Source organism: Gymnogyps californianus, chromosome 3, assembly GCF_018139145.2.
Source record: "Gymnogyps californianus isolate 813 chromosome 3, ASM1813914v2, whole genome shotgun sequence".
NCBI classification, from domain to species: Eukaryota; Metazoa; Chordata; class Aves; order Accipitriformes; family Cathartidae; genus Gymnogyps; species Gymnogyps californianus.
The window spans coordinates 127,238,713-127,292,756 of NC_059473.1; the positions used below are offsets into that span (position 1 = coordinate 127,238,713).

A 54,044-nucleotide genomic window follows, 5' to 3' on the forward strand; every position below is an offset into this window, starting at 1 on the left:
TTTGGACCAGGACTGCCAGATGCGCTGCAGACTGATCCCCTGCCCCAGGCCCTTGTACCCCACCAAGGGCAGGGGCTCCATCCCGACTTTCCGCAGCCGGTCCAGGGCCGCAGGGGAGGGGGGCTGTGCCCACAGGGGCAGGGGCCACGTGGGGACCACGGTGGGGAGAGACTCCCCCTGCCCAGCCGGCCGCAGGCCTGCACGGCTGGTATCGCTGCATTTTGTCCGTGTCTGCCGTGCGGGAGGAGCCCTCGCCTCCTGCCTGGCCGGTCTCCGCTGGCCCTTTGGTGTTTCCTGGGCCCTGAGGACTACCAAAACCTTGCCACGCAAACCCAATACACCTTGTTTCTTGGAGCAACGTCAAGTAGTTATCAGCAGAGGTTTGTCCTCCCTCACCAGCGTGACGGGAGGATGCAGGATTTGCTTTCTGCCTCCCCCAGAGCTGCAAACATCTCTGCACGGGTGTATTGGGTTTGCATGGCAAGGTTTTGGTAGCGGGGGGGCTACAGGGGTGGCTTCTGTGAGAAGCTGCCAGAAGCTTCCCCCATGTCTGATAGAGCCAATGCCAGCTGGCTCCAAGACGGACCCGCCGCTGGCCAAGGCTGAGCCCATCAGTGATGGTGGTAGCACCTCTGGGATAACAGATTTAAGAAAGGGGGAAAAAAACCTGCGCAATAACCTGCAGCTGGAGAGAGGAGTGAGAATGTGTGAGAGGAACAACTCTGCAGACACCAAGGTCAGGGAAGAAGGAGGGGGAGGAGGTGCTCCAGGCGCCGGAGCAGAGATTCCCCTGCAGCCCGTGGGGAAGACCATGGTGAGGCAGGCTGTCCCCCGGCAGCCTATGGAGGTCCACGGTGGAGCAGATCTCCACCTGCAGCCCGTGGAGGACCCCACGCCAGAGCAGGGGGATGTGTCCAAGGGAGGCTGTGACCCCGTGGGAAGCCCGCGCTGGAGCAGGCTCCTGGCAGGACCTGTGGCCCCGTGGAGAGAGGAGCCCAGGCTGGAGCAGGTTTGCTGGCAGGGCTTGTGACCCCGCGGGGGACCCACGCTGGAGCAGTCTGTTCCTGAAGGACTGCACCCTGTGGAAGGGACCCACGCTGGAGCAGTTCGTGAAGACCTGCAGCCCGTGGGAAGGACTTGCGTTGGAGAAGTTCGTGGAGGACTGTCTCCCGTGGGAGGGACCCCACGCTGGAGCAGGGGAGAGTGTGAGGAGTCCTCCCCCTGAGGAGGAAGGAGCGGCAGAGACAGCGTGTGATGAACTGACCCAAACCCCCATTCCCCGTCCCCCTGCGCTGCTCAGGGCGAGGAGGTAGAGAACTCGGGAGTGAAGTTAAGCCCGGGAAGAAGGGAGGGGTGGGGGGAAGGTGTTTTTAAGGTTTGGTTTTATTTCTCATTATCCTACTCTGATGTGACTGGTAATAAATTAATTTTTTTCCCCAAGTCGAACCTGTTTTGCCCGTGATGGTAATTGCTGAGTGATCTCCCTGTCCTTATCTCGACCCATGAGCCTTTCGTTATATTTTCTCTCCCCTGTCCAGCTGAGGAGGGGAGCAATGGAGCGGCTTTGGTGGGCACCTGGCCTCCAGCCAGGGTCACCCCACCACAACAGGGCAGGACCGAGCTCCATCTCCCCCGTCCGCGTCCGTCGCTCGCCCACGGCAGGATTCACTCAGCGCCCGCCCGCAGCGTTCCTGCAGGCCCCAGGCCTTATCAGCACTTGGACCCGCTGTCCTGGACACGCACCAGCGGAGTCCAAAGGTGGGCAAGCGTGCCACGCAGCTGGCTCCTGTGCCACGGGCAGCCAAACCAGATTGCAGCACCCAGATTTGGGGTGCCCTGCGGGGGGGTAGCCCCCTTGCCAGAGGACCATGGGCAGGGTTTTCTTTCCTAATAAGCTCATAAAATAAAGTTTAATTTACAGACTATGTTGTCCTGTAAATCTGCGAGGTCCAAACAGACCGTGACAGCAGCCTGCGCCACCGGCACACGGTGTGCTGCCGAAACGCTATTGTTATTAACAATCCCTTAAGTATATTACACCTACCGCAACAATCCTCTTAGAGGAAGCCGTCGAGACGGCTGATAAAGGGCGAGGCATCGCTTAAATACACCTAGGCTTTAGCCCGGAGAGAAAGCGCATGGCCCAGGGCACGGGAAGAGGCCACCGGGCTCTTGGGTTCTGCTCAAGGCTTTGCCACCAGCCTCCAGCCTCCTCCGCTGCTCCCAGGACAGCTTCAGCCCCGGGCTCCCTGTCTCTGCTGTCACCCCGTGTCCCACGTCCTGCTCTGAGGTTCCCCAGCCCAGCACCCACGGTGGCTGCTCACCCACGTCCTGCAAAGGTGGGTTAAAGGTGGCCTGGCCAAAGCCGAGCTCCCCCAAAATTCAGGGATCCCGGGTCGGTACCACAGCCCGAGGGTCTCAGACCCTCTGCGGCAGCTCGGGTAGGTCTGCGGTGGGGCAAGAGCCCATGCCCGCTGCAGTGTCCCACTGGCTGGGGGGACGGCCGTGCCCCATGGAGCTGCGGGATGCAAAGCAACCCCTTCGCTTGGGGAGCAAAATGGCTCCTGGGGCTGTTCCACACCCACAATTTCACAGTCGGGAGAGCAAGGTTCCTGCCCCAGCAGCACCATCCATCGTGCATCTTTATTTTGAGCACTTCTTGCTGGTTTTGGTAGAAATGCCAGCGGGCGGGCTGGCACTGACCGGTGCTGGGGGGGTTCCCTGCGGTGCTGGGTACAGAGCACTGCGGGAAGGAGCAGCAGCGTGGGGGCCCCGGGACCCTCCTGCCACAGCACCGATGGAGGAAGGCAAAGCTTTCCCAACCGCAAAGAGGTCCCGGGCACGATGGCATCGGTCCGAAGGGCACCGGGCACACGGTGTGAACCGCAGGAGGGTGGCACTGGGGCTGAAACTCCCACAACCACCGACCGTGTTCTCCCTTCTGCCGAGCAAAGGGCACGGAGCCGGGAATTAGGGCACGGGATGTATGTCCTGCACCTCTCAGCCAGCCTGCTGAGTCCCCCAGGAGCTTTTGGAGTAGAAGCATCACTTTCTGCCCCGAGACATTTACCTGGAGAGTCCTTGGCCCCGACCGAAGCTGCCACCAGTCCATTCCTCTCCATTTAACCCTGTGCCACCCGCACACCTTCCCGGGCATGCCTGGAGCTGCACAAGCAGAGCAGCGACTCAGACCTCCATGTCTAGCTGAATTTTGATGCAGTTTGGTGGCCACAAACCAAGATGCTCCCCCAGCCCCAAGGTGCGTGTTCGGAAGGGATGAAGGCAGCCCTTCTCCCCTCCCCTGCCACAGCCTTCCCCACCACTGGGTCACCCACGGGAGCAAGGACCGTGTCCCCAGCCACCTCCCCGTCCCAGCACAGTCCTCCTGATCCGAAGCTGGGCGACCCAGGAGGGCCATGACTCCGCTCGCCCCCGCAAAAAGCCAGGCTGGGGCTTGCGAGGACGTTCTTCCTAATTCCTGACCTCAGCCTCCCTGGCTACATCGGGTGTCTGTGGTCTCCTGCCCGGGGCCCGCAGCCACCGAGAGCGGCTTATTCCCCTGTGCGCAGCTCCGGCCGGGATAAGGCAGGGATCACCCCGATTAGCACCGAAGCCGACAGCGCTAAGAGCTCGCTGTGATGGCGGGCAGCTTTGTTGGGGCAGAGCTGAGTCCTGACTTGTCAGGGCAGTCAAGCTGCTGCCAGGAAAACACCAGTTTCCAGTGACACCCAGCCTCCCCCCTCTCCCAGGACACCTTCCTGAGTGCAGTTGGGGTGAGCACCGCATCAGATGAGCTGGGGTTGAAGCAGGCCATGATCCTGGCTTCGAGGAGGCAGGAAAGGGTCGCCCAGTGAAACGCAGCACCTCAAGCCTCGCGTTTTGGGGCAGACCACCCTCAGGAACAGCCGGTGGCCCCGTGGCCACAGCCCCGCGCAGCCCCAGCTCTGCCCAAGCTGTCCGTGAAAGCGCAGCATTTCTCCTTTAGGGATTTAATCACTCGCACAGGGCTTAGGGCTGACCCCAGGCGCAGCCTGGAGAGCAAGGACAGATCCAGACCCAGCTGCCCCAGGGACGGACCCTGCCCCAGGGAGCAGCTTCGTTGCCGGGGCTGCCCTTGGCCCTTGACAAGGGGGCTGCTTGAGCCGGGAGCCAAACCCCTGAGAAGAGGGTGGTTGGGGACAGGGACTCTCTTCTCCTCTGAGGAGCCCCGATGCCTGCCCTGGGGAGGTGGGAGATGCCACCTCTTTCCCCCCAAGCCCAAACTGGCGCTCTGCGCAGGCAGGAACAGGGCAGGGTGTGCTGCTCCCTCGTCCCATCACCTTTCATGTCCATGTCCTGCTGCTTCACCTTTCTGCAGTAGCCATACCCACCCCATCAGCTGCAACCCACAGCTTCCCCAGTACTCTATCTGCCTCGCTGCTAAGGAGCAGCCAAGCAAGTAAGAAACCATCTCCCTGCATGCTGCCCTCGAGCCCATACCCTGCTTCACCCCACCTTCTTCTTCCTCACCATGTGCGCCCCAGTCACGCTACCAGGGCAGACGATTGACTCACAGGGACCCAGGGGTCAGCCCTGGCTGCAGAAGCGGCAGAGCAAAGGGGAGAAGCCTACAGGCCAAGGGGAAAGCCTTGGGGCTGGCAGTGTTTCAGCTCAAAGTGGATGCTGCACCCGCCCGTGCAACCCCCGTGGCCCTGTACTATGGCCCAGGGTCCCGTTAACCCAGGAGGGTGCCACGGGGCAGGCACAGCCCAGGGCAAGGAGAAGCCAGCGTTGCCAAGTCCTCCCCGGTGCTGCAGCCAGCTCGCTCCCTTCCCCGCGGCACCTCCACCAGCAGCCTGTCACAGCAGGTGAATAAAACCCATCGCTCCAGGGAGAGCCCGCAGGATCTTTTCCACCGCTGCCACGGCAAGCACAGTTGCTCAAAGTGGGGCTGCAGCTCCAGCGCAGGCACCGCTGCCCAAACCTGCTCCCTTATGCTGGGCTGCCTGCTCAGCAGAAAGAGAAGGAAAAAAAAAAAAAGAAAAGACCAACACCATTAAAAGGCTTGGAAAATTTTATTCTTTACTGAACTTCAATAGTTTTTTGTTTGAACACAATAAATATTTCAGTAATAGCATTTAACAGACTGGAATTCAAACCCACTGCAGTACCTAAACTCCCAGCGACAGGATTCCAGGGAAGCGATGGGGGTTCCGGGGGACCGTGGCAGTGCCAGGACCGCTGCTGATGGCCAGGCTGCTTCATCTGATCTCTGTTTAGGGACGACCCCGCGCAGAGGGACCGGACTTGCTCAGCTCCTGTGGGGAGCCTGGCAGAGCACCCCAAGCCCCAGGGGAGCCAGGGCCCCACTGACAGCGGCTCCTCAGAAAGGCTCAAGGGGGAAGGGACAGAACCAAAACCCACCACACCAGCACAAGCACCGGACACGTCTTTCCCTGCATCATTTCACAGCCCCGGGGAACTAGGAGAGCAGCCGGCAGCATCAGCTCTCCAACCCCGCTGCACAGGGGGTCGGTGGCAGAAGACATGGCTGCAGAGTCCGGTTAGTGCCTCCAAACTTGTTTCCAGAAGGACGAAGCAGCATCACCAACTCCTTCCCCACCCTGCCCAGGAAAACTGAACGGCCACGCGGACACAGGCCTTTGAAGATGCTCTGAAGGGTTGCAGAGAAGCTCCCAGTCCTGCACTAACACCAGGGGCCCAGTGGTAGGAGCCCAGAGAGCTGGGGCTGTTTGCAAAACCGCTCAGATGTAAGGGTTGAGTCCGAAATGCTGCGGTTCACCCCATGGAGCCCCTCTGCAGGTTGGGTTTGATGCTGCTGCCTTGATTTGCCTTTAGGTGCAGGGTTACAGCTGGAGAAGAGAGCGATTCAGGACTCAGAAGACCAGAGCCAAAACCAGCCTGGGACCCACCACTCTCCTCTTCCAGCACAACATGGACCACTACCAAAACCAGCATCCACTTCAGCTGAAAGCTCGAGGGACAGAAGCAGCTCAGTCTGAAACGCTGCCAGGGGGAGCGGGAGAGGAGATTTTGATTAATGAGGTCTCCAGCCTGAAGCCCAGCACCAGCTCCTACCAAACAGCCACCACAGATGCCGCTGGCTGAGATGAACGGCACCTTGGAGGGCGAGCAGCGAACTTCACCGAGAACCTCTGCTCCTGGGGCAGCGATGCTCTGACCACCTCCTCAGAGACCAGCCTAGAGACCTCTCAAGCCAGGTCTGACCGCACCTGGATGGGCCAAAGGGTCTTCTACAAACAAAGAGTGACCTTTTCCAGAAGCAAAGAGGTCAGCGTAGCACCCATCATCACTGTGTCCCACCAAGAGCAGCCTCCACGTCACCTCGGCCACTGCCTCAACACAGCGCAGCGAGGTAGAACAGGCGGGTGAAAGCGGGATGAGCCACGTTCGCAAACCCCAGGCCAGGGTCGCGGATCCACGTTAGAAAAGCGAAGAGTAAATGAGCTTTTAGCTGACCCAGCTCCATCACCACCGAAGCAAGGCCGACACACCGCGCTGCAAGACTGCGGGACGGGGGCGTGTAAGGGAATGCTGGTGCGCCGAAGGACTCCCACTTCTCAAGCGAGCGATGCATGCTAAGCAAAAAGGGACAACTGGAAAGAAGCCTCTGCTTCAGGGAAGTTCCTGCAGGTTTCTGAAGGCTAGAGAAACCCCATGCACAGTTTTGCCATAAACTAATGTGACCAGAGCTCAGCTACAGCTTGTGTTTGCACAAAAAAAAAAAAAAAAAAAATCAACTGTTCCCTTGAACCCGTCTATGGAAAAAAAAACAAACCAAAACACCCAAAAAAAAGATATCTGAGCTAGTTTCCAAAAAGCACTAAGTCTCTAGAGACTTTCCAGGTCTATCACAAGCAGGCACAGATGCTCTCAGCGAAGAGCTTAGGGGCCTTGCTAGAACTGACCTGACTGAGATCAAAACAGCTCTCGGACTACAAACTGCAGGTACTCAACGCACCCGGGAGGTAACATCAGGCCAGCTCTATTTAAGGAGCTTAAATATATGTTTCCAGAGCCTTAGAAGCTCATGCTTACAACATTCTGCTCCCCTGGCTCTGGCAAAGCCGCCTGTATCAGGTGGCTGATGTTTACGAGAGCAGAGACTGCTGCCGAGCCCTTGCAGCGACCGACCGCAGAAGAGAGGAGTTACTTGCAGCACCGAAGGAAGGAACAAGCTACAACCACAGCGCTTGGTTTTCCTAGCGTTTGTACACCCACAGGTCAGCCGCAGCGTTTGTACTTCTAAAACGCTGCGCTTAGCGCGACAGCCAGTTTTAACCCAAACCCCAGGAGGTCCCAAACCCTGCACTTCACCCTCAGCCCCGGCTCCGCTTGTGAATTCCTACGCTAGGTCCCTGGATGGGCACAGAGGCAGGAGCTGTGATACGAACCACAAGACCGAGATGAAAACAGGCTGCAAGCGAGGCCGCCTCTCTGCCTCGGCTACGCAAGTCCTGTGGCGACATGCTGGCGTGTCCAAAAACCTGCTTCGGAGCAAAGGCTGACCGGCCGCAGCGTGGCGAGGACCAGGAGGAGCTGGCAGCGCCGGCCACCTCTTCCCACAACACAAGGACCTGCCTGGAGCCCGAGGCCAGGCGACTGACATCCCAGCGGGTCTTAAAGGGTCATCTGCACCCCTCCCTGAACAGGTTTTTTCCTGGTAATACTCTGTTATTAGAGATAAAAATGTGCAAAACAGATTTAGGAAAGCGTAAGACAGTCCTGTTACCAACGCAGCAGGTCCATCAGTAATTAAGAAAATATGATTAACACTATCCTTGGAAGAAGGGACAACACAGATCAGCTCTCAAATACCAGACAGGAGGAGCTGAGGAGTGAGCGCACGTCCTACCCAGCCTGCGCACAACCCTGTCCCGTCCCAAGGAGCACACCTCGCCGCAAGGACGGAGTCTAGGCAGCAAGGCAAGCAACCACCACCGTAAAACAATTACCCTCAGAGGAATACATTTATTCTTAAGACTTCAAACCATTATTAGTAATAAATAGTTTGTTTCTTAGCATGCCACACCCCACCACGGCCAAGATGGTTTGGTCTTTCTGTTCGTTTCCACTCCTCCCAGAATCTGGGAGCAGGAATCACTTAATTTCTAACAGCCCAAAGAGAAACTCGCCCCCCCCAGCTTCGCAGCAGCACGAGTCAGGAACAGTCGCATGTGCACCGAGATCAGGTCTGCTCTCTCCTCGCTCTGCCACAAGCCCGCAGCACAAGCAAGCCTGTTTTCCAGCACTGATTTAAGGAGACATGTTTCTAGTTTCAAGGTGCAATAAATTAAGGCACCAAAAATCCAGGACTCCCCAAAGATAAAGCCTGCGCAGATAGGAAGTGGTTCCAGTTTTTAAGAGAGATCTTTCTCCTACAGCACGACAAATATTTGCAGGATTTTAGAGAGGAAGCCCTGCTTCCACATGTTTGTAACTTCACAAAGGGGTTTTTCAGGGTATATTACGTGCTGCAAAAGCACACCTGCCCACAGCTCGGTGAGACAACAAACAGTGTATTACGGAGACAAAGTGACATCCTAAGATTTAAGATCAGACAACTTCTCACAGCACTAGCACTGGCCCAGTCTTCAGGGCCCAGCAACACTAGTGGGAAGAGACAGGACAACGCAAGCTCCAGGCTTGGGAGCCCAGAGCTCAGCTGAAAGCCTGAGGGAACAGGTCAGTTATTCCTGGGTCGTGCAAACACATAACTAGAAAGTAAATCATCCAACCTCCACTTTTTGTCAGTGCTGCTAGCACAATTTTGCTATCTATGGGACGTGTTCAGAGAAGTGTTGTGTCCCACTGTAAGATTCCCTGTAATTCTTGTGCGAGCGTGACTTAAATTTATCTCCCTTCATAATTATATTTCATTAAATAGCAAGAGCCAAAAATTCAAGCGCAGCCCCGTTCCATTTGTATGCTTAGGGTTTTTTTTTTTTTTCTGTACAGCGTCAGTAAAATATATAGGAGCAAGCTACTTTATTAAATAAACTCTGAAAATCATTTGCCCCCCTCTCCCAGACTAGCCACCCTTCCCAGACACGCCACAGCCGTACAGACACATGAGCATACAGACGCTCAGCCGAGCCCTCCCACCATGTCAGCCCAGATGAACGCCCCAGCTCGCTCCTCGCAGGGCGTACCGTGACCGAGCAACCCTGACGTCGCGCCCCGCACGCAGCCAACGCGTGAGCTTGCCTCCGGGTTTCAAGTCTCACGGTCTGCATGACAATGATTCAAATTTACAAAAGAAAAAGCATTAAATAGTAGTTACAGTTTGAAGGTTTCCTAAAGCAGGAGGAGTCTTCACCTGCAGAAGGAAAAGGCTGTGATCAAGCTTCTACGAACCACGTTGCACAATAATCAGTGTATAAGCGACTTTGTTCCCATGGTAGATTACATATGCACAATCTGCTGTGCTTGTTCACTTCCGGATGCAGCCTTTCCAGAGCCTGGGTTTAAGCTACACTCTTCATTCAAGCACAGGTCTTCATTAAATAAAGTGAACAGAAAAGAAAATCAGCATTCAGTCTTCACCACCTCACTCTAACTAAATTACAAAAACAAATTAAAAAAAAAATCAATGCAAACATGTCTTTTACAAATGGACAGTAAACAAATATATCCCTGGATGAGACATGCAGCCGCTGAGGACACTGGTTTCGAAAAAACAAAGGGATATTTGGAAAGGACCCCACCACACACACGCCTGTGAGCTTTCTGAAAGTGCACACGCAACCAACACAACACTTATTAAGGTGCTTCTCTAAGCAGTGGATTTGCTGCCGTCGATGGTCTGGTGGGAAGGGCGATGTGCAGACTGAGCCTAGCTGCGCTGCTACAAAAGAGGCGGCTCAGGCAGCACGCAACGACCCAGCAGAGCCGACCTCAAACAGCAAGTTCATACTGGTAGGAAGAGGGGAGAGTTAGACAGGCTGGCGTAAGCCACTTTCTGCTGCCGATCGAAGCCCAGACCCCACTCCCAGGCGGGGAACACACACGGACAGGCAGGAACACGGTCAAGATGTGGTCCCAGGTACCCACGGCTCGAGCAGGGGAGACAGAAGCTGCCTTCCCAGTTTTACGGGAAATCGAGCCCTGATTTTCTAAGCCCCCCAAGTAGAATATTACTAGAAGTTTTGTGTGTTGTTCTTTTTTTCCCCTCTTAAAAAAAAAGAAAAAAGAAAAAAAAAAAAAGAGGTGCAAGTATTTGCCCAAATAGGTGAATGCAGGAAGGCAGGACAGAATGTGGGAGAACTGTCACCATCTGCTCCCTAAGTACCAGCCCAGGACAAGGGCTGTCTAGCAGGATTAGGGACAGACAGGAACTCCCTCGACCACCAGGATGTTCCCCTGACCTTGCAGAAATCAGCTGTTATGTTGGTTTTGATGACAGGTCAAGATGCTTCGCTCCGGTGAAGCCATTTGCATCCCCAACCAGCTTTACCTGAGCAAAAGCTGGAGTTTGAGGTTTCACTGGGAACATTCAGCTGGTCTAATATACAGTAATAGCGACCTGAAAGGCTACCCTCCTCGTCCAGTTTCACCCAAAACCGAAAGCTTGCGTTCGTCAAACAGCGGCGGGGGCTGCCCCGTACCAGTCCTGCCCTGGCTGCACCGGATACCGTGCGTACTTTGCCCTGATGTCTGTCCAGAGGATAGGTTTAGATCTGTGGTGATGGTTGAAGTATTTACAGGTATTTGCAGCAGTTATTTACAGTACTTCTGCAGACCGCAAGCTGATTTTCTCTTCCTCCACTCCTAGTCAATCTGGCGTGGGCTTCTTTAGCGAGAAGGGCCGTATATTGAAGTGCCTGCTCAGCTGGCTCACCTGGGGACAGGGCAGACAACAGGACCGGGTTAGCGAGGCTCAGAGGGACGAGGAAGAAAGCGGGCAGAGCGCCAGACCAGTTCCCTGTATGGCCAAAGCAGCCCCTGCCACCTTCCTGCACCCACTTTCCCCACCCTACACGCTCCCCTCGGGTGCAGCAGACCTGGACCACAGCCTCTGTCTTGTGCTATGGGGCCAGCCAGGCTGCCTTGCCCAGGAGCTGAGCCCTGTCCCTGCCAGCCCGATGCTGGGGCCGGCCAGGCGCATGGCTCCGCAAGGTGCAGCCTTGCTCCCTTCCCATGCCTTCCCGAGTAACAGCCTGGTCTATCCGGGAGCAGGCTCACCTCCATTCCTGCCCTCCTCAGGGGCAGGAGTCAGAAACACCTGCCCTGAGCCCAGGCACGCAGGATTTTACCCTGCGGTACTGCTCCCTCTCTGCCCCTCCCAGCAATATTTTTATTATTTTGCTTAAATTAATTAGAACATCTCAGATATCTATATGAAAAAATCACTCCCTGAATCCATTTGCAGTTCAAACTGGGGGTCGGGTACTTTGCATTGACCATGAAGACGCACACAGGAGGGTTACAGAGAGGAGGGGAAACCCCACACCAGGTTTTGGATAACCAGGCCCCTTTTACACCAGCCTTTGGCAGAAGCTTTCACCACCTCCTTTGAGGACACGAGCAAACCACAGAGGACTGAGAGCTGCACCAGGAAACGAGCTTTCAGGCACGGTTCAGAGAACCGCAGGATAAAACGGATGGTGTGGCACCAGCATCTGGTGACTGCAAGGTAACAGTCACTGCAGAACCATGAGCGAGCAGTGCTGAGCGGCACCAGAGGCTGAGCTGGGCACGGAGTCAGGGCAGAGGGTTTATTCCTAATCATTACTCCCAAATGCAGAGCAGTTAGGGATTACGTCCCAGTCACAGAGCCTTAAAAGGCTCTTCAGCTCAAAGTTTCTTTTATCCTGGAAGAAGAGACTGCACAGATGGGCCCTTGGAAAGCTGGAGGGGGGAACGAGTGGAAGACAAGCTCAGGGGAACAGAGCGCTGAGAAGCTCACTGCAGGGGAGACGGCAAGCCTGGGCAGGAGGATTACACCATCCGGTCAGTCCCCATCTCCAGCTATGATTCCAAGACCAAATTTATTTAAGCTTCTTAGCTATTCAAATCCTTCTTGCATAGAAGCCTCATTACACTAATTGGAAAGACAAGACAACCTGGCTATTACTTCTTTGCTGTAATTACAGTTCAAACTCGACTCTGGAGGCTCCACATTAGAGCTGGGGTTCCCAGGAGACAGGGCTTCCCAAGGAGGACATATGCACGTGGCAGCAGCCAGCTCCGCAGGGGACGTTGGGTCCCTGTCCCTCGTTCCTCAGCACCTTCCTGGGGCATTTCTAATGGGACTCGGTCTCCTCTGAGTTTGTTTTCTCTCTCAATCAAAACTCAGGGACTCAGGCAGAGCTGGCATGGAGCAAATCAGTCCCTGGGTCTCCACACAGCCCTTGCAGCAGGGGAGAAGGCATTGCAGCTGCAGTGTCCCCACTTTCCCTAGCAGGGATGTCCCCCCTCCATCCCGGCTCTCCCAGCGCAGGGCACATCAGCAAGGTCAGGGATCGAACTCATCCACCAAAGTAACACCAACAGCAGTTTAACTTTTCATACCAAGACTCCCAAATTAAGCACTCCTGCCTGACGTGCAGACACAGTATCTGCTGCTCTGGGTATCTACCGGAGCTGCCCTTCCCACTGCCCAAGGGTGTGGGTCACCCATGCTGGCTTCCATCCAAGCTGGTCACTAAGCTGCAACCGCAGCCAGGATGAGTTAAACACGGCAGCGGAGATGGAAGTATTTGTTTCAAACTAATCTCCGGCACAACAGCCCCCCGTCACATTGTGTGAAGTTTGCTTCAAACCCATGCGACAGCCCGCACAAGCCTCTCGCGAGGAAGTCAGCTCAAGTTTCATACGGTCACAGACAGCATGACACAGAGAGCCGTTCCCACTGACATTCCCGTTTTTAAGCGGAATATTCTATGCCCCAAACAGCAGCAGCACCCAAGCAAAGCCTGCAGTCAGAGCACGGCAGCCAAGCCCGAAGCCCACGCGCTGAGTTCACCTACCACGACCACTCCGTAGTGGATGTGCGCCAGGGTGAGGAAAGCAGTTAACAAGTAGAGGAGAAGCGTTTCGCTGTTCGGCGCGAACCCGGACATCACCACGAAGAGCACCGCCGCTATGGGGAGCAGCATCCAGTTCAGAGGTTGGCAGCGTGTGCTGCTCATCTGACAGACGATCAGTTGGCACTGCAGGAAGAGTAAGCTGTCAGAGCTTGCGCCCAGTATCGACTCTGCAAGCCCAGAGCTGTCCACAGCACAGAGAGGACGGTCACACATATACACGTACCAATCGTCTGCGCTTACAACTACCATCACGCAGTTTCCCCGAGTTTCTCACTCAGGATCTTTCTTTGCATTAGAATTCCTGTGGGGGACACAGAGCAAAGCCTCGTGGGGCAGGAATGTAATAGGGAAACAGGCATCGAGGGCATCTTTAAAAGAAAAAGGAGTTCCCTTGAGCTGACCGAGCCTTACCAGCGTTATCTGCACGATCAGCAGAAAATCCTGCCAAGCAGCAGTGTGAGCTGCTGGACGCAGGGCATAGACACACAGAGCCGCTCAGCCACACGTCTGAGGTGATGAGTGCAGGTGCCTTTGTTAAGGTCTCAAGCAAGCACCGATGCAATATGCAGCTAAATCGGATTTTGACAAAACCTTTAGTCCCCCACATTTTAAGTTCATCCCAAAAAAGGAAGCAGGAATTCCTTTCACGTTAGCAGTTTGCTATTCACAACACAGAGGATGCATGCATGTGTAAACACATTCAATTTAACTAATTCTCTAGTTTCTCAAGAGTGAGAGCTGCAGCACAAAATTCGCAGACCCCAAACCCTGTCTACCTTCCTGTCTGTTCTTTCAGTCATAGCAAAATAGAAAAGCTGTCAAGCTAATCTTCGCATCTCACTTCTCTCCTCGCATTTGAGCTGGTCTTTTTCTTCCTGCCTCTCCCAAGCATCCTGGCAGGCTTCACACTCCCCAGGGGACAAACCGGAGCATAAAGCAAAAGCCGCTTACAGAAATGTTAGCGAAGGCTGTTCCAACCATGAAATAGAAGAGCCTGGGATGGACCTCCAGGATGTCTGTCGGGGACATGAAGATCCACGTGGTGCAGAGCAGGAAGAGCAACACCGGGGATACCAGTGGCAGCATGATTTCATACACAGAGTGGTGCTTCAAGGTGTTATTTTTATAGGCCCTGAAAGGCAAGCAAAGACATGAAAATACCTGGAACCACGGCTGAGAAATACCTGGTCCCTGCCTTCAGGAGAGGGCTGCAAAAATCTCATTGGCCATTCTGCTACGCAAAACTGCTGATATCAGTCATAACCACGGTCAGACGAGGAAGCTGCACGCCTTCATTGTTAACCCAAAAAACTCCTGAATTACAGAAGCACCTGGTTGTCTGGCGCTCTGGGTTGTGACCAAGAGGACAAGACTACAAAAGCTGGGGGCCCTCCTGCAAGACCCTGCTGAGCAGGCTGCCAGCCCGCTCCTCCCACTGCACCCTGCAAACTGGGACCTTCTGGTGAGTCAGAGCCATTTTCTCGCACTGAAAACAATCGTCTGAAAACTACTAAGGAAACCAAGTTCCAAGAGGCTTTGAGGGCTCTTGCAAAGGTGCTAGCGCAGGGAGGGAGACCTGAGGACGGAGCAACTTACTTGTAGAAGTTATAGAGGCTCATCGGCAGCGTCACAGTGAGCGCGCAAGCTGGAAGAGAAAGAGCCGCGTTACTGCCCCACAATAGAAGGAGACCATCACGTGCACCCCACGAAAGGGTAGGTGCTTGCGCTCTGGTTTAAGTTGCTTGCAACAAAAATAGCTCAGAGGTGCACCGAGAATAGCTCGGCATGTTTAAAAGTAGTTGCTCATAATTCTGGTCCAAGAGCTGTAATTACAAGTCTGCTATAAATCAAAGATGTTTCAATTTTAAAAAGTTGCATTAATGAGTCCAGTATTATGCTTTAATAATTTACAAAGTTTAATTATAATACTGTCTTTAATGAGACATGAGGGGAGTTCAAACTCCACAAGTGTGGAGTATTCGTATGTTAAGTTATACGACTGCCAAAGGAAAGCTTAGAATATCCACCTGATTAAGAAAAGTGCAAGCATTAGATTTAACACAATTCAAGACATATTGACTTGAAATTAAGTAGCTACAATTAACACCTAAAGAAAGGGACACAGACAAAGACAAATTAAACTAAGAAAGAACTTCTGAATAAACCGAATTTCATTAAGCAAAGACAGCTCTCCCCAGCTAAGCTTCACCTGCATTACTCTCCCCCTTGCAGTGGCTTGTTCTGACTGACCACTGCAGAGAAAGGCTGGGCTTTTATTTAGTTTTATTTATATTTTTATTTAATTTTTAGATGGGTGGATGGAGGGCAGGATCCCCAAACAGCAGAGTGCTTTTCCCCACCTCCGTGGCTGTAACCTCCCTCCCGCAGCAGCCCCAGGCTGCCGTGCAGCTTTTGGGCTCTGGGTCCTGCCCCGGCCGTGCTGCGGGGCAAGACGGAGCCTCAAGCAGCAAGGCAAGCACGCCCTGCAAACAGCCCGAGCGCCGGGGGGTCCTCGCTGGCCGCTGGCTCCCAGCACCCACCCACCGGGCTGCGTTTTATCCCCTAAACACCCTACGGCTCTCGCTGAAAACAAACTGCGCTTCCCCTGGGCAACGCGATGCCCGCAGCCCCAGCACTCGGGCAACGCAGCTATTTGGAGGAGACGTGTTTTCACGTGCTCGCCAGGTCCCAGGCACGAGGGAGTCTCTTGTTTAGCATCCAGGGGCCGGTGCTCGGCTCCAGCTGCCTCCCAGCAGCCTGGCATACCCAGTCCTGAGCAGCAGTCACAACCCTCAGCCGCTCTCATCTGCCCACTACACCGCTCCAGGCCAGGAACCATTTTGTGTCTGTCCGCACAAACCCTTAGCCCCAGGTAGGCAGCACCGGGGCTGATCCCCCGAGCAGCAGCATGCGCCTATACCCTCAGGACTGGCACAAAAATATATCTGAGGCACGAGTGCAGCGCTTCGCTTCCTTGCTCTTTTGGTCAACACAGACCCAGGCAGACTGGAGTTAACTTCTCCAAAGTAACTGTGCAGAAGACAACAATACTTTGAAATCCTGGGAAAGGGCAGGCTGCAAGAACACCCTCAATTAGTCACTTCAATAACAGCCTACAGGAGCTTTCATTACAGCAAACAGAACAACGTTATCATTAATGAAGACATTGGGTTTTGTTAAAAAGGTGGAGTTTAAAAGACAGGCTTCAACATGGAGTTTCTTACCAATAATCATTGCAGTGAATAGGTCTCTATATAAGAAATTAAACAGGAAAGGTGCATACCAGGCCTCAACTCCCACAATGGCTGTCACTATGTAGACAATTGAAATGGTCTGAAAGAAAGCACAGGACAAGCAGGCGTGAGCAACCGGACAGGCGAGTCTGGCAGCACCCGACGCGGCAGCGCAAGGCAGCTCGAGAAGTATTCTCTAAGCTACATCACGTTCAGTTCTCCCCACCGGCAGGGAGGAGAAAAATTTTTAAAAATCCACAAACATCCCGTGTTACGAGACCAGGTCTAATAAGTGTAGTAGCCGAGCTGCTGAGAAGGATACGACCAGGAGCTGCTCCTCGCAGCAGGAGCAAAGATGCCCTCCCACAGCTTGAACTCACGAGACGCCTGAAGCACGAGAGAGAGGTTTTATACTACAAGTTGCAGTGACCCTGGAGGGTTTGTTCAGGGACTCCTTCTTATCCGTCTGCTGAAGCAATTATAGGAAAAAAGCTAACAAGGGATATTTCAGTTTTAATAGTAACCCTGAAGCTGGGTGAAGCATGCTGCAGGGCAGGCTAGCCCTCCACCCCCTGCCTTTCTGCAACAGGCAGAGATCCGAAAGCACTAGGGTTAAGCAATGCTTTTGGAGAAGGAGGTCACAGTATAGTCAGAGGGGGTTAGAGTATAGTCAGAGGGGACCAGCTACAGTCTCCTTTTACTAGCAGAGATGATTATTGCAATTAATGCAGGTGCATTGATTACACTCTCCTTCCAACTTGCTGCATTTCCCACCCAGCATCTGATAAGCCAGAAGATACAGGAGTACTGCGTGCTGCGCGGTGCCGTGAGGCTGCACCCTGTCGAGGAAGGGCAGCTGCCAGCAGCAAAGGTGAACTGTATCATCCAGAGCTTGCTCCCAGTTCTGATGGGCTCTTCAGAAAGAGCCTCCTGCAGAGAAGTCCTTCATGAGAGATGGACACGCCAACATACCAACGGGTCCATCACCGTCAGTCTCAACATCGACTGCCCAGTTACCATGGTACAGAGGGGCACCTCCCCAGGGACCTTTGCTCCAGGCACAGTGATTAACATGCCAATTAGTTACTCTGCTACGTTTTGGCATGCATCCTGCTAGTGCCAAAAGGCACCCCAACCTTCTAGACTTATATTTACCCATGCTGGTAGAATGCAGGAAACTAACTAGAGCAACAATTCAGGTGGCCAAAACACACATCTTAGGACAGCAGAAACCAGGCAGAGGAAACGCAAGGCAACGTCCATTCTTCAAGCCTCGTTTTTTTGTGGAGAATCCCATCTACAAAAGCTACTCAGAACAAAATAAAAACCTGCACAAACCTCCTTGGATCTAATGGTTTTGAGCAGCTGAACTCTAGTGCCACATGACCCCGGCTCATTAAAGCAATTAAAGCTCAAAGTCACGCAAGCAGTCTTGGAAAGCTCTCCTCCTCCACGATGCCTGGAGACAGGCGGAAGACACCCACCTCCAGAGAGCATTGCAGTGACTGATTTAGAAGGCTCTGGACACGTAGCAGAGCTGCACGCATCCCTCGCACACCTCGGTGGGCACTACTGCACCCCAGGCATGTTAGCAGTTCATTGAGCTTCTGCTGAAGCCGAGCAGCGGCTGCGGCGTGTACTTACCACCTGGCTGATGTCATATCCCCAGGGGAGGAAGAGAATCCCTGTGTTATACTTCTCCCAGTGGGAGAGGATGAATGAAAACAAGACCACCCATAAGAGGAGGTAGAGAACGAAGACACTGACACCCGTGGAGCCCCGTCCAAAGGTGGAGTAGACTGTCACGACAAAGTACACGCATGCCCAGCTGTCCAGGCCGTGATCAAAGAGCTCTCCCAGGGGCGTGCTGGAGTTGGTCCGGCGAGCCTGTTTCCCGTCAACGCCATCTGGGAAGAGAAGAAGAAGAAGTGGGGAGTTTTGCTGGACACCCCCACACAAAGCAATGGGCCAGTTTGCAGCTGACAAAGTGCAGGCAGCCAGCGAACAGCAGCTTTCACTACCTCCATCCTCTAATGGCGAGTGTGCTTCCCACCCCTCTGCTCTATTTGAGACTGAAAAATGCAATAGTCTGACAAGATTATCTTTATTTAAAGCAGACCAAAGACAGAATTTCACAATTCGTCTCAAAGTCAGTTCCAGCATCCTCCTTTCACATCAGCTGCTCTGGGACAACTTCCTTCTATCCACTTTGCAAAGCAGCTCCCAGAAACTGCTCTAGCAGCCCGAGCAGCAGTTGAATTAGTGCATGGCAGAAGCCCAGAATCAGAAGTTTCTCAATGGGCTCGGAGATAAGACGACACGTAGCCGCAGCATAAACGGATGACAGACACAAACCCCCACAATCAACTAGATAAAGTCTTACCTAATGTATAGGCAATGAAGTTGAGGAGACCCACAACGACCCACACTCCGTTCGGAACATGCTGGTGATCAGGAGCTGCAGAGATCAGAAAGACCCAAGTCAGGACAGCTCAGTACGTACTTTCAATGGGTTTATTTTGGCACAAGAGGCATAGCAACAAGGACCGGCAGCTCACCAAGACAAAGCACCTACACAACTCAAACAGTGAAACTGAGATGTTAGCTTTCCAGGACGTGATGACAGAGCTCTTCCACAACAGCACGTGAAACCGGGCCACCGAGGACTTTGCTTTCCAGGACACACTTGTCCTCTGTCCCCGGCTCCCCAAAGTCACAGGATCTAAGAACTGGTGACGGCAGCTAGCAACTGTAGCCCAAATGCATGACAGGGAAGTGTGTGCAGATCACACTCTCCTCGATCACTTGCTCATAGAGCATCAAGCAGAGCCTCTTTGAGATGTGGCGACACCCTGCCTCTGCAGAAACATGTCAGGATTCCCTGCCCAGTCTCCAGTCTGCATCCTGCCAACTGAAACGGAGTTCCTCCTTAATAACATCTCCCCGTCCTCCAGCACTGTTTCAGCAGATAGCCAGCTTAGCTGTCTGCAACTCAGGGAGCCCAAAGGTGCGTTTGAAAAAAGCCCGAAGAGGCACGGCTTCTTGGCAGCAGCCTCGCAGGAGGGCACGTGGAGATCTCCTAGGGGGAACAATGATTCTGTGAAATGCCACCTCCTGTTTCCTTAGAGCAGCGTGATGGTGCTTTTCCAGCAGCAAACGGAGGGCATCACGTCTTACAAAACCATCCAGCAAGGAGGGAAGGCACAAGCTTCTGGAGGCCTCACCAGCAAAATGAAAAGTTCTCTTTCCCAGCAGGACATGCATAACACGTGTGTAAAAGGGTCCCAAAGCATGAGCTTCACCATTCTTTTGGCAGAGCCCAAGTTTCTGGATGTCTGATGTCCTGGGGATTCTCACACCAATCTTCTTTCCCTGAGCTACTGTCAGCTTTTCTTCCCATGGCTCATGGACCAAAACACAGTCCAAATCTTAGCTAACAGCCACTGATGCCACCCGAGCTTTTGAAAGCCTGGCATACTGAGAACAGTACTCGTCTACCTACCAATAAAGGCAATCCCAAGAAACCAGTATTTTTCCCACTTAACTGTGTTTTCATGACTGGCCCAGTTTTAGAAGAACTAGGTGAACTCTTCTGAGCAACCTAAACCAAACCTGGCAGGGGCAAAGGGAGAGAAAAATACAGAGAGGAAGCTATTGATAAGTGACTGAGAGTTATCATGTGGTATTAATCTTTTCCCTGGGACACCCCCATGAGGAAGGGGACACAACTGAACCTTTGGATTCACGAACAGATGAACACGGGTACTGTTAAAAAGTTTAAAGCTGTGCATATCCTTGCCTCGCGCAGAATGGTGAAACTGAGAAAGAGGATTTTGCCTTTGTTAGTCTGAATGTGGTGCTGGCATGTTTTTGCAAGAGGGCAATTAGCTGTGATGCAAAGAACCTGCTGACTTCAGGGAAGCAGAGTTTCCCACGTTACCCTGTCAGGTTTTAAAATAAGGGCACTGAGTTCTTGTCTGCTCTCTAGGCAGAGCCAATTCCTACTCAAGTTTTTGGCTGTTTCCTCCTCCCTCGCCCACACACTGCCAGCCAGGCTCACATCCACCCAGCAGCCGGAGGGAAGGTGTCATATTCGGACAAGTCCTCGTCAAAGCCCAGCGAGTTCAACCCCTCAACTCTGTCCCTCCTCTGGCACAGTCACCTGCCTCTGGGAAGGCCCAGACTAAGAGGCCTCATCAACGAGCACCAGAAGGCACGGCAGAGGAGGTGACAGATTTCACCACTCCGATGCTTCGCATCCAAACAGGAACGTGCAGCCTTACCAGAAGCATAAAAGTCAGGGTCGAAGTATGCCATGAGGAAGAAGTTGAAGACAAGCAGCAGGAAGCCAGAAAACGTTATCAAATTTGGGGCCAGCCAGGTAGGGAAGATCTATGGGAAAGCAGCAAAAGAACACATGAACTCATTAAAACATATAATAAGGACCACGTGCTGATTCCCAGCCATGGCAGAGACCTGGTTACAATCGTCTGGGTGTTAGACAACACTGCTTAGTCGCATCTGGCGTATCACGGGGCAGCAGGAAGCTTTAGGCTGCAATGCTGTGAGCTCGGGGCAGGCTGCAGGCTGGAAGGCAGCACCCTTTGTAATTAGTTGCACCACAAACAAAGCAGGGCTTTTCAGCTGACAGTTTTACAGAGAAGACTTTGTGGCGACTAGAGTTTTGCTGTCCCACTCAGGGCAGGATGTCTCACCTTTACTATCGTGTTCCAGAAGGGATGCATGACGTACAGAGACAGGGGGTTGCTGTCCACTGCACTGTACTGTGAACGACAAGGGAAAAACAAAAAACAATAGTTAGGGCTCCACCAACACTTGCAAAAAGCCAGAGATCCTGAATATTGAGCTTTCCGTGAGGACACCTGCTACCCGAGTCTTGGTATCACAAGAACACTTGGGTCAAGGACGGAGTCTCACCAGGGACGGTGCTAAACAACCCAAAAAGCACCCACCAATTCCAGCGACGCTGGCCATGGACCCACAGAGGCAGCTCTCAGGTGCACATCTCACGCCTGCACCCAATGCCTCCCCTCCACGGGGAGCAGCCCCACGAGAAGAGAGCATGCCCACCACAACGGTTTTTGGAAGGCAGGAAGAGACTCAAGGACATGCGACCTCCTTTGCAGCCAATGCACCCACCAGAGCCCCACACCTCGATGGCTACACCGCAGGCCTGGTGGCACTCTTCACAAGCCGGAGAAGCAACAGTCCCGTGGCCCCGAGCACCCACACTGTGGGACCGACCCACCGAGGACAGCTTGGTGTGCTCTTGCTTGAGCAACCCTGTAGAGTCCTGCTCCACAAGACGAGCAGGACCAGGGACCTTGTCGGCTCAGCACCCAAAGGCACCATGCAGAAGGACAGGGGGAGACTTCCCCACCAACCATGAGAGCTGGGGCCGCTCCTGCAGCCCCGCTGGTCTACAGGCTCCTTAGCTCTCACACCCCGGCAACCCTTTTGCCAAAGTCTGCAGGAGGACAGCGATGAGCCCCCTTGGTGGGGCCCCCAAAACAGGAGACTGTTCTCTGATGGGCAGGATACTAACGGGGAGCTTCAAGGGATACAAGTTCTGGGCTGACAGCTCTGAGCGACCCAGACACAACAAGTGACTGACCCCAGAGGTCCTGCACAAGAGCTGGCGTGCTTCAGTCAAGGACTAAGCCCACTGAGATGGCAGCTATCACTGTCTCACCCATCTCCAGTCACTTGGAAGAGACTTTCTCCTCCGGGAAAGAGAGCAGATATTTATGAGCAAGGTCTTCAACTCCCTCCTTTGTCCTGCAGATACTCCAAAACACCATGTACACCATCATACCACCACGCATCCACAAGTATCTCCAAATCCCGCACATCCCATCACGGTTTCAGGCACAGAGGGTCATTTGGCACTAAAGAGAGGCGCAGAGGCACCAGCTTCCCAGGGCAGCCACGCAGGCGACCTGGGCTGGTTCGTGGGCACCACGGGACATGGGGCTCCCAGCCCCACCGCAGGAGGTAGGGACAGAGATTGGGGCCAGCAAGGGAGCAGTGATGGTAGCAGAACAGACGACAAGATTTCACTGTTTGGAGGTAAGACCCATGTCATTTTTCCTTATTCAGTTAGGGCAGAGCAGTTTGAAGCAGTTGCCCACTGACCTGGTGAAGGATCAGCATCTTGCTCCTTGCCTGTGTCCAGCTCGGCAAGCTGGAGCTCGCATTTCCAAAGGGGGAGGATTGGTGGGTGAACACCAGGAGGCCCGTGGGTACCCCACGCAGGACGTGTCTTGGAGGGTTCCTCAGAAGGGCTCCGCTCCGTTAAGGAGCTGAGATTTCTGCAGAGGCTGCTGCTGCCCTTGGGAAATGGGGAAGAAGAGCTCTTACCTCTCATCCCGCTGCTTTTAGATCATTTGAGGTGGTTGGGGTGTGCATGCGGTGGGGAAAATAAAAATAGAAATAAAAATCAAAGCCCTAGACAAGCCATGAAACAGTTTCCAGTTAGAAAGTTAAAATTTGACATCATTTGGCTCTCAAGAGCACCACGAGCTGTTATCTGCTCTCCAGCTCACAGCCCCTTCCTACCAAAGATTACCCCGTCTAAAGTCCTCGTCCCCAAGTAACACTTTGATAAGAATCCCAAGACAAATTTCATAGGCTACGAAACTCCTCAGCTCATGTGCTCGGTGCCAAGCAGGGCAGCTCCCGGCACCCACCCACCCTGGGCGACAAGCCCCACGGCTGGGACAACACCCACGCAGCTCCCCAGCATCGGCACCTGCCGCCACCCCACGCGAGTCTAATCCCAGGGGCAAAGTAACGAGCAGCGTCACGGAAAGCAATCAAAGCCTCCACCCCTCCTGCACCACCACGGACATAACCTATGCACCCCTCAAGATAAGGGGAGTTTGGTTGGTAAAAGGAAACCCATTAGCAGCTCCGGGTTCCCACCTATCCCACAGCGTTCAACTAGCCACCGTCTCTGCACCCACGGCTTGTTCCTCCCTCTGTGCTCCTCTCCTCGGCTGGAAACCCTATTTCCCCTCGAAGCAGTCTGCCCGTTTCAAAAGCTGGGAAGAAAGCGGTGGGAAAGGGCAAGCAACACCCCACCAGACAGATGCCACCAGGTCTCGCCGGGCTCTGAGCACACAGGCTAAGAGCTTACAGCATTTGTTCCTAACTGGGTGAATCCCATCCGTGGCAAGCATTTCTGCACCCCCACCAGCTCCTCCCTGCCTTCCCCATGACGGATCAGTCCGTCTCACTGGGGGTTACCCCCAGCGCTTACATCCCCATGACAGTAAGCCCATAGGAGCTGCAGAGCAAGCAGCAACAAAACCTCAAACTCAATGCCGTACAGAGGCAAGGTTTAAGCCGCAAGGAATTTCCATCCCAGCTTAATGCAATATCGGGGGACAGAATTCCAAACGCTTTACGAGATAATAGGATTTGAACCACTGGTTAGGGGAGGAGGAGAGCTGGAGACTGATTAAATCTCATTATCCCCAAAACAGCCTGGAACAAGAAAACAGACGCAATGCTTGGAGCAAGGCAGCGGAAGCGCTCTGGAGTTTCTAAGCTCGTGTTTGTAAGGTACCTCGGGGAAGTTTCCCCAGGCCCACGTCCTGGGAAGCTTTCTCCTCTCCCCGCAAAGGCTGGGGAATACAGTCAATAAGCAGCTTTTCCCCATGGTCACACACGTTCCCACCTTGCTTGCAGAACTCAAAGACCTAGAATGACCCATTTCTGGGGAGAGAGGGCAGCTGTTTTGCAGGGGTTTGCCGATACAACCACCCCAGCTTCAAACAGTGTCCTGGAGGGACACTTCTTTGCCTGCTGAGCAAAGCAGGTAGGTGCTCTGCCAGCTCGGAGGACACTAACAGACCAAAGGGACCGAGCTGAGGCTGGCTCTGGCTCCAGGCTGCCTGCCACCCTAAGGGACGGCACTCCCGGGCAGCCAGGACAAGGCTGGCTGCCCAGGACAGCCACCTGCCAGAATACCAATGACCTGCCAGGCACCTTCAACTACAAAACTAAAAAACATCCGCCATACCCAGCCTCCCTGCAACTGCTTTTCATCATCCGGTTTCCTTCCTACCACCTTTTCACCTTTCTGCACTAGCAACAAGGGGTTCCCGACCTGCACGGCATGCGAGCTCTCTGCTCCGCAGGGGACAGCAAGCCAGCAGCGCTGCTGGGGATGCTGGCAGTGGGCAAAGAAGGAAGGACAGGCAAGGACAGACAACACGGACACGGTCATCACCTCCTCTGGGTGTGGGGCCTCTGCGTGGTCAGAGCTGGAACCAAAGCAAGCTGTGGAGATGCTTCAGTTGCAGCTCTCACTCCTCTGGCCACTCACCTTCCAGCCCACGCCATGGGAAGAGAGCAGGTCACGCCACGCTGGTGACGGAGGCAGCAGCCTGTCCTTGAAGGAAGCCCTCAGCCAGGTTCCTCATTCCTGCATCAGCCCTCCAGGGCCAACGTTTTTGGAGACTGACATTCCCAGAGAAATACAGGCTCAGGATATCTGTCTCGATCTGCCTGTTCATACACGCTTGTGCCTTGGAGCAAAGCTGAGGAAGGCGCCCGACAGCCCCTGAAAGCACCAGGCTGAGGCACGGAGCTCGTACTCCCCCAAAGCTTGTCTCGCACTCAGCTGCTGCGGTTGCTCTGATGAAACACTCTGGAGGCTATAAACACAGTGGTGTTTTAGCTCACCAGACTCTGTCATTCACCCACCCCATCCTCACTGCAAATTAGCATCACCTTTTCCATTTTGGATCTCTACGCATTGGTCTAGTGACTCACACATGTGACTATTATCCTTCTCCAAGGCGTTCTTCTATCACAGCCGATGACTACCACCAGCTAGGACTCTTGATTTCTCCCTCATTTTCAGGGAGAGAAGGTCAAACCAAAAGTGCAAGTGCACAGAAGGAATTTCGTATGCCCCAGAGCCTCCTTCTCAAAGCAGACAGGCATTTGTAACGGGCCCTGCTCTAAAATAGCACTGTGCATGCAGACACCGCTTCTTACGATTGCAGGAAGGAGGGAACCCAGCCCAGACAGTCCCATCAGGATTTGGTTTTAAACTTCTTAAGAAAAGAGCAAAGCCAACTTTGCAGCAACAATCTCATCACTCGCACCATGCAGCAGCAGCCTCCCCTGCGCCCCGTCTGTGCCAGGACAGCCACGGGATCGCTCAGCCCCCAGCTCGCTCCATCCAGCCACCCCGCAGGGTGCCACAGGGCACCCCAACAGCCGGCAGATGGTCCTGGCTGCCACAGTGCCATCACGGGCGCAGCGGCGAGCTAACTGGTGTCGTTACGGGATTTAGAGACACGAATGGCTCATACAACTTAAAGACCACATTAATCATGCAACCAGGACATTTCTGGAAGATCCAATTATGCATCCAAGGAGGAAAAAAATACAGATTTATAGCCCAGATTCTACTAATAGCCTTCCTGTCCAGAAAAACAATCCCACTTTTAAGTAATCTGGTTACCCAGAGCCAGCGGCAGACCAAACACTGTCGCACGGGTGCCCTGGGCACACCAGTGTCAGACACCGCAACAGATCCGGGGTGGGCTGGGGGAGGACAGCGCTGGTGGCACAGGCACCCGCACTGGGGACAGCAAGCAAAGATGGATTTGTACACCCCATTTTGCTCACAAGCACTCCGGCAAGGTCCATGGCAGCCGGCACTGCCGGCCATGAGCCCGCGTTTCACTGCTTGCACCAGCAGCAGGAGCAGGGCAGAGGGAGCCTCGGCAGAGCAGCACCAGCAAGTCCATAAGGCTGTTTCCTATAAATCTCCTTAAGTACGAAGAGGGCTCAAGGGTAAGAGCCTTCTCCCATCAGGCTCGAGATAAGCCAGGAGGCAGCGAACTCGACAAACCCTGGCAAACGTAATTGAGCAGAGCTGTGCCAGTGCAAACAAGTCACGTTTGCACTATGCCCACACCGCTGATGCACAAGAAGTCACATCGTGCTTTAACGGTACTTATTAACTTGACTCCTGTTTATCTTTTCTAAGGTCATTTCTCAGCTGGCATAAGAAGGGAGCACATTGGCAGTGCTAAACCCGCAACCACCACACGAGCCGACGGGTTTGGCTCCCACCACGAGCAGCAGCAGCTCAGCAGACAGAAAAGAGCATGAAGGATGTCTCATCTGCCTGCCCCGTGGCCGGGAGGACTGCCCAAGCAGCCAGCAGCTCAAGCTTCAATGCCGGCATTGCTTCCCTCCTCCTGCCTGTTTTTTACCACGCAGGTTTTAGACATCTAGCAATTAAAGCTCAGAGCAGAGGGACTGCAGAGGGATAAAACAAGCACGCTTGGATGCAAAGCATCAGCAAGTGGCCCAGGCAGAGCTGATATAGAGCACATCTCCACCCAGTCTAACCCAGACCCGGCCCCTCCATGGGCCAGACTCGCTCTCCAGCACAGCGGCTCATGAAGGGACCTGCGGGTAGTCACCCCAGGAGCTCACCTTACAAAGACCCAGCTGATAGGGAGCCCACACTCGAGTCAATCCTTGGCTATGTGAGCTCCAGCCAGTTCATCCCAAGGGCTGCAGCTCCGTGCTGGCACCGAGGTCACCCCACGGTGGGACGGAGCAGGCAGCCAGCCCCACCACCCTACTGCCGAGTCCTGACCCCATCCCAACACCATGCTGCGGGGGGAAATCATTTCCCCACAGATACGTAACATAGAGCAACACTTGACGTTGATGGCAGGCTTCAGCAAACAGCCTGCCAATTTCCACTGCATCCAGAAGCTCTCTCTGTTTGGGAGCATTAAATATCCATGAATACGGGTCACCACCACTTCTGCTACAGTTCGAGGTGATCAGCTGCAGAAAGGATGCACAGATGGTGAGCACAGGAGTGGGAAAGATGAACCTTCAGGGGCCCGAGGCAGGGATGCAGTTAGAGGAGGATCTGCCAGTGGCGAGCCTCTGGAGTGGGAATCAAGGGATCAGAGCAGTGACTCTGGGGAAGAAAAACGGGGGGAGGAAGAAAAGGCAGAAGCAAAAATACACAAACAGGAAACCTGTTACAACAACGCTGCGACAGCCAAAAGACTTTCCTGCTGCTGCCAGAGCTGTTTCAGACTTCAAAAAAGAGGGCTGAAGTACCTGAGAGGGAGGTCAGACTAGTTTTGCAAGCCTGCTCCTAGTGCCCAAGGAGAACAGAAGGGACCAGGGTGAGCATGGCAGTGCAACCCGGGCAAGGGGGCAGGGGAGAAGGCAGCGGCCGCTCTCCATCCCCAGGCACACTTCGACATCCACCCTGTGCCCTCCCGAGGACATTCAGACCCAGCAGACCACCCCAAACCCCGTTTCCTGCTGGATCAGCGAGGTGAATCAGCCCCTCCAGGCTGGGCTGCCCCTCGCAGAGGCCGTGAGCCACCGGGGAGGTGCGGATGCTTGCAAGATCACAGCCCCAGTCTCCTCTCCAGAGGACCACAAGGCCACAGCAGAACTGGGCCGAATCCAGGAAAGAGCTGGGTTTGATGCCAACCCACCAACCAGGAGAATACGCGAGTCAGCGCCAGAAAGGAGAATTCGTTACAATCCCAAGAAGAAGAAATCAAGTTGAACTTTTAAGCATACCTATCAAAGGAAAACACAAGCCCACGCACATCAGGAGGTGATTACAGATGAAGCAAGGCACTGCAGGGAAGAAGGGGGAAGACTACCTTCAAGTTTCGACACAGCCTATGTGAAAGGCACAAACAAAACATTGTTTTCCAAAGCACATAACCCTCGATAGCACATAACACTCTGCCTCTCTATATCCCTCGTCCCGCCTGTCCACAATTAACAGAAAAAAAGATGCATTGCTTTGTAAGCCCTGACATCCTGCTTTGTGCAAGACTTGAAGCGCAGCAAGTCAGGTCAATTATACAAGCCCTAATAACGCAGCCATTTTCTGAGCCAGCTACGGGAAGTGATACTTTAATTTCCACAATGCACTCTGGTTCTCTTCCAAACAGTCCCAACAGCCAAATACTTGCTGCTAATTAGCAGAAAGTGACTTTTATGATGGAGTTCATTGTAGCCAAGATTTCAACACGCACCGACAAACACTGCAGTAAACTTTCAGTGCAATTAAAGAGACCAAAGATGGACTGACAAGCAGCCTACGCTATTTTTAAGTGACTGCTTTGCACATCTTGCGACACTGGGCGAGCATTCAAGGCAAGAGGTGCGACCCGGCTCTCCTCCGCATGCCATCCGCCAGCCTTGTCCCTCTGACAGGGCTAGGGAGGCTCCTCCAGCACGTGGAAAGGGGTCAAACAGCTGAATACACCAGCACGCTGATCGGTGTCACCCACTTCAACTCCTCCTTCCTTTCCACATCCCTGTGGTCATTCGTTTTGGGACCGGCTCTGTGCTGACACTGACAACAGGGATGGGGGAGCGCAGCAGAGCCGGAGCGCTCAGCCGGCTGCCTGCTCCCTACAGAGGGTGCGGGAGATGCATACAACCACCACAGCAGACTCCAAGCAGGACAGCAAAGGAGGAAGGTGCGTGCAAAGATCTATCAGATATCCAAAGCAAAAATGCAGAGTAAATAGCAGACTTTTTTTCTTTTTAAAGGGAATTGGAAGAGCAAAAGTCTGCTGAGGAGCAGCTCTGCGTCCTACTCCTCCACTGCACTCACACCCATGAGAAGGGCACCTGGTTTTAGCAGATGTCCCCAACCATCAGCTGGGGACAGCAATCTTCTGTTTCAGGTGGGACAAAGGATGCAGAGGTATGTGGGCAGCCAGCTGGGCAGAGCAGGAGTTGCATCCTTCACCTGCATAGCAAGAGAAGAGCCGGGAGGGCTTCTGCCACGGGACAGGACATGGACTCCACTACCCGCATCCATTGTGCACACAAGCTGCCCAGTTCATGCCTTTAAGGATAGGGACTACAGTAAAAAAAAAAGCCCACACAAACAACAAAGACAGCTCTCCTCCCCAGAAGGAAGGGGCAGAGAGGTGGTTTGCAGCAGCACAAGCCTCACCCTGTGAGCATCAACCAAACCACCCAGAGAAGAGCAGCCCTGGCCTGACAGTCGTGCTGATGCACCAGCTATTTGGCAGCCAATACAGCCAAGCTGCGTGTCCCCGGGCGAGTCATCTTCTCATACAAAAACCCACAGAGGTTTGAATTTCCTCCTAGGAAACCCTGCAGAACCCACCATGGACTGAAGTAGCAGTAGGTCCCCAACCACAAAGGGTTTCCTCACTGTCACTGAGTGGCTAAAAACAGAGAGTCTGGGAATCCTCCACCAAAACATGGTTCAGTATCTTTGATACCCTGTAGAGCAAAGGCCACCACTCAGAAACCAGACCCGCGGCAGCAGCAAACAGCACCCCGAGCTGCTGGCAGCAATGTCAGGATTGTTCAAGATGAAGAGATGTACCCACACCCAGACTAGGTCCCAGGAGTGAAACCAGCTCATCACTCCTCAAAACCTTACAACACACGTCAGAAGTGTCTAGAAAGCAAGATAAATCCCTTACCCTCAATCTCACTGCTTAACACAGAGCAAAAGCTCAGCTAAGGCTCGTGAGCCAGGTTGTTTCCAGTTAACCTATAAGCGCTGCTACTGTCTCCTCCAACCACGGCAGCTGGGCAGTTTTCAGACAAGAGCTGCAAGGGACACGCTAAGCTGGGCAGAGGTTCAAAACCCTGAATTTAACTGCAGAACAGGAGAAGAAAGAAGAAAAACACCTCTAACTTTTACAGCTGCCCATCTTAGAAGTCATGGATTCTAGGAGGACTTCTGGACTTCTTTACAGCACCCTCCGCAACACAGCGCAGCCGAGCAGCACCTTGGGAAGCTGTGTGCTGTTTAAAGGCAGACAGACACACAGTCTCCGAGCAATTAAAAGAGCCCTTGGGGAAGGAGTTAAGTGATTCAAGAACAGGGCTCAAAGGCTTCCCCTCCTTCACACCCTTCCTGCTAAGGACCCTGCAGAAGGTGGCAGGCTGGGGGTGAGGAATACTGGCCTTTTAACCACCATGGCCTCAAGCCTCACATCCACATCGCTAGCATCAAAAAGCTTTCCTTTCTGCTGCTCTGGCTACCAGTTCTGTTGTTGTTCCACTGGTCTGAACTGCCACCGGCATACATTGGTGTCTGCTCAGCAGTACAAACCCTGCAGAGATCTCTTTAGGGCTCCTATTTCCAGAGCAGTCTATAAAAGCCTGCCAGGGACAGTTTCCAGCCATCTGCTTCCCGCAGCGCAGCATCTGTAGCCCTGCTCTCCATGGCACTTGAAGTCTGAAGGCAAGAGGATTTCTTGAGGCTGGTTGAGGAGAAGAGCACCCTCTTCTTCAGGGCAGAGAGGACACCACATGGGACCAGCAGTCCTGCTTCATGCTGTTTGCTTAAGGGACCTATATAGAAACTGTTCAATCAACAGCCAAAGCGTGATACACACACAACTCGTGGATCTGCAGAGCCTGGCAGGTCTGCTGCCGGTGCTGGCTTGGGCTGGTGACAGCCCAGGAGATCAGGGGTTCCTACCTGGAAGAAGGGTGCAGAAAAGGGAGAAGAGCATCCAGGAGGAGAGTACTTTCCACAATAAAAGGAAATCCTTTAAGCTAGATGTCTAGCCCTTTGGTGCATTCAGTGCACCAGGTCTCCCAAGCTAAGGTCTCATCTGACACTGCAGGACAACCATGCTTGACATAGTGCAAACCCGGTCCGCTGTAGTGACCCTGGCCAGGAGACTGCTGTACTTCGAGGGGTCAGCGACCCACATCGCCATCAGCCTGAGCGTGCCCAGGCCCGTGCTGTGCTGCACAAATCCCTCAGCCACAGGATAAACTCAGCCAGCTTGTTGCAGCGGAGGAGCCTGTGGGCAGCTCCCACTTGGCATCACTGTCTGGGCCACCCGCCTGTCCTTGCCTTTATCTAGAAGTGCAGCAGGAAGCTCTCACGAACATCCTTTCCATCTGACACTGGACACGAGGAATAGAGTTGTTTTCCTGTAAGAAAATCCTATAATAGCTCAAATGATCAAAATGAGGGAAATATCTTCTATGTATGGGGTCTGCCCAGCACGCCGCATGTGGATCAGAGGCCCATTTGATGCTACACCACCTGGGGTTCCCATCATCTAAAGGCATGTAGGATTATCTATACTATTCTCTCCTTGCAGTGTTAGCTCTAGTAAGAGCATTTTAAATGGCACCTTACAGAGTCTGAGTGCCTTTCTTCCTGGGATAACAGACCAGCACCTCCTGGTGCAAAATCTCTGCTATGTATGAACCCACCACAGGGCTTGCATGTTCTCAGCCACACAGCTATGCTCAGCACAAGATACCTTCTCCACCCTCAGGAACATGCAATTGGAGAAGAGCCCTCCTTTCCCAAGGCGAGAGATGTCGCCCCTCGCTGCTGCAGCCATCCTGCAGTGGCTGCTCTGGGGAGCTCTACGCCGGACACCTCGGCAGGAGAGCGATGCTGGGACCTGCCGAGGTACTCCCCTCTGCGCTGCGAGAACGGAACCAGCTCACAGCAGATCGCCGGCCAAACCCACAGCAAAGCGCGGGTCACTGCAGAGAGAAGCTGGGATGAGCAGCGAGTCTGGACACTTTTTCTAGCACTTGAGCACTGCTGGCTGCTGCCAAGCCTCAGCCCAGCAGGCACGTGGCAGCAGACACCAAGAGGACTTTGTTTTACTGCCCACGCAGGTAACGAGACAAAGAACCTCTTCACAAGAGCCACCAGCGAGCAGGCTGCCGCCAGCCTCCCCCGTGCTGCTGCTGGTTTTGTGTTACCCATGGGCTGCCATCACCAGCTCCTGCTTAGAAGCAAGGACACAGAAATGAAAGGATTTTAGCGTGCAGCAGTTTTGCTATAAAAGGCACTTCCGAAGGCCCAATTCATTTTCCTCTTACTGAACTCATACTTGCTCCCAAAGCTTCTGGGGTGAGACACCAGCCTGTCCAACCTTTGGACCCAAACACGACACGTATCATTGCCTTCCCTCTCGTGTCCCTCCCATGCCACATGTAAGGAGCAGCACTCCCACATCCTCCTTCGCTGGCATTTCCCCCAAACCATTACTCCTGAGGATAACATGCAACCTTAAGGGAAGCCCGAGGTCCAGACAGCATCACAACAGAGGCTCGTACCTGCATTCCCACCTAGCTCACACGGTGAGGAAAACACACAAGCAGAGACTACTTACACACATGGCCAGAGCCTCATACACAACACACATCACTCGAGTACTTTCCCTGCTCCTACGTGAGCTGGATGAAAGAGCCATACAGCCACCACATGTCTGGCTGTAAGACATGCCCCAGGAATAGTCATCAGCGACTCCATCACACCAGAAGACACCAGTACAGTGGAGGACCCCACAGGGCAGAGCTGAATAAAGCAGAATCACAAGCAGCTCAGACAACACCGGGCAAGGAAGGGCTACAGGAAACGCAGGGCACGTGACTGGAATACAAAAAGACAGTGACAAACCATCGAAGCTGTCTGTAACTAACAGGACAACGTGAAGTTGCAGCACTCTGCCCTCACCTGCAGTCAGTCTCACTTCCCATAGCTGCTTTTGGCACCCTGGCAGCTGCGAGCGCAGCCTCCCAACCCACTGACATGAGCCACAAGAGTCACAATGCCGCAGAAAGCGACGTGCAGCTCATCAAGACGCATGAGCAGAAGTAATACGAGTGCTGTATGCAATGCACGAAGCCATCCTTCCCCTCTCCGCTGCGCTGGCGAGGCTCCAGCTCGCACGCTGCATCCAGCTCTGGGCACCATGCTCGGGAAAGGCAGAGACTACTTGCACAAGGGAGAGTTGTTTGGGTTGCTCTGTGAAAACAGGGCTCAGAGGCAGTCTGGAGGGAAGAAAGGGGTAGGTGTCTCTCCTAGAGAAAGCAAAGTAGGAGCAGACACCTCTGTGAATGTTCCAGACGGTCCCATTTTCTCCCCTCCTCATAAATTTATAGAAGGAGGTTGCCCAGAAGCCTGCCAGAAAGCGATGTGCAGACAGGTTTTTAAGAAGCAGATCTTGACCTCTGGCATCCAACTGCAAGGTTTACTCTCCGAAACAGCAGTGCCTGGTTGCATCTTTCTTGGCAGAGGACATTCAATACTTAACAGTAACAGAGCGTCTGGTTTTGGCAGAGGACATTCAACACTCAACAACAGCAGAGCGTGTGGTTGGCTTTTCTTCGGAAGGTTGACACATGCATCCTGCTCTACAGCCACAAAACAAAGGCTTTATTTTTGATATCACGACCTCCGCCCTGCCAGAAGCATCGGTCATCTACATTAGGCTGACAAGCCGGAGGAAGTGCTGGAGCAGACACGCTTAGGGTTTGTCCGGCTCTCTGACTGCCGCGTACAGCGTCTCCTCGGGGGAAGCCTCGGCACGCTGCCGCCAGGCAGGGCTGTAATGCGTTAGCTACAAAGGATGTATTTGTTCCAGCAGAGAAACCCTTCCTTCCCATTTTAGGTTAGCTTAACTTAAATTGTCTCCAAAGGTACGTACGCTACACCCAAATCACACAGTCTCCTACTGAAGAAGTGTTAGAGGTACAATTAAAAACTCTCCGATAACACTGCACTTTTTGCTGCACAGCTTCCTCAGGCAGAGGAGCTCTTCAGTGTCCCTTCAAGAGCAGCGAAAGGACGGTTCCCTCTACACCCCTACCACCCGTGGCACCAAGCCAGCCTGTGACAGAAGGAGCATACACCTACCTCTCCCCCAGCCAGCAAAAATGTGCACGCTGCAAAGCTAAAACCATCTGGACTCCTGACGCGCCGCTTCCCATATGCGCTCCTGGCAGCAACGGGAAGAGTAAACCAGCCAGGGCTGGAGAAAGCTGTGGATCATCTTGCATGAAGCTCTTCTGCTCCTGCTGTATCAGCTCCAGGGACACTAGCTCCTCTCCAAGGACATATTCCTTTCCTTGGACACATGTTGCCTCCTCCACACCCCCCTGAATCTGCTTGCTCTTCTCCAAATCTACCGCGTGCAGGCTGAAGAGCTTTTTCCAGGCACAGCTTAAAGGCTGAGGCAGAGTCAAAGGCTGCAGAGCTGTTTGCAGTAGGAACTGGAGGAGTCTTCCTGCAGAGGGTTTGGTTCTGACCATGCATCACCTCTTTGGCTGGTCCCACCTAAGAGCAATCGCTCATCCTAGCTGCCTTCCAGCTACGCTGGCTTCGGGTATATATTCAAGTTACACAACGTGAGCCACCTTCTCGGGTGACCTGCTGTGCTGCCACCACAGAGGTTAAAAACACAGGCCGACTTTGGGGACGAGGCAGAGAAAGCAGCTCAGCAACAGCTAAATTACTCTTCCGTTATTTTGCATTGCTATCCATACACATCCCACACTGCCTCTTCGTTGCTCTGTCCATTTGGGATGACAGTTTACGCTGTTGCAGAAGTTTCACGGGCAAGAACAGTTAGTTGTACCCAGAAGGTCAACCGGCTTTTCATCAACAGAGCGGTGATGGATCCAGAGTCACACCTTCAAGGCAAAGAAAGGCCAGAGCAGGTCAAACCTCAGTGCCTAAAGCAAGGCTGGAATATGTGACCCAGTATCAGAGATTTGTGCCTGGATCAGCCGCTTTCTCAAGGCTAAAACAGCAAAGGAAAAAAAGCTCCCCAAGCAAACAAGACACATAGGAAGGGAGCACTGCAGAGAGACCGACTGGGGCTTCATTACCCACTGCGGCAGTCCAGTGTGTCAGCACCGATTGCTCTTCTCAATACAGTTTATTGCCATCTCCAGCAAAGCACTTCCACCCGCAGGCGCTCACGCTGCCGGTGCTGCACAGCCCAGACGAGCACGCAAAGACGTGGCATCAGCTTAGGGCAGAAATGATGTGTGAACCCGCCCACTCTTATCAAGGTCCCTATTGACTCGGTAAAACCACAATCTCTCGAGCAAAGCTACTTCTGCCAGTAAGACCGCACTCCTGCCCTTAGGGCATACACAGCTTTATTGGCCTCTGCCTGTTGGTTCAGCTGTGCCAGGCTGGGAGCGATACCTCCATCAGAGACCCGCTTACACTTTTCAGCCCTATGCCATCCAAAACCAAGGCCAGCAAACACAACGCCAGTGCGTAACTGGTGACAGTAAGCGGCTGATGGGACTTTCCTCCTCGCCCTGGTCTGCATTCAGGGTCTTGTTCATAGATTTAACTGCAAGGGCATTTCCATCAGAGGCGTCTTCAGAAAGACCATGATGTGGGAGCAGGTCTTTGGTGCCTGCTACACAAACGAGAAGGTTGCTGCAGTTATCTGGACCCTCCCAAGTTCAACTGCCAGCACCATCTGTAGAGGGTGGAGACCCCCTCCTCACCGCACAGGTACTGAGAGGGAAGGCAGCAACACCACAGGTCCCTGCAGGCACTACTGGAAACAGGCTGAACACACAACAGTCTCTCTCTTTAAGCAAAAGCATTGTCTTCGCAGGAGCAAAATTAGTCACTTTGGGAGGCCTGGCTCAAAGCTGAGTGCGTTTTGCTTACCTTCTTCCAGCACCCACACAAAACCGCTATCTTTCACTGCCTTTCTAAACACACTTCAAGTTTACTGACGAATCCCCGTACAATCCATCTTCCACAGGGAACCTCATGCAACCTGTCACATTGGTCAAACTCGCTCTACTGAGTCCATTTATCTCCACCTCATCAGCTCTGAGTGTGCAGAAGGAGAGTGCAAGCAAGCCCTGACCACTCCTGCCTCCACAGACTGCTCCAGGAGGAGATCAGACCCATGCAGAGAGCCTCACCCAGCTATACAAGACAGCACGTCACCTGCTTCGTTCCCTGAACGCATCAGACTTGTCCTAACCGTCCTGCACGCTTAAATGACACCCCACGAACCACCCCGGAAGGACGACTGCAACGTGGCCCAATGTGATGGATCCTAGAACAAGAGCAAAAGCAAAGGAGAAGGTGAGGTGAACCCTTTTAGCTTCACTGCTAGTGTGGGAGAAGAAAAAATATGGCAAACACCCTCCCCTCCACATAAACACACAATCCAGTGTTCCCCTGTGTTAAGGATGCCACATACTTTGGTCCAAAATCAGCCCCTAGGGATTTAAACTGCCACGGCAGAGCCTCATAGCACTTACAGCGGCTTCCTTCAAAGGTTTCCAGTGCTTTGAACAAGACACAGACTGGCACGCTCGCACGAGGAGACGGGGATGATCTCTGGCACGTTTCTGTGGGTCCGACTGTGCAGGGAGCAGCCACAGGGCAGGAGCAACACGGTGCTGAGCTAAATGTGGGTGAACCCCTGGGCCGGCTGTGCTCCCACCGCGATGCAGACCTGCAGGCGCCCAGAGCTCCCTCCTCTGTGGCCCCTTCCCGGCAGGGGCGGCCACAGCACAACCTGGCAAGGTGCCGTCCTCGCTGCGTGCGGTGACACGCCACAGCCGCCTCTCTTGACCACGTCGCTGCCAGCCCAGGAAGGGGTGAGGGGACCCGCAAGCTGCCACAGCACCGCTCCCAATCGCACCCACACGGCGCCCAGCAATGCCCCCCACTCCCAGGGACAGACGGGGAGGCGGGGGCGGCACACGCATTGAACGTGATCACACCACACTCAGTAATGTTGTACCGTGCCGTACTTAGGACATGAAGGCGTGTCCCCACCCCAGGAGCACGGCTGGGGGAGCACAGCTGGCGTGCGATCACGCTGTCCCCATGCCGGACCCCACTGCAGGGCACACAGCCTGTCCTTCCCCGGGGGCAAACAGCCTGGGGGTGCCCACCTGGCACACAGACACGCTCGCAGCGCGTTGAGCCGGACGTTGTACCCCGCAGCATCGCACGTGGCGTCCTCGTCCCTGCTGGGAAACAGGCTGGGGGGGGGAGCCCAGTTTGCAGGCAGACACCCCTTGACTCACTGCGGGGCACACGAGGGTCCCCTTGCCCCCTCCCGCGTGGAGGGGGTCCCACATCTCGCACGGTCACGCCTTCACCGCACTGGTCCTCACTGCACCCAGCACCCCCCCCCGGGAAAGAGCTGGGGGGGGAGAGGGAAAGGAGAATGGAAAAGCATTTCATTACACTGCGTTGCACTGGCCCCACGGCACAGCCCACCCGGGGAACTGCGCATGGGAGTGGGTGGCCCTGCACGGAGCCGAGCACCCACCACGCTGCCCTGGACCTCATGGTGGGGCACCCGGGGGTGGGGGGGGACACACACACACTTCATACAACCACTCTTCCACTGCACAGCACCCCTCATCCACGGCACCGGGCCCCACTGCGGCTGCCCTCCGCCCCACAAAACCGGGCCCCACGGCTCCCCCTCCACGGGGCCAGGACCTACGGCAGCCCCCGCCTCCCCCCTTCCACGGCACAAGGCTCCACTACAGCTTCCCCCCCTCCAAACCCCGGGTCCCACAGCACCTCCCGCCCCCCACGGCACAGAGTCCCACGGCACCCCTCTCCACAGCACCTAACCCCCACCCCCCCACCCCCGGCACCGGGCCCCACTGCAGCCCCCCCCCCATGTATCTCCCTTCCAAACGGCGTCCCCCGAGAGCCCCCGCCCAGGCACGGCGGCCCCCCTCAGACACCCCCACCTCACGGCGCCAGGCCCCGAGGCGCTCCCCCCTCCCCGAGCTCCGAGCCCCACGGCCAGGCCCCCGACGCCCCCCCAACCCCCTCGGCGCGCCGGTACCTTGTACTTGCCGAAACCGGCCAGCTGCTCGGCAGTCACGTACTCCATGGCGGCCCCGCCGCCCGGTCACGGTCCCGGTCCCGCCGCTCCGCGCCCGCCCAGACCCCCGCCGGCCGCCGTAGCCCGCCTCTCGCCGCCGCATCGGCCCACCCGGCGTGGCCGTGACGTCACGGCGCCCCGCCCGCCGCGCGGCCAAGGCGAGGCGAGGCGAGGGGCCGGCTGCGGGAGGGCGCCCCCTGCAGGGTGGGAGGGCGCCGGGCTCTGAGGGGAAGCGGCCGGCCGGTACTGGCGGGCCGCCGCTTGCTGCTGGCAGATACCGGCTCTAAAAACTGGGATTTTTTTTTGGGGGGGGGGGGAAATAAAGACCTGGGGGGGGTCCCGTCGGGGTGGACCCCGCCGCAAGCGCAGAGGAGGGCGAGCCAGGCCTGCCTTGGGCACCTCTCCGATGCGGAGGCGATGAGGAGGGGAGGGAGGCCGGCTCTCCCTGGGGAGACAAGGGGATTGCCTCCCGCCTGGGTGAGGCCGGGCTCGCAGCCGGTATCCCGGGCAGCCTGGCTCTGCCCGGGGGCTGCTGACCCCTCTCTCCATGCCTGTGGGCCGGGAGGAGGTGTTTGGTTAAAAAGAAACCCCTCCTCAGGGGAAGGAGAAGGAGCAGGGGCTGCCGCAGGCGGCTGGGGCTCTGCCGAGGCGACCGGCGGCAGTGGTGGACTTGGCAGTGTTAGGTTTACGGTTGGACTCAATGATCTCAAACGTCTTTTCCAACCCAAATGACTCTATGATTCTACCAGTTTGATGCCAGTGCCAGCAATAGGTGCCCGGAGAGGGATCACAGGTCAGCAGGAGAGCACCTGAAGAGCAGCACAAAGGAATTCCAGCCCCTCCAGCCAGTTAGTCAGCTTCATCAGGGGCCCAACTTAAATGCCTCTATGCAAACACAGGTAGCACGGGGAATAAACAAGAGGAGTTAGGGACGTGCGCACGCCTGCAGGGCTGTGATCTCATTGGCATCACCGAGACCTGGTGGGATGGCTCCTATGACTCCTATGGAGTGTTGGCATGGAAGGATACAGGCTCTTGAGGAAGGACAGGCAGGGGAGACAAGGAGGGGGTGTCACCCTCTATGTCAGTGACCAGCTGGAGCACATGGAGCTCTGCCTGGGGATGGATGAGGAGCCGACCAAGAGCCTGTGGGTCAGGATTAACGGGAGGGCAGGGACAGGTGACATTATAGCGGGGGTCTGCTACAGGCCCCCTGACCAGGAAGACCGAGCGGATGAGGCCTGCTATAGACAGACAGGAGCAGCCTCATGTTCACAAGCCCTGGTCCTCATGGGGGACTTCAGCCACCCCAATATCTGCTGGAGGGACAACACAGCAGGGCATAAGCAATCCAGGAGGTTCTCGGAGCGTGTTGATGCCAACTTCCTTCTCCAAGTGATGGAGGAGCCAACGAGGAGAGGTGCTATGCTGGACCTTGCTCTCACCAACAAGGAGGGGCCGGTGGGGAATGTGAAGCTCAAGGGCAGCCTTGGCTGCAGTGACCATGAAATGGTGGAGTTCAAGATCCTTAGGGCAGCGAGGAGGGCGCACAGCAAGCTGGCTACCCTGGACTTCAGGAGAGCAGACTTTGGCCTCTTCAGGGATCTGCTTGGTAGAGTACCATGGGACAAAGCCCTGGAGGGAAGAGGGGCCCAAGAAAGCTGGTTAATACTCAAGGCTCACCTCCTCCAAGCTCAGGAGCGATGCGTCCCAACAAAGAGGCAGTCAGGCAAAAACGCCAGGAGGCCTGCGTGGATGAACAAGGAGCTCCTGGACAAACTCAGACACACAAAGGAAGCCTACAGAGGGTGGAAGCAAGGACAGGTAGCCTGGGAGGAATACAGAGAAATTGTCCAAGCAGCCAGGGGTCAGGTTTGGAAAGCCAAAGCCCTGACAGAATGAAATCTGGCCACGGCCTTCAAGGGCAACAGAAAAGCTTCTATAGGTACGTCAGTGATAAAAGGAAGACTAGGGAAAATGTGGACCCTCTCCGGAAGGAAACGGGAGACCTGGTTACCCGGGACATGGAGAAGGCTGAGGTACTCAACAACTTTTGCTTCAGTCTTCACTGGCAAGTGCTCCAGCCACACTGCCGAAGACGCAGAAGGCAAAGGCAGGGACTGGGAGAATGAAGAACTGCCCACCATAGGAGAAGATCAGGTTCGAGACCATGTAAGGAACCTGAAGGTGCACAAGTCCATGGGACCTGATGAGATGCGTCCACAGGTCCTGAGGGAACTGGCGGATGAAGTGGCTAAGCCCCTATCCATCACATCTGAAAAGTCGTGGCAGTCCGGGGAAGTTCCCGTTGACTGGAAAAGGGGAAACATAACCCCCATTTTTAAAAGGGGAAAAAAGGAAGACCCGGGGAGCTACAGGCCGGTCAGTCTCACTCTGTGCCTGGAGAGATCATGGAGTGGATCCTCCTGGAAACTGTGCTAGGGCACATGGAAAATAAGGAGGTGATTGGTGACAGCCAACATGGCTTCACTAAGGGCAAATTGTGCCTGACAAATTTGGTGGCCTTCTACGACGGGGTTACAGCACTGGTGGATAAGGGAAGAGCAATGGACGTCATCTACCTGGACTTGTGCAAAGCATTTGACGCTGTCCCGCACGACATCGTTGTCTCTAAATTGGAGAGACATGGATTTGAGGGATGGACCACTCGGTGGACAAGGAATTGGCTGGATGGTCGCACTCAAAGAGTTGTGGTCAACGGCTCGATGTCCGAGTGGAGAGCAGTGACGAGTGGCGTTCCTCAGGGGTCGGTATTGGGACCAGCACTGTTTAACATCTGTTGTTGGCGCCATGGACAGTGGGATCGAGTGCACCCTCAGCAAGTTTGCTGATGACACCAAGCTGTGTGGTGCGGTCGACACGCTGGAGGGAAGGGATGCCATCCAGAGGGACCTGGACAGGCTCGAGAGGCGGGCCCATGCGAACCTCATGAAGTTCCACAAGGCCAGGTGCAAGGTCCTGCACATGGGTCGGGGCAATCCCAAGCACAAATCCAGGCTGGGCGACGAGTGGATTGAGAGCAGCCCTGAGGAGAAGGACTTGGGGGTGTTGGTTGACAAGAAACTCAACATGACCCGGCAATGTGCGCTCGCAGCCCAGGAAGCCAACCCTGTCCTGGGCTGTGTCAAAAGAAGCGTGGCCAGCAGGGCGAGGGAGGGGATTCTGCCCCTTGACTCCGCTCTCGTGAGACCCGCCCTGGAGTACTGTGTCCATCTCTGGTGCCCCCAACATAAGAAGGACATGGACCTGTTGGAGCAGGTCCAGAGGAGGCCATGAAGATGATCAGAAGGCTGGAGCACCTCTCCTATGAGGACAGGCTGAGCGAGTTGGGGTTGTTCAGCCTGGAGAAGAGAAGGATCCAGGGAGACCTTATAGCAGCCTGCCAGTACCTAAAGGGGCCTACAAGAAAGCCGGAGAGGGACTTTTTACAAGGGCAGGTAGTGATAGGACAAGGGGTGATGGCTTTAAACTGAAAGAGGGTGGATTTAGATGAGATGTAAGGAAGAAGTTCTTCACTGTGAGGGTGGTGAGGCACTGGAAGAGGTTGCCCAGAGAGGTTGTGGATCCCTGGAAGTGTTCAAGGCCAGGTTGGATGGGGCTTTGAGCAACCTGGCCTGGTGGAAGGTGTCCCTGCCCATGGCAGGGGGGTTGGAACTAGATGATCTTGAAGGTCCCTTCCAACCCAAACCATTCTATGATTCTATGATTCTATGTATCTTCCCCTATGCTCCTCATCCCCCATTGCTGTTCAACGGGGAATTCTGGGATTTTATGACTTTCCGCCATATGGAAAGAAAAGCATCAACATTTTCAGTTTCCCATCTCGCAGGAACATCTGCCCAGTCCCAGTCCTGCTTATTCCACTTGTGCATTTTGCTGCAGTTTCATCATTTTTTCTTTAAAGGAAAGTGTAAGAGAAAGGTGGTCCAAAGGGCCCAGAACAGCGGGACCTGCCCAATGCAGCTGGGACTGGGAGCATCGCAGGCTCCATGCATGCTGAGGCCGGGACCAGCCAGGGAACCCCAGGAGCACGTAGGGCAGGGCTGGGGTGAGGGGAACCTATGGGCTCCACAGGGAGCCTGTCTGTGTCCCACCGGCTCCAGGGACAGGTAGGACAAGGGATATATATTTGGGATCCCACGGGATGGGGGGAATGAGGGGGGGTACACACAGGGAGGAGGGACAGGAAGGATAGAGCAAGGAAGCAGAGAAGATAGAGCAAGGAAGGGGAGAAGAGAAAGTGAAAGCAAAGTTGGTACACTCAGATCTCCCCATCTCCAGTTCCAGCACCATCCTGGCCTCCTCCCAGCCTGTCACCCCAGCCCTGTCACCTGCCTTCTCCAGCCCCCATCTTTCCCACCATGTGCATCAGACAGACCCCCACCAGACAGTTCCTGATGAGCTTTACATTCACATCCCAACATCATCAGGTCTTTTGCCTTCCCTAACGACTTCTTTTGAGAGAGTCAGTGCCACTGAGAACCTCAGTTACAAACCTTGCAGACAGGGAGAGCTACTGCATCCCTGTGTCACTTGAAGGAACGTTTGGATTCCTTCCCACAGCAATGCCTGCAAGGAAGCACATGCCAGATGATCCCCCTGAGGGAGATAGGGGCCGAGGTGGACTGGCAGAGACACTGAAAGGCGTGGGCTTCCATGTAGAGTACTGGCTCCCTGTACTGGAGAAGCAGCTGGGAGTTACTGGCACACAGGCCTTGAGACATCTGAAGGATGAAGATGACCTAAAGCTTGCAAGCAATGCACAGTACACGTGGGAGAAAAAAGTCCTGAAAGAGTGCTTCAGGCACATGGCAAGGCGAGGGTACCAGCACGGACCCTCCACCCGCCTGATACCCCAGCCTGGACCTGAGGCCACCCTACTCACCGGCTGGTCCAGCTTGAAGTTTGCTGGTGAATTCACATGTACGCCCCACACACACTCGGTTTGGGAGATACAGATGTGGGCTCGCCACCCAGCAGCCAGCACCAAGCACGTGGGCTGTGACCCACGGTCCTGCTCTGGCTGCTGGTGCTCAGCCCTTCACTCCCCTCATTCACACCGGTCCCCCCAGGTAGTTCGTTTTCAGGACACACACCATTCCCACCCCAGTGGCTGCAGGTTAAAGGCCCCCACTTGCTCCAGTAGCTGGCACCGAGACCCCTCCACTCACTCCAGTAGCTGCACTGGGACCCCACTCGCTCCAGTAGCTGACGCCATGGGCCAGAGGCACCTACACTCCCAGTCTGAGTCCAGTAGCTGGCCCCAAATCCGCTCACACACACACACAGAGGTCTCACCAGTAACTGGCACTTAGTCCTTGCAGCACACGCTCACACTGGCGAGGTTTGTTTCCTGTCATTGTCTCCATGTCTGTTTTGTCAGGTCTGTGTCTTGGTATATTTTGGGTTTGGTTCCCCTTTTTCCCCTTAGTTTCCCAGCTGACCAGCTCCCCGATCAGATAACCTCGCTGGAATAAACCTCCTCACCCTCCCACTCATCAATTAGTGTGACTGACCAGGCTTGGTTCCCACCACTGCCTCCCTTATCATTTGTCCGTCAGATTTGTTTAACTGGATGTTCTTGTTTATGGCTTCCTCCCCTTCTTATTATCGCTTGAGACATTGAAGAAGGTCCTTGACCGCACACCCTGAAAAGAGCAGACACTCTCCTTCCACACACCCTTCCACAGACCATCTCCCAGTTGCCACCTGCCTGTCTTCACAGCACAAACACTGAAGTCACACACAGCTGTGGCTCACCTGAAAACAAAGGATACAGAGACCAGTCCAGTCCAACTCGACTAGTTTATTAGTGAAGATTACAAGGGATTATACTGAATCACCACTTTGACCAACTCTCCAGGAGGGCTTAGTCCTTGGGTTTCCAGTGGTGTTGCAGGAACTGCGCAGCAAAACCTGCCAACCACCTCACTGGTGCAGTCCCAGCTGGTTACATGTTCTCCAGACCATGGCTCCGTTGCCACCTGCCTGCCTTGACAGCACAAACACTAACATCACACGCTGGCGATGGCTGCTGAGGAAGCTGCAAAGATACGTAGTTCTCCACATGGGTCATACAAAGGCTTTTGCTCAACAGCTAAGCAAATGGCAAGAGCAGTTACTATTGTGGCTAAGGGCTGGAGGAAAGTTCACCCAGCCCAGGCACTTGAATAGGAATGGCTCACCTTAACGTATGAAGTATACCTAATAATCATTGAACTAAACCATCAGCTAAATCCACACAGGCTGTTGCGTTAGCTGCTTTAATGACATCAGGGACAGAACAGCTACTGATCTAAGCACTAGCTCAGTTTATCAATAAGGGATCAATAAGGGAATGATAATCCTGAAAAGCAAAACAGCACAGCTGGCAGCCCATGTTGAGCTGCTCTCAGATCCCACAGCCCTTTCTTTAAGCGTGGCAAGTACTTGCTGCAGGAAGACTACTTTTTTGCCCGTGTCACTTATTTTCTCATAGCAGCTGATAAAATTGGCTGATAAATGTTTATGGCAAGAAGGGAAGAGGATTCTGACTTTATCATGAAGCAAGGGAATTTCTGAGCGATGGCAGGAGTAGCACGCCTTATTTCACCCAGCTTTGTGAGCAATCAGATACCATTTTCTTCATGTGGCTTGAGGTTATAGTCGTTATAACAATATTTTGCGGATAGACTTGTACTATGTTCTTCTCAAATGCAAAGCAGTTGCGGTTCTTCCTTCATATTGACTTGGCCTAAAGCTTCTGCAGTTCATCAAGCGCTTCCTGCTTTGTAATTCTCTGCCACAAAGCAGGGATTTCCCCTTTGCCATGAAATTTCCCATTGTAATATTCTTCTAGCTGTGTCCTGAAATGAGACACAAACCATTTCCAGTACAGTTGCATGGATGGATCAGAAGGAATGTTCCAAGTGGAATAAGGAGGTCCTGCATCCCGGTATTTCTTATAGGGGATCCATGTGTCTTCACCAATCCTGAATGAACAGTCACTTGCAACGCTGCTTGAACAAATATCAATGACCAGGTTGTCTGTTTTATGCCACCTGTATCCCGTCAAAACTTGCGGACGATGGAAGACAAGCTGATGGTCTCCATCATGATTTGGCATGGTGTTTGTGCAAACAGCCCCACAAAAGGGACACTGCTCCCAGCACCCTGCAAACTGTTCAGCCAGGATTGTGTGAGGCTGCCTTTCAAATGAGCTCATATTAGCACTAGCAAGCTCTTCCTTGAGATGATTCTTCAGGGGATCCAGTGCTTCTGTCATGGCATTATTCAGGAACTCTATGTCTGTTATCTCCTGATGCTCAATGCCCTTCAGGTCCCTTCTAGGCAAGCTTATCACCTCTCCAAGTGCGCTGCAAAATTCATCCAGCCAAAGAGAGATTTTGTCACTTCTGTCTTTTCTGTCTTTGACAACATTGGTTGATGAAAAAACAGCTGACTGGATGCTTTCATAGAGGTGAGAAAGGGAGTAATCTAAAAACTTCTCCAGCCTCCTGTTCTCATCTAAACAGTACGTCTCAACACGTGTCTCGATGTAACTCTGTAAAAAGTCTTTTGGGCAATGAATGTACTTCTTGAAATTCTCAAAATTTTCTTCTTGTGCCAGGTATCTCAGTATGCAAACTTCCAGAGAGGACCTATTGCCAGTGAAATCTGGGAATCTACCCTTCATGTCTCGAGCTATGGCAAGAGCTGTCCTCTCATAGACTGCCTGGTGAAGAGCTGGGGCAATCTTGTCACACAGGAAAACAGCAAATGTTGTGATAGAAGTGGCTCCTTGGCAGGAAATCTGGAAACATTTAAAGAAATCTTCTCTCTTGCTCTCCAGGTAGATGGTTGGATCATTTGCTTTTCTGAATGCTACGTGCATGGCTTTAAACCTTTCTGCTGCCATTCTGCACAGATACAGTGATAAATCTATTCTGTAATCTTTATTAAAACTATATTTTGCAGTGGTAGGGAGAGAGTTCATACCTTTCTGTACTTCATTTAGTATTTCATGAATAAAACTTCGACTGTAATCCCTTTTCTCCTTTTCCTTCTTATCAATGTTTGCCTTCACACATGCTATGATGTTATCTGTAATGCGGTGTATGTTGCTCACATCAGCATCATCAAAATTCATAGTCAAGATGAGCCAACGTTTTTTCTTAGCAACATGTTTCTCCAAGTCAACAGAAAATACTCTGTGTTTGGGAAATGTCCTGATTCGTGCATGTAAGTTAGGCTCCTTAAAGTGATCTAGAAGGACATCTTCTATTTCCACATCGATATCAACCTGTTCTAGAGGGGGAGCAGCAGAGGAGACTTCAGCAATCCAGATTGCCCAGAGAGAAATAAAGTTGTCTCTCAGTTCTCTTTCACTCAGACGCTGGCCTTTTAGAGACAGAGCCAACTGCCTACTCCTTTTCAGGAGCTCGTTTTCATACTCTGACTTCCTTTCATCCAGTTTACACTGGTTCTTTCTTAGTTCAATAAGATTCTCACACTTCTTTCTAGTTTCAAGAAGAAGAGACTCTTTTAGTTCTTTCAGCTTCAGTTCCGTGCTGCCTTTCCACTGGACCAATATCTCACAGTCTCTGTCTTCACTGAAATACTTTTCCATGTCTTTCATGATGCCATCACTTGTCCCTTGCACTAGTTTTTCAAGGTGTTGTGAGGTGACCTGCTGCAAGTCCCCATTCCGAATTTTGTTGTCCAGTTTCATTTGCAAGTCTAAGATGTGACTCCTCAGCTGCCAGGTCCACTGACTAAATGCAGTTTCCAGTTTCTTGTACGCAGCAATCTCCACTGAATTCTTGAAGCTGAAAATGAAGTTTTCATTCAGCAAAGCGTTCCAGAGGTCGCTAATACGAACTTTCAAACTCGAGAGCCTCAAAATGCTGCTCTGCGACTCCTTCGAGGCAGCTTGGAGAATTTTGCTCTTTAATTCCTGGACGTTCTGGCTGTAGGTGGGGTTGGGTGGTGCCATTGGGGGGTTTCCTTCCCACAGGTGAGCAAAGTAATGAATGTGGGTGTTCACATCAAAGCGGATGACGTCGCTGAAGCAGGAGACGTCACAGAATTCCTGCTGGGCAGCTGTCACGGTCATTTCATCCAGCTTTTCCTGCAGACGTCTTTGTCCTTCCATGTTCTGTTCCTTGGCAGTTATTTCTCCCACATTTTGGTGTACAAACAGGCAGCTTGGGGAAAGATTTACTTGCTTCATCCTCAGAAAAGCCTGCACAGCAATCTGAAGGACATCTTGCATTTCTGAAGGATTTTCTCCAAAGATATTGATCAGAGTCATGTTGCCGATGCCGATGACAAAGGTGGCCAGCTCGTTGTCATGATTAAGGGACTGTTTATTGGCCATCTCTATGGCACGAAGTCCCTCTGTGTCAACAACTAGCATGTAATCAAAGTCCAAATCTTGTTGCAGCTTCTCGTCCACTTTAATTAGCTGCATAAACGCTCCCCGGGTGCATCTCCCTGCACTGACACTAAACTGAAGACCAAACATGGCATTCAACAGGGTTGACTTCCCTGTGCTCTGGATGCCAAGCACTGAGAGAACAAATACTCGTTTGTCCCCTAGCTTCTCAATTAATCTGTCAAAGATTGCTCCGACCCATCGTAATGGTACGTAAGAAGCATCACCATCCATCAGCTCGACAGGATACCCTGAAACCATCAGATCAGCTGCAATTTCAGGTAGTTTGACAAAACATTTATCCTTTGAGTTCATTGATTCCAGAGCTTCATAAATCTGCCCTACCTCTCTCAAAATATGCTCAAGGCCAATGGACGAATCGTTGATTTCATTGGAGAGGTCATCCAACCTACTCAGCAACAGAGGTTTCACATTGTTTTTTTCATTGCTTTTCTTTATTGCCAGGATTTGAGACCATAACTGGTGATACTCTTTCTTCAGTTCGTCAAGGCGACCGGAGGACAGGTCATCCATAAAGACCTTCATCCACTGCAGGAAGTATTTCTTGGTATCTGCTGGCTGTGACTGCAGAAAGCCAAGGACGGATTTCATCAGCTGATTGAGGGGGAATGCTTTCTGTAGCTGCTTTCTTCTTATTGCCGACTTCTCTGATTCAATTTGGCTCCGATGATGCTCTATGCTCTTGTTCCTCTTTTCCTGCAAGCGAGTGAGTTCTTTGTCCTTTTTGCACCACGCGTACCACAGTTTTCCTTGAAGAGGCAGTAGCTGGGATTTGATCTCAAACAACTTCTCTTTCTTCAGAAGCTTCACCAGCGCCTTTGCCTTTTCTTTGGCTGTCACACACGCGTCTGTATCTTCATCAACTAAGAATCCATGCTTGCGAGCTTTGTCCAGGCAGGCGTCAAGGCTGAAAAGTGTGTTAGACCCTTCCAGGAGATCCCTGATTGTTTTTGTCAGCTCGCCAATTAATTCTGCTTCGTTTCTGTTCTTGATACCTATTCTTATGTTTTGGCTAGATCGGCCAGCTGCAACATTCTCTTTTTCAGTGAAAAGACAAACCAAAGGCCTTTGTGACTGCCACAGGTCACGTAAAATTTTCATCCCTTTCTTGTCACTCTGATCAGACTCGGATACGAGAGCCACGTTCACAGCAGATACCTCCTGCAAAAACTGCAGCTGTTCTTTGTGATCCCTTGCATCTCCGTGCAGGTTACAGAAAGCAACACAGCAGTCAAAGCTGTCATCGTCGCTGCCCCGGGGACAGTACCAGGAGATCTCCACAACACCTTTCATCAGCAAACAGTCTTTGGTGCTGCCTTTGCAATGTCGGTGGAAAAAAATGTCATGCTTTTGTTTGCTCAGCAGAGCATTCAGGATCTGAGACTTGGAAGAGGAGGGAGAACTGCCGATCCGTATGAAGGACACGATGGGTGTCTCTGCCTGATAAATGAGTTGGTTTTTGTAACTGTTAATTGTGGCCTGCTTTCCTGACTTCTTAGCCCCTTTCCAGCTCTTTTTTATCTGGCTGAGGGACCAGAGGGGGAACTCTATCCTTGAAGTGCACGGGTTTGGTACCAGGAGAGGTAGCGCAAATTGGCAGAAAGCAAGCTTTGTTGAAATGTACTGTCTCATGAAATCATCAGCGCAATGAAAAATTGCCATCTGGAGGTCCATGGGGTGCACACGACTGTCCTTGGTTGCAGATTCAGGGTCTTCTTCCTCCAAATCAGTGAAAAAGTCATCAAAGGAATCCGAGGATTCATGCTCTTGCTCTGTGGTTTTTGGCATGGGTCCGAGTCCTGGTTTGCTCTCGTCCTTGCAAGTCAGGTACCTCACCCGATAATCCACATTTAATAGCTTTTGCAAGAAGTAAAATGGTAGTTCATTGTCCTTGCTGGGCTGGCTGTCATGTAAAGATGTCTTGTATATGATGTGGAAATCTTCTGTCCCCATTTTTCTTGGATAGTGACTTTCTAGTCCAAGGCGCTGAAGTAAGTGGAGAAACTCTTGGTTTGCAATGGCTTGATTTCCTTTGGATTTGCTGCTGTCTGATTTGGATTTGGGCTGACTGGAAGGCTCTGTTCTTTGAAAAGTGTCTTCCATGTCTTTGATTATACTGTGTTTCTTCAGATCGTCACATGTGTCATCCAAGCGCCCATTGATGAAGGAATGCAAGTCACTTTCCAGCATCTCCCAGTCTTTGAATCCACTGTGCTTTTCGAGGAGAGTTTTTATTTCTGTGGACCACAAGTTTTTCATTTGATTTTCCATGAAAACTAAACGCTCATTCTTCTGCTCAGGGGACACCTCTTTATATTTGGATGTTATAGTTAGACCCGTCAGCAGCAGGAAGGCCTGGGCTCTGTAAATGTCTTGCTCCTTCAGACTCAGATACTCCTTCTGTCCCATTTGCATTTCATTTATCATGAAGTTAATTTCTGGACATCCAAGGAGGTACTGAAAAGTGCTCCTTTCCACCTGGTACCCCGTGCTGGTTGTAATTAAGAGCACCAACAGTTCTATGTCTTTCTGTGCCCTTTCCTGGAGAAACTGGAGTAAGGAATAAACAGCTAGGCTTGCAGTCAAGGTAGCTTTTATCTTTGCTTCATGAATGGCAGATGCAGAGGTTTCTGGGGCGTAGGTGACTTCCTGGATGTACTCCTTCATTTGCAGCAGTGTCTTGGTGAGATCTTCAAGCTCAGAAACATTGGGAGTTTCGGGAAGCATGTGCTCAGTATGGAAGACCCATTGCATAATGAAGGAAGACCCGGGGAAGTCCTTGACAGAATAGACATGAGGATCCAGGAGGCACCTCAACAGAGACTTGATATAGGTGGTGTTTTCTGGAGGTGACTTCTTGCAAAACAGAACGATATTCACCAGGAACTCCTGCAGTGCTTTGTCCGACAGGCATACGTTGATCCAGACACTATGGTTTTTGGTTTTTTCATTCAGATTCTGTTTGAAATCTATCAGCATGAGCAGTTTCCTTTCATCCACTGTCACCTCCCAGGCCTTCACGCACTCCATGAAAGCTCTGGCCTCTTCCACTGCACTGACCAGTTCCTCTCCAAACATGGTGCCGACACTGTGATTCGTTAGCGCTTCGTAGACACCCCTGAGGCTGCTGCTTATTTGATAGATGGACTTAAAATCACTGCTGTGATTGAACAGGATTATATCCCACACTGGGATCAGCTGAAAGCCTCGGTCAATAACACACCAGGTTGTGTTATTATTTACAAGCCCCAGTTTCCACTGAGGAAGAGAATCCGTCTCTGATGGGCCCCCTGTGTTGGCCACGTAGAGCTGAACTGCTGTGTGGGCACTCCTTCCATCTCTTCCCTGAAAAGAAGCCTCTGAGCTGGATTTCGAAACGTCCACGTCCACTCCCACGCTGACACCGAAGCCGCTGTAGCTGGCCCTGACGTAGCAGTTCAGTGCTTCAGATGCTTGTCGCTTCATCTCTTCCTGCTGCTCAGCTCTGAATCCTTCTGTAGATGCCTTCCACCAGAAGATCCCCCCAAAGTGGAGGGGACCTTGGTTTACATGGGACCCAAACCTGCTGAAGAAGCTCGCACACCTGCTCTTCAGCATGTTGGGCCTGTCTGCTTCCTGAGTGATGCTCAAAAGGTGCTCGATGTCTTGCAGCTCCCGCAGGGCTGCATCCGAGAGGTGAAGCTGATGCTTTTGGAAGTAGCAGGAGGCCAGAGGGATGTACTGGTACTTGGTGGTGCAAAAGTAGCTCTGCTCAGAGTGGGACCGGTGGGTGTCCTCCGACTGCGAGGAGCTGCTGTAATCTGCACCAGCTTCAAGATTAAACCCCCAGAACCCAGCTTTGGATGAAACACTGATGCTGAAGCCCAGCTGCTCCATGGACTTGGTGAAACTGGCTTCTGCTGCAGAGGAGGAGAACTCCTTCCTCTCAAGCAGCGACCCTTGCTCTGGACCGGCGAGCTTGAATCCGTTGGGAACCCTGATGAGCTGGTCTCGCTTTGACAGCACATCCGCAAGGCTGCTGGTTCTGTAAATGCCCTGCAGGGCCAGTCCCCCCGACGCCCGCCTCAGGACCTCCGTGTCGGAGACGTTCTCACCCCTGCCCACTGACAACTCCTGCTGCTCCAGCTGCTTCTGGATGCTCTCCAGCACATCCACCAATGACTTCTCCGGTGGTGCCCAGTACTCTTTGGGAATCTCCAGGGCTTGCCACAGAGCCTCCTCTTTCTGTCTTATAACATCCTTGCTGTGGCTGCGGCTGTTGTGCATTTCTTTCAGCTCGGTCAGGACTAGCTTGGCCGCTTCTTGTCTCTGCTTTGTCATCTCCAAGCGCTCCTTCTGCAGCTCCTCAAAAGTTGCTTTGTTGTCTGTTAGTTCCAGGAGTTTTCGGAGCGCCTTTGTTTCCCAGGGGTACCGTACTTCGCACTCCAGCTTAAGGTAGTCTTCATATTGCAGATGTTTCAGGGCTTCTCTGGACTTGACTCCCAGTATCTTTGACAGTTTGGGGAGCCAGTATCCATCATCCAGTCCTTCTTTCTCACATGCTTCTGCCAGTAGTTTTTTAGCAAGATGTGCCTTTTCATCATCCTCTACTATGTCCTCGTGTAAACCCATGGCTGTGGAAGAAGAAAACAGACTTTCTTTAAGGTATGTTATAAGAGGCCAGGGCCTTTTATAAGAGGGCTCTCCAGCAGCTCCAGCCCTGGGGATTCCTCCTGTCCGGCTGCTGGAGACCAGCCTAGGATGCCCCAAGACCCAGGGTTCTCCGTCCCGGGACAATGGATGTGCCTGCTGCTTTCCCATTTGCAGGTTCAACCCTGAAGCTGAGTGTGTATCCTGGAGACAACACACACACACACACACACAACACACACACACTCTGACTTGGCCACGCAACCTGCCATGGACAAGGTGCTGCCTTCAACAGCCCCCATGTATACCCAACAGGACTTATAAATACATAAGTACAGACAGCCGTGGGCATTCCTGGATCCCTCGAGCACCAGCACAGCCCCTCTCTCCATCCAACACCCCTGCCTGCATCCCGCACCCTCTTACCAGCCCCACGGGTCTCCTGCTCCTGGTCCAGCTTGGTGCTCGCCAGCAGAGGCACACACTCACACACTCATCTCACGGGCACCCCACGCTCATAGGACACACTCACCCCGAATACCCAGCACCAGGCACACGGGCTGTGACCTGTGGTCCCGCTCCAGCTGCCGAGCCCCTCGCTCACGCCCGTTCCCCCCAGGAGCTGGTTCTCAAGACACACATGGTTCCTACCCCAGTGGATGGGAAAAATCCCAGTTGTCCCTGTCCAGAGCTGTGCCTGGACCATCCTGTTGGCTCATCATTAGCAACTGGAGACTTTGGGTCTTTGGCATTGTCTCCGGGACACCCTGTCTATCCAGTTTGTGTCCCTGTGTGGTTTTGTTTAACATTTCCCCCTTCACTTATGATCCCATATGCATTGGAAAGGTCCTTGACTGCTAACCTTAATGGAGCTGACGCTCTCACTGTCCACGTGCCTTTACACCTTTTTTTTTTTTTTTTTAACACTTGTGGCAGGTGCACCCATGCCGATAAAGACCAAAACTTCTCGACCGCTGAAGAGAGTTCTAGAAGCCGTGGTTTGGGGGTCGAGCCGCCCAGCCAGGCGGTGACTGTGGTCACGTACACGCCTCGGTCGTGGGATAGGAAAGGCAAGGCCCTTCAGTCGACAGACAAGGCCCTTGGCCAGTGAAATGCCTCGGTCGAGAGAAGTTTCTAGACCACTGACCAGATATGACCACAGATCAGATTCGACTAGGGTATAAATGGAATCCCGCCGGAGGGAAAATTGAGTCGGTCCTCCTCGGAGCAGTGGGTCTGCAGTCGGGGACTGTCCCCTTACGTTGGGACACTGCCTAAGGAAACTCCTCGAGGTTGAGAGCCCTCGCCTTATTGGGTGCGTGATTGCGCATTTTGGGTCATCACCCCTATAACTTAAGCTTAAGTCGACTGTGTAGTATTAGTTCCCTTTGACATACATCTGAAGCTGTAGTTGACTAATGTTTGTCGGAGCGCTAAACAATTTTGATTAGAATAAATCTCATTTCGAGTACCTCTCGTCTATTTTGAGAGACTCTGCGACAACTGTCATACAAACCTGGTAATTGTCTCTGTCTCAATTCAGTTGGATACTGAAGAGATTTATTCAGTGCACAAAACCTTCCCGTGCATTCAGCTTTCATCCCACCAACGACACAAGACTCTTGCCAACACAGGTATTGATCTGAGGTGCTTGTGACTGGGCTCTTGGACCCTTTCAGAGCCTTTAGTGTCAGCTTTTCCTTTAAAGTCAGTGAGGACTTAGGCAATATGCTCAATGGGTGTGGGGTCTGATTCATCTCACCTCACAGCAGATGCTCCTTTTGGTCAGACGCTTGACTTCCCAGAGGACACAGGCAGCCAAGGTCCCCAGCTCAGCTGAGACAGCACACCATCACACGGCAGGCCTGGTAGACAAGGCTGGGGTGTTAAGAAGAAGATGAGGACGACCTCAAGAATTCAGGAGGAAAAACACCAGGAAGGAAAGGCCCAAAATCCTAAG

The 54,044-nt window shown here is 53.2% G+C and overlaps 2 protein-coding genes across 3 annotated transcripts; both read right to left on the minus strand.

Annotated features, from left to right (window-relative positions):
* Positions 1-6,769: 6,769 nt before the first annotated feature.
* SELENOI (selenoprotein I) lies at positions 6,770-38,007 on the minus strand. Of its 2 annotated transcripts, none has more exons than XM_050895148.1 (10): positions 37,960-38,007; positions 21,001-21,069; positions 20,569-20,677; positions 18,669-18,743; positions 17,930-18,192; positions 16,277-16,385; positions 14,649-14,697; positions 14,004-14,184; positions 12,993-13,175; positions 6,770-10,861 (listed from the first exon to the last, which is right to left on the minus strand). In XM_050895148.1, exons 1-10 carry the CDS (start codon positions 38,005-38,007, stop codon positions 10,745-10,747), a joined length of 1,203 nt encoding a protein of 400 aa, XP_050751105.1. In that variant the 3' UTR covers positions 6,770-10,744. The 2 variants fall into 2 exon arrangements, with proteins under 2 accessions (XP_050751105.1, XP_050751106.1); XM_050895149.1 differs by having other exon boundaries at positions 10,796-10,861.
* Positions 38,008-43,841: 5,834 nt separating this feature from the next.
* LOC127014580 (interferon-induced very large GTPase 1-like) lies at positions 43,842-52,066 on the minus strand. The gene has a single exon (XM_050894024.1). It carries the CDS (start codon positions 52,064-52,066, stop codon positions 44,753-44,755), a length of 7,314 nt encoding a protein of 2,437 aa, XP_050749981.1. The 3' UTR covers positions 43,842-44,752.
* Between the last annotated feature and the right edge of the window lie 1,978 nt (positions 52,067-54,044).

Excerpts from the sequence above, each read along its gene's own strand:
- SELENOI (XM_050895149.1), bottom strand. The coding sequence starts at position 38,007 with ATGGAGTACGTGACTGCCGAGCAGCTGGCCGGTTTCGGCAAGTACAAG. Across the intron at positions 21,070-37,959 it reads CCGGTTTCGGCAAGTACAAG|TACAGTGCAGTGGACAGCAA; the intron begins GTACCGGCGCGC and ends TGTCGTTCACAG. Across the intron at positions 18,744-20,568 it reads CCCTGACTTTTATGCTTCTG|CTCCTGATCACCAGCATGTT; the intron begins GTAAGGCTGCAC and ends TGATCTCTGCAG.
- LOC127014580 (XM_050894024.1), bottom strand. The coding sequence starts at position 52,066 with ATGGGTTTACACGAGGACATAGTAGAGGATGATGAAAAGGCACATCTT.